Raw genomic sequence first — 72,089 nt, forward strand, 5'->3', positions numbered from 1 at the left:
ATACCCATTTTGTTCCAATCACATTTTATCTTTAAGCCTAGGTACAAGAGTCCAGGTTTTGTTCTTCTCTATTTTCTCTGTCTCTTCATTCATAGCCTCAATCCAACTTTCATTTTCTAATGCATCTTTGACATTTTTAGGTTCAAAAACAGCAAGTAAACAAGTACCTTTTAGCTTACTTCTTGTCATAGTACCTTCAGATTTATCTCCAATAATCTGATCTAGTGCATGATGTCTCCTAACATACTTGGCCAATACAGGTTTCTTACCTCTTGAAAGAATTGCATTATCATCCTCTTGCACTTCAACTTAGGTTCTGGCTACTCAAGCTCGGTAAGCATTGGCTCGATAGCTTCAGACTGTGACTCGGGTCCTTGTGACTTGGTTGGAACTTCTTGCAACTCGATGACTGAAGACTCAAGAGTAGAAGTCTCCTAATTGGTAGATGTATTTGGCATTGTATCAGGTTCAATGAAAACAAATCTCCTATAATCTTTTGGTTCCTTTTTGCTTTCTTCTTCAATCATTTTTGCAAACTCGTCAACTTTCACATGTGCACTTTCTATGATTTTGTGAGTAGGAAAATTCAAGCATCTATATGCCTTACTCTTTCAAGAATATCCCAAAAAATACCTTCATCATCCTTCACATCAAATTTTCCTTTTCTAGATTCTTTCAAAATGTAGCATCTACTTCCAAATACTTTCAGGTAACTTACATTGGATTTATAGCCCTACCATAACTCATAGGGGGTTTTGAATGAGTCATTCTTCAGTTGTACTTGGTTCAAGGTATGAATTGCAGTGTTGATAACTTTCTTCTAGTATTTGATAGCAATGTTATTTTCAATCATTAGAGTCCTTGCACAATCTATGATAGATCTATTTCTCCTTTCAACTATTCCATTATGCTCTAGAGTTCCAGGAGCTAATACCTATCTTTTGATTCCTCTTTCAATGCAAAAGTTATTGAATTAATGGGAGATGAATTCACCACCTCTATCTAATCTCAAAAAATTTAGTCTTTTCCCTGTTTCCTTCTCTACTCTGGCCAAATACCATTTGAATTTTTCAAATGCTTCTAACTTCTCTCTCAGATACATAACAATCATCATTTTAGAGTAGTTATCAACAAAAAGAATGAAGAACTTTTCTCCAGTATAGCTCTCAATTCCAATAGGTCCACCCAAATTAGTATGCACAATTTTCAAAATATCTTCAGATTGATAGCTTTTTCTTTTAAAATTAGTCTTTCCCATCTTACCAATCTGACAATTCTTCCATAGACCAGCATCAGGTTTCTTTAAACTTGGAATGCCTCTTACTTTCCTAAATTTTCTTATCTTTACCATGTTATCAAAATTTACATAACATAACCTTCTGTGCCATAACCAACTTTCTTCAACTTGAGCAATAAAACATGAGCACTCACCAAGTTCAAGATAAAATAAGTTACCTTTTATTTGTATGCCTGATCCAATCAGCTTTCCTTTCCATGCATGAATCTCACCTTGAATCCAATATTTATTAGTTGTGTTACACTCAACAAATTATGTTTTAGTCCTTCAACCTAATAGGCATTATCACATAAAAGTTCTTTGGTTAATGAGATTTGGCCTCTTCCTTTTATGCAACAAGGTTCATTATTTCCAAACCTTACACTACCACCATCATAGTCTTCAAAATGTTCGAACTTAGTTTTTTCAGCAGTCATATGATGAGAACAACCATTGTCTATGATCCATGTATCATTTTTTCTCACATGAGATATAAGTGACATCTTATCTTCCTCATCATTATCAAATTTATCTTTCACAACAATGTAAACAATTTCATCTTCACTATTATCAGAATCCTTAGATTCCTTAGTCATAAAACATGTTTTCTTACCTTTGTCCTTGGATGATTTGAAATCTTTCTTGTCATTGCACTTATAACCTTTCTTATCATCCTTGCTTTGCTTGTTTGGGCACCTGGCTACAATATGACCAATTTTCTCACATGAAAAATAAATTAGGCGAACCTTACCTTTGTATTTTCCTTTGCCTCTAGAATATTTCCTTGCAAGTAGAGCTTCAACTACTTTAAGATCACTATCAGAACTTTTTTCTAATTCTCCTTCACTTTATGACTGGGAATCCTTTATCTTCTTGCCTTTTTCCTTAAGTGAAAGCTTGGCTTCAAATGCTGATTCAATGTTCTTGGAAGCTGGAACATAATTGTCATAGTTATCTACCTCAAATGCAGTCAATCTTCCTACTACGGCATCCAAATTTGTCTTATGATTTTCTTCACATCTTCTTTCTTGAATTGTAGATACTCTAATTGCATAAATGGAAAGTAATGTTCTAAGAACTTTACTTACAACTATTTTTTTAATTATGTCTCCTCCAGAAGCTTTGATTGCATTGACACTTGCTTTGACTCTTTCCACATATTTGGCAATGTTTTCATCCTCTCATTCTCATCTGATCAAATTGTCCTCTTAGACTCTCTGCTTTGGCTCTCCTCACATTGTCATCTCCTCCATAGATATCCTTCAGCTTGTTCCACATTTCAAATGCAGTTTTGCAGTCCTTGATATCATCAAATTCTTCATAACTTAGGGCAGATGCAATGTCTATCGTTATGGTGTTATGAGTCTTCTTCTCAACAATGTCATTAACAAATAGTGTGCTAGAAGGAATTGTGTATTCTTGATCAAGGTTTTTCAATCCTATATCTCCAATGGAAACCAGATGAAGTCTCATCAGTCCCTACCATGCTGAAAAGTTATCCCTATTAAGCCTTGGAATTTTTCTCTTGTAAGACATCATGATCTTTAGCTTAGATCCTTGAAATCCTTCCTGCAAGCACCAAAAGCTCTGATACCAATTGTTGAAAATATAGATAGAGTAACTAAGAGGGGGAGGTGAATCAATTACCATAAAAAAAAAAATCCACAGATCCCTTAGATGTCTGATAAGCTAGCTATTATTGTCACTCAGTAAACATACAGAAAAATGTTGTAACTCAGTAGATGCAGTGTATGTTAACTTATTACTGATTTTAAACATTCATAGTGATTAACATGCAACCATAAAATAAATAACATGAACACATGAGACACAAAATTTAACGTGGAAACCCAATATGAGAAAAACCACCAAGTAACTAGCTACTAATTTATACTCTTCTAAAGTGATCCCTATTAGGAGCCAACCTGGTTAAAGGTTACAAAACACATTGTTAGGTGTGACCTTGTTAAAATATTTAATCACCATGTTAGGAGTGGCCTTGCTAGAGGTCTTTCAAACAATTCAATAGAATTGTCATCTTGTTAGAGGATTTACAAATGCCTATTAGACCAAATCTATTAAGAGATTTAGGAATCACTGCTACAATGATGAGAAAGTAACAATGAAATGACTTGAATGAGATGCAATTGAATTGTCGATACAGATCTTTATTCTACTTCACTATATCCTTCCTGATCAAATAAAAATGTGTTGCTCCTCAAGGATATCTGACCATCCTTCAAAGTTCGCTCACACTTTCTTCAATCAATACACTTGCATGCTCGCTCATCACACTTTAGAATTCACAACTTGATCTTTCATATATACCTTTCAGATTATCAAGTCGGCTCATTTACAAGTTACAATTACCAATAATCATTACATCAACTGGCTACAATCATTACATCAAATAATTAAACTTTATTTCTCAAAATAATAAAATCCTTATTGGTCGACCCTGCTCGGTAAACATTGTTCATAAACTGATTTCTTGAGTTAACCAACAGAGGCTTGATTAATACTGCAAACTCTACAAAATCCTTTGGAGACCGAGTGAACTCGGTAAACACTGACTTTCCTTTGTTAACCATGTGAGCTTGGTTAACACTGACTTCTGCCACAAAATCCTTTGATGCCTAAGTTAGCTCAGTAGAAATTGTTTCCACAGAGTAATTTTCAAGAATTCTCACTAGACTCTAAAATTTTCTTTGTTGACCAACTAAGCTTGGTAGACACTGAGAATTGCTTTGCTGACCAACTGAGCTCAGTAGACACTGACTGATAACTTATATGAAATTTGTGTAACATCAAAGACAACACACAATTGGACAATTGTATCCAACAATATGGTCATTGGAACATCACACCTATCTTCACTAGTTGTGTAATGCATCTTGTGAAACTATCAATATCAAAATTCTTCATAGACTCGTAATCTTTTCGTTCTTTGGATAAATTGAATTTCTTCTAGATTTTTTTCACAATCTTCTAACTATTTTCATCAAATTCTTTGTGATCTAACATCTCTTTGGACATCTCATTGTGTTGTTCACCCATCACCTTCAGATACCAACTTATTCTCACCTTCACTGAGGTCTAGCCTCTTGGCATCGAAGAGATGTCTCAAACCGTGCAATCACTTGGTGTTATTTGATAAAGAATGTCAATAGTTGTTGATCATTCTCTGATTATCTATTAATATTTTTTTATTAATTTATCAATCATTTATAATCATATATATACACATACATACATACATATATATATACATACATATATACATATATATATACACATACATATATACATATATGTATATACATATATGTATGTATATATGTATATATATATGTATGTATGTATGTATATATGTATGTATGTATGTATGTATATATATATGTATGTATGTATGTATGTGTGTATATATATATATATATATATATATATGTATGTATATATATATATATGTATGTATATATATATATATATATGTATGTATATATATATATGTATATATATATATATGTATGTATGTATCTATATATACATGTATGTATGTATCTATATATACATATATGTATATATATATATATATATATATATATATATATATGTATGTATCTATATATACATATATGTATATATATATATATATATATATATATATATATATATATATATATGTATGTATCTATATATACATATATGTATATTCACATACATACATATATATATACATAGATACATATATGTATATATACATACATACATACATGTGTGTGTGTGTGTGTGTGTGTGTGTGTGTGTGTACACACACACACACACACACACACACACATATATATATATATGTATGTATGTATGTATGTATGTATACATACACACACACACACACACACACACATATATATATATATACATTATGTATCCATAGAATTGAGAAAATCATATCATGGGTCTAATTTTGGCAATCCTCTTAAACAAAAAGATGCAACACTTTTTTCGGCTTTGTGTATGCAAGCTTGAGGAGTGAAGTATTTTTTTTAGAGGTTTCTTCAAAGGGGTCGTGAGATCCCCTTTCTCATTCCCTTGTGTTATATTACTTCCTATCTATTGTTGTATTTTTTTGTTATTCACACAATATAGATTTTGTTTTCTTTAATTAGTATATCATCTTTTACTACATTTCTCACACTAGTTTATGTTCTTTGTGTGTATAAGATGTGCACACTTTGTGTTTTCATCTTCCATCTGTGTTATAGCCCTTGACTCAAATAGGCATCCTAGGCAAAGAGCTTACAAAACCTACCAATTGGCCTTGGTTGTTTGCTCTTTCATTTTCCATAGTATGAATATTTTTTATCATCTTGTGTCACTAAGTTATTTGAGTTCATATAACTTAGTATTTTTGTTGTTTAATTCCCTTTTAATTTAATTACTCTTCCCAACTCACCAAAGTGCTAGTAAAAATTAGGAAGTATTGGGTTGATTCATCCCTTGAGGTTCCATTCAAGATCGAGGGTAGTGAATTCCCTTTTCCACAAATTATATGGTTCGATAATATTTAGGCCATTATATTTCATTGATGTGATACTGGTAATATATATGCCATTATCCTTTCTCCCCCCTTCATGCATATATTTATTTAGTAAAAGACATAAATGTATAGAAAATAAGTTAGTCTACATTAAGGAAAAATACAAAATAGGAGTACTTATTTGAGCAATAAGGCAAACTAGAGGAGCGAATGATTAACTATTTTTTATCATATCTTGTATAAATACTCTTAAATCTCAATAATAATAATAAATAAATAAATTTATGCAAATGTAAAAAAAATTATCCCTGTAATGGATGCTTTGGTGGGGGTTGGGCCCTTTTTGCCCTACTTGAAATGGTGTGTTCTTCCTTGCTACTAAATGTGTGTGCAGAGATTGTCATTCTCAACACTAGAGATGAATTTTCCTCTTCTAGGGTTGTCAAAGATGTTTGTCCCTCACCCCCCGCCACCCAAAATAAACGTTTCATTTGGTAGACAAAGTTATGTCATGCTGTCAAATTTGTTGTTATTATTCTTCCAAAGGTCAAAGCTCAACATGTAGTCAATCATAAGACCTCTCATGTAGTGATGTGTGGCCTAGATGTAGTGGATAATATGGATTTCTATCGATGCCAAGGGTTGTTTATAGATCCCCGTGTCTCTAGCCTTCTCTTTTGAATTTGCATTATTGAGTAACAAGATCATGGTGATCCTCACTCCGTAGTAACATTGACCATTTTTCCTTGTCCAAATGAGCTTTTTATTATTGTATTTTATTCTTCTAAATATTGTGATTTGGTGTTGAGAAAGCTATGGGCTTGGGAGAAACACTCTCTTTTGTCCAACCCTAGGTAGTCTCCTTAAACCCTCTTATATAATTGCTTTGTGTGCACTCAATGTAGTTTATCTCCCCAATCTTCCACTCCATTCCGATATATTTATTTCTTTGAAGACATCAAAAATGATATTGACAATTTATTGAAGGTGAATGAGGTTATGACTTCATTGGGTCGCTTTACTTTTACTCACATTTTGGTTGACATGGATATCTCCACACCACTTTTGGAGATGTGGTGCTCATAGTTGGAGAAAAGCCTTTGGACTTAATCGTTAGATTATGAAGGTCTTTGCTTTCAATGTTAGAGATGTTTCTCTACTGGCTATATAGGTAAAGATTGTTCTCTTTTGTGTTGTAAAAGGTGTTGCTACTTGGTGGAAGGATACAAATGATGATTATTTGATCATTTGAGCTTTTGATCTACCCCTGAAGACTCCTCATAGGTTGATGATGACCCCCCTAGGGTGACGCTCCTAATAAAATAGCCTCCTCTAATCCAATGGACTTGAATCCACCTCACTATTGGTGTAGTCCCTTCTGGCCACATAGACCCATCTCTAGTTGTTGCTCTTGATCTTCTCCAACATGTGGAAACTAATGTACAATGTTACCAACACTCTATTCATGGTGTTAGATTGTCCCATTCTGTAATTTCTCTACCGTTGGATGGTTGTCTATCAACGAAGCAAGACTCACTCTATATCTCATTCTCTTCACCCCATTGTGAGTGAGTTTTCTTCCTATGCTTGATATGGGTTACTAGATGTATTTCTATTGTGTTGTCAATGATATGATCTTGACATTGTTTTAGATCTTTTACTTGTAATAACCAACACTTTTGTTAATGTGTTGTTTAGATCTTGATACCTTTTGATTGTGATTCTATTAGGGGGGATCATCCCCTTATTAGGTTGTTGAACTTAATCAAAAATATATATTTATTGATTCATACAACACCCATATTGCTTTATTTATCTTTATCTTTATTTTAGGCTATGATAACAAGGAGTAGAACAAAACATTGCTCACGTCATAACCTAAATATAGACAAGAGTGATTTGGATTAGAAATAATATTTTTGTGATTTGGGTTGGAAAGAGTAATTTTCCTTTTTTCTAAAATCTTTTCATCAGTTTTAACTAAATAGTCTATCTATGAAGATTGCAAGGAAACATTTCTACAAATGGTTTAACAAATAACATTTTTAAAAAATGTAGACAACAATCAAGTTAATGTTGCAAGCTCTATCGCCATGGCTGGTGATTTTACACTTGAGGCTAGAGTTGTTGGAGCTTCGCCCTCTTTGGGAGCATCACTTTTTGGTGTTCAAGTGGTTGATGCTTCATCATCTTCTTAACCTTCACCATCTCCTAGAGCTTTGTCTTCTAATGTTAGGGTTTCAGTTAAGGTTTTGCCTCCTATTATGGTGTTGTTATCCATTTGGGTTCCATCTTATGATGGGGCTTTGCATCCTAAAGGGGTTTATCATCCTCTACTTTTAGGGCTTCCTCTGGACCTAGTTCGGGTTCTAGATCTAGTGTTGTGATGGGATTTTTTTGGTTCTACACTATCAGTAGAGGTTTCCTTGTCTGTTAGGACTTCACCATCTTTTGGAATCTCACCATTTATTGGGGCTTCATTATCTTCTAGGGTCTCACCATTTATTGGCTCTTGTCATCTGGTAGGGCTTTATCATTTACTAGGTTTTTTTCATGTGCTAGGATCCTGTCATCTACTAGGGCATTATCGTCTATTGGGGTCTCCCTCATCATGAGGGTTATTCCATTTTACACTCTTATTGCCCTTAATCTTTCTTCAAAGTTTGGGAAGGAGGTTACAAACAAAACTTCAATCTTTTCTATTCATGTTGTTATTTTTAGATTAATTTTTTTGTGATTGAGCCTTCCTAAATCATATCAGGTATAATTCACACATTTCCAATCATGAAGGACTACTTCATTACAAAATTTGAGGTTGTGGAAGGTAGATCTAAGATATTCTAGGATTACTTCTTCAGTTTGGGTGATAAAAATATGTTGATGATTAAACCCTAACATTTTGATTCCAATCCTATATCAAAACTATTTAGTAAGATTCCCCTTCATCTATGGTTGAATTTCATTCATGAGGAAGTTGGTAAGGCTCTTAGGGACTTTCTGAAGATTGATGATGAATCTTCTGATATTAAGTACTCTGCTAATGCTTGTAGATTGGTTGATTTGGATGTTTCTAAAGGTCTCCCTACTAAGAGCAGGAGTGATTTGTCTTTGGGGTCTTGGATTCAACCAATTGACTATGAGGTCAACCCTTTCATAAGTCATATATTTTTTAAGATAGGTCATGTTCCGGATCAATGCGAGATGAAAAGAAAGAAAAATCTCATTTCTTGGTAGAAAGGGGTTTCTTCTAAGCATTATATTTGGAATAAATTCTCCTCCCAGGTGGTTGCCCGAGTGGACCATGTGTTGATGTTGTCAAGGCCTTGTTGGTTGGCAACTCTAATGAAACTTATGTTGTTGTTGCTCATAGTTCACCATGTGTTGCTCCTGATGAGTGTCCTCCATTGATTGTTTTTGTTTCTCATGCTATTGTCTCTACTTTTGTTCCTAGTGTTGTTGTTTATTCTTATGTTCTTGGCGTTGTTATCTCTATTGTTGTTGCTCCCATTGGGAGCATTTTTCTTGATAGGGTAGACATTATGTCTATATCGTTTATTAAATCTTATACTCAATCTCCTATACATCTTTGTTTACCTCCTTGATATTGTGTTGCCCTCTCTACTTCAATTGCACCTACCAGGTCTTTTAAGCCTATGTTCCCTTCTTAGATGTATGTGGTCCATACTACTATTGGTCCTTCCTTGGGATCTTCTATGCCTTCCCAAGATGGATTTTTTCTATTTTGGACTCAATTTCTTGGCAAAACATTGTTGCCAAGGTGGAAGAAGGTTGGACAATAGTAAGAAGTAAAAATATAAGTCTCCTCAGTCCTCGTTTGATATGACCTTTTTTTCCTATAAAGGAAATCTTAGTCATGTCTTTTTGGCTTGGGTTGCATGAAGATTAATTTTGTTTTTCCTTTATTCCATGTAGGACTTTGTGTTTGTGGGGGATGCTTGTGTGGCTTGCCCGTTGTTCTTGATTTGGTCTTATCTTGCTTCTCTAATTATTGAGTAGTCTTGAATATCTTTAATTGTGGGGTTTTGTTTCCCTTAGAAGCCCATTTTGAAAAGGGTTTTAAGGCCCCTTCAAAACCTACATTCCTTTTATCAAAAACATTGTTTAAAATGTCATTGGAATTTGAAGGTTGCTTGCATCCGTCTAAAGAAATATCATCATGAAAAATTGTACAACTTAGTCTTCAAGCCTACCTTCAAATAGATCATTATCACGCTATGGAGTTGCTGAATTTTTAGTGTATTTGGTATTAAAAGGTGAGATTAGACACATAGTTTGGAAAATGTGAGAAGTGTCATTTTACACAATCAATATATGTTCTTCAATTTTGATGGTTCAAGATGGCAATGAATATAACATTTATTTAAACTACTATTAGATGATAAGGTTGAATACAAGTTCTCCTAGTAACAATATGATTGAAAAAATAATATGAAATGATGTTATTTTATCAAAATAGATCCCAAGTTTAGTTGTCCCCAAATACAAATAAGAGAAAACCTTCAAGACTTCCTCAAATATAGAGATGGTGCATGTGTAAATTTATGTAGGGAAACTATGATTGGTCAAAAAAAAAAAAGTTAATTCAAAATGAATATAAGTTAAGTGAGAATCAAAGTTATTTCATTTTTTAAAACAAGCATAATTTGTCATAATTTCATAAACAAAATTATTTATTTATTCGAATATTAGTATAGTTTGCCAAAAAAAACTATTAATATCAGAGGTGTTAGATTTCTACAATCCATTTCAATTACAATGATTAGAATTTTATGAAAGAATATCAATTAGTGAATATTTCATTTTTTGGAAAATATATTAGCAATCAAGTGATTAGCTTTTAGATTAGATTGTGTTAGCATTGTTTAGCATCAACATTTTGAAACACACTATGTAATACATCATCAGCATGAAAAAGAGAAAGAGATGCAAAACTTCACTTTTGCATCTCTTGTTCTTTTTCATCCTAATTAGTTTTGCATCTCTTGCTCTCTTTCATCTTGATGATAGATCATGTAATGTGATTTGAAACATTGATAATAAAAATGCTAACACAATATAATCTAGAAACTAATCACTAAACTACTAATATATTTTCCAAAAAATAAAATATTCACTAATAGAATTTGTTTTTTTCCAAAACAAAAAAGATTTCTCAAGATTTTATATATTTCTATGATGATTTCTTCAAATTATCCCTAGATCTATCGTCCCAATGGAAAAGCAGCCCAAACAATTATTGTAGAGCAAGCAATATCACCAACAGATTACCCCTCAACCCATGCCAAAGAATTGCCATCTTTATAGTTATATCCCTAGGCACACCCATCAGATTTATTAATAATCTGTCTATGCACACCCATCAAATGTATGTTCAAACCCTGAATTAGAGTTCACAATATTAACTGCGTACAAAAATTTAAATGATTCCACAAATTCTCCTTCATCCGATAAAGGTTTCACCATCAAACCATTGTTATATCAGATTCATCCACAAGGATAAATATATCTTCATAACTACTTCAAGTAATTTAATGCCATTAGCAAATTTCACCTCCAATTGTCGAACCATTCGAAGATTTAATATTTCCTCAAAAGAGATGACTAAAACGTTCAAACAAAGTACTTATGTATACCCATGAGGGGAGAGGATTTGGTAATTGAACACCCTAACTTCAAGCTTATCAAAATCCTATGTGAAAATTTCAAATCACTCCCAATTTTTTATAGCAGCTTATTTGACGAGTTGTCTACTTATAACTAAGGTTTCAAGTCCACATCACCCATTATGATGCCACATCAACATGTTTTTTGCCAAGTTGTCCAAAACAACCCAAATAAAAAATGAGACCAATGGTCGTGCATTAAGGGTACCCATACTTGCACAACTGATGTGGCATCACATCATTGGTTAATTTGTATATCTAAGGGTGCATTTTATTCAATTTTGAGTAATCATCATTGTACTAACAACTTAATAGTCACAAGTATTGGTACAATGTTGTAAAAAAAACTAGGCATTAAGTCAGTAAGTGTAGGTATCAAGTCAACATCACCTCTCACAACTATTGGAATGCATTCAAGTACTGGGTAATCTCCCCTAGAGCTAAAAGCTTGAATGGAAACAATATTGCATTAAATTGCAATGTTGATAGATATCAACAGCATCAATCAAAACTATGCATTACATGTTTGTGAATGTCTGATAAACAACATGTTAGAAGATTGGTTGGAAGCATGAATGCTAATGATATTCCTATCAAGGAGTATTGTAGATATGTTACTGTAATGATATGTTACATTCATGACTGAGTTCGTCATTGATGTCAACATAGTAGTTTTCTGTGGTATCTGACAGAAGAATAGTGGAAAGATCAAGTCAGTACGGATAGCTAGTTGAGCATTCTAACTATCTGAGATTATGAGAGATACTTCTGAGTATCTGGTATATCCAATTAATGTCGGAAGAAGAAAGGATAAGTCTGGAAGAAGTTATGTAAGTTTTGGTGATGTATGTTCTAAGATAGAGTTTACAGAGGCATGTTTTGGTAAACTTGTTATATCTCTCAGTAAAGTTGATATTCTGAGCATCGAGGTTGAGGACATGGAGAAGACATATTGGTGATGACTTGGCTAAGATCGCTCGTCATAATATTGTGTGTACGGAAAGTTATTCAAGTTGCAAGGTGAAAGATTCAAGTTATCGCTAAGTGTAACGTGTTCTTAATGTGGTCCTATAATAATCAATTAAGAAGGTCTAACAATTGACTGAGGAAATTGTTTTATGGACTCGGTATAAAGGAAGGACATTTTCCTTTATCGTGAGTATGGACTATGAATGTTTAATAATGTGAAGTTAAGCAGAGCAATGCGGAAGTAAAGGAAACTTCATTGCCGAGGTTTGCTAAGTGATCCAAAGTTTGGCATTTTGATCTGAACTTTGTGTCCTGGTCTACAAAGTCTGATAGCGATTGGTCCAGTTAACAAGACAGAGCAAGTAGGAACATAACAATAAATTACTTGTTTGAGGAGTGAGCTCTTCTTGTAGTTGAAATTGCATGTTTGGGCAATGGGCTCATCTTGCATTCATTGTACTACAACTCCTAACAGGGTTGGCACAACTCCTAATAGGGTTGGAATCCCTTAATAGGGATTTAAAGTCTCCTAAGAAGGACTCTATGCACTAAATGTTGTAATAGACTCCTAACAAGATCCATCCTCTAACAAGGAATATTTATATTAGTACATCATCTTATGGGCATCATTCCCTCTAAGGTTTTCCCTCTTATCAAGGGTTTCCCTAGTCAACATATCTGGTGTAATTGTCTTTGTGCATTTTATTGTAGTTGTTTACTTTGGTTGAATTGTTAAGTTTGGTTAAAGAAGATATATGTTTTAATTATTGAATAACTGATTCAGCCCCCCTCCCCACTCTTAGTTATCTTGGTGGACTATTATTTCTAACAATTGGTATCAGAGCATTAGGTCCTTGAAGGAAAAGTTTAACAACTTTGCGAGATCCATGGCGAACATGTTCAGGAAAGATAGTTTGAAGTTCAATGGAACAAATTATGACAACTGGAAAGAAAAGATGAAGACACATCTATTGTGTATGGGTCTCAGATATTGGATCTTGACAAAATTAGAGAAGACAATCATTGCTTAAACGGATTTGAAAATTTGCACCGAGGCAAAAAGAGATCTTTTCATGTGTGACATGAGAGCTAGAGAAGCACTATTGACTGCACTTCCTAAAATTGAGTACAATCAAGTAAAATCACTTGCTACTTCACATTTGATTTGGAAAGCTTTGGAGAATAGTTTTGAAGGTGATGCATATTCTAAGAAGTTGAGGCTACAAAGTTGGATTTGTGTGTTTCAAGATGCTAAAATGATGGAAGATAAATCTTAAGAACATATATAGGCAAGATATCAGAAATTACTGCAGGTATCAAAGCTCAAGGAGGAACAAAATAAGATGATGAGGTTATATGGAAGATATTGAAGACTCCAACACCACCATTTAAGTCAGTAGTTTAGATGATACAGTTGTTGATATCTTGTACCAAAGATTTCACAAAGGACACATTGCTTGGAAGATTAGAAGCAGTTGAGAATGAACTTAGACACTTTGGATAATTAACTCGAATAAAGACAGCTTTCAGTGCTCTGAATATTTGACCTAATTTATCAAGGAGCACAAGTGCTAGAGGAGATTTTGCTAGCAGTAGCAAATCTAAGGAAGACAAAAAGATTGAGGAAGGAGTAGCCCTTTTGGTAAGAAGAGAAAAAGGAGGTAGGAAAAGAAATTAATGTTGGACTCGTGATAAATATGGTCATTATGCATCTAAGTGTCCTAAAAAAGAGAGAAAAGTATAAGGAAAATCATAAGCCTAGAAAAGATAATGTCATATCCCCATTTTAAGATAGAATTTTAATAATAATTAGATAATAAAATGTTATTAAATAAATAATGATAATAAAGTTATATTTATAGAAATGGGAAATAATAATTATTTAAGTTATATTATTAATGAAATAATATTTAGTATGATATTTTAAATAATTAAAAAATAATAAATTTTCAAAAAGTAAATAAAGAAATAAAATTAAATACAAGAGACAATATTGTAGAAAGTAGGTTAACTTTCTAATAGAATTTCCTAATAAAAATTAATAAATACAAATAAGTAAAAGAATAATATCACATAGAATAATCGAAACTAACTAAATCTAATAAAAATTTAAGAGAGATTTAACAAATAGACATGACTCCTTAAAATTAAGATATAAAAGGGAGGAGAGTTTATTTTAGAGAGGGGAAAAAAGGAGGAGGAGAAGAGAGAGTTCAAAAAGGAAAAATGGAAGAGGAAAGTAATATGAAGAAAATAAAGAAGTGACCATTTGAAAAGGTGTCAATGATATTGAAAGGATGTGAACCTTTGAAAGGGTCATAATTATATTTATATTAATGAATCATACTTGTAGATAATATTGTGTTAACCTATGAGGTTAGTACCATGGATACAAATGAAACTTGAAGCATGAAGCATTTGAGATATTTAAGATTTCTATTGTTAGCCATGGCTGAGAGTCGATATCGAAGCATGGAGCATATGAGATATTTAAGATCTTCATTGTCTGCCATGGTCAATAATCGAAGTACCAAAATATTCTAATGTTGTCAAACATATGCATATGTCATTGGCCTTGGATAGAGGATGCCCATCCAAGAAGAATCTTAAGGGGTGCACTCCTAAGATGACGGCGAGGTAGCTATGAGCTAAAAAGCCTGATCTAGAGACATCCTTAAGATTGGGGTTAACTTAGAGGGTAAAATAATATAGTTAGTTTTATTATTATTGTGATTCTTACATTTATTTTGTAGGTATTACTTGTTCTTAACTAACCCTATTACTGGGGACATTACATATAGAGAGTGTTTGTATATAAATGAAGATAATGATTCTGATGAACAAGCATTAAGTGCTAGTGATGATGAAATTGGATTTGTGGCAATTAAAGAAGAAAGTCCAGAAAACTTAGCTTTGGTGTCACAGGTTGAGAAGAAATCTAATTGGATAATTGACAATGGTTGTTCACATCATATGATTGGTGACATGAACAAGTTTGTTAACTTTAAAAGTCAGGATGGAGAAATTGTCAAAGTTGGAAACAATGCAGCATGCCAAGTTTAAAGATATTGGATCTATAACTCTTGATAGTAAAACTAACACTGAGAATGTATACTTTGTTGATGGTTTAAAGAACAATCTTTTGAGTGTTGGACAATTCGTAGACAGAGGTTATTAGTTGCAATTCATAAAAAAGACATGCATGATCAGAGATAAAGATGGAAGGGTAATTAGAACAGAAATCAAATCTAGAGGTGATGTATTTCAGTTGAATCCTACTGAAATGACATGTTTGGTTGCTAAGATAGATGAGTGTCATGGCATAAGAGATTTTGTCATATAAACATTGATAGTATTGTGAGGACTAGTAGAGTGTTTGCAGTCAGAGATTTGCTGAAGATTGTAAAGCCTACTAACACAATTTGCAAGGAGTGTGTTTTGGCTAAGCATAACAGAACTTCATTTCCTAGCAAGAAGTTTGTCACTATATTGAAGTTGGAGATAGTAAACATAGATCTCAATGGTCCTACAAAGACTAAAGGATTCTATGGTGAAAGGTATTTTATGATTCTAGTTGATGATTTTTTTAGAATGATGTGGGTTGCATTTCTTAAAGATAAATCTGAAGCATTTGATAAGTTTAAGATATTCAAAAATAAGGTTGAGAATGAATATGGTATGAAGATTAAATGTTTAAGATCAGATAGAAGGGGAGAATTTACTTCAAATGAGTTTAACATGTTTTGTGAAGAAGATGGAATTAAAAAACAATTATCAGCTCCGAGAACCCCTGAACAGAATGGCATTGCAGAGAGAAGAAACAAGTTAGTTACAGAAGCTCCAAGAGCTATGTTAGCAGAGAATGATGTATCCAAAACATTTTGGAGAGAAGTTGTGAATATAGCAGTCTACACTGTGAACAGAGTGCAAGTCATGAAAGACGCAAACAAAACACCTTATGAACTGTGGTTCGGTCACTCACCTACAATTAAGTATTTCAAAATTTTTGGGAGTAAGTGTTGTATCAAAGGAGATGATGATATTGGTAAGTTTGACGCTAGAAGTGATGAAGATATGTTTCTTGGTTATTCATTGAAAAGCAAGGCTTATAGATGTTATAATCAGAGAACTAAGACTATTATGGAAAGTGCAAATGTGAGAATTGATGAGAAATTCAGAATACAAGAGCGAATAGTTGATTATAATTTAGATGATGATGTTGTTACTAAGCCAAGGAATGATGAGGTATTTCTTCAGACTAACAATGATTTGCAGAATGAAGGAGAGCCAAGGCAAGACCAAAGCTCGGAACCTTCAGTAGAGTCAAGATTTGAGATAGCAACTCTTACTTCAGGAAATAATATGATAAAGAATCACCCATCCGAACAGATCATCGGAAGCAAAGACAAAGGTGTGATGACAAGAAGCAGAGTAAATGAAGAATTATGCTTGATATGTTGAGCCTAAAAATGCAAATGAAGCATGTAAAGATGATTACTGAAAACAAGTTATGAAAGAGGAATTGGATCAGATAGTAAGGAATGAGACGTGGGAATCGGTCCCCAGACTAGCAGACAACAATGTGATAGGAACTAAATGGGTATTCAGAAACAAGATGAATGAACAAGGCAAAGTTCTAAGAAACAAAGCAAGATTGGTATGTAAAAGTTACTCACAACAAGAAGGGATAGATTATGAGGAGATTTATGCTCCAGTGGCTAGAAAAGAGGTAATAAGATTATTCTTAGCATATACAGCACACAAAAAAATTCAAAGTATACCAGATGGATGTCAAATCAGCATTTCTGAATGGAGAACTTGAAGAAGAGGTATACATTGAGCAACCTAAAGGATGTCCTTTGACAGATGACAAGGACATAGTATGCAAACTAAGAAAAATATTATATGGACTAAAGCAAGCACCTAGAACCTGGTATGTAAGGTTGGACAAGCATTTGACAAAACTTGGATATAGCAAAGGTATGGTAGATAGTAATCTATATTGAAAAAAATTAATGATGGTTTGATGATTTTGGTAATATTTGTTGATGATATCATATTTGGAGGAAATAATGAAGAAAATGAAAAGTTTGCAAAAGAGATGAAGAAATAATTTGAAATGAGTGTGATACGAGAGATGAAATATTTCCTAGGATTGCAAATTGTATAGAATAAATAAAGAATCTTTATTTCTCAGACTAAGTACTTGAAAGATTTACTAGAGAGGTTTGGTTTGGAAACATGCAAACCCGTTGGAACACCTATGGTAATTGGACACAAGTTATCTACAAAGGATGAGACACCTACTATTGAGTAGAAGAAGTATAGATCTATGATTGGAGATTTGCAATATTTGACTCACACAAGGCTAGATATAGCAAACGCAGTTGGAATTGTTGCAAGATTCCAAGCTGGTTCCAAAGAAGCACATTATGCAACAGTAAAAAGGATATTTAGATATCTAAAGGGAACATCTGAGTTTGGATTATGTTATGACAAATCTACTCATTTCACTCTAAGTGCTTATACTGATGTAGATTGGGCAGGTAGTATGGATGACAAAAAGAGCACCAGTGGAGAAGCCTTCTTTCTTGGAGGAAGATTAGTTTCTTGGTTAAGCAAAAAGCAGGATTGTACATCACAAAGTACAACAGAAGCAGAGTATGTTGCAACAGCAAATAATTGCAATCAAGTCATTTGGATGAAGCATATGCTAAAGGATATAAGGATAGAAATCAATGAACCTGTTGTTATACAATGTGACAACACAAGCACAGTAAATATGTCTAAGAATCCAGTGTTGCATTCTAAGACCAAGAACATTTCTATCAAGTATCACATGTTGAGAGAGAAAGTTGTAGAAAAGGAAATCGGATTGGAGTATGTGAGCACTAAAGAGCAAATTGCAAATATATTCACTAAGCCTCTTCCGAAAGAGACTTTTGAGTATTTGTGAGATATGTGTGGGGTTATGCCCCTTCCTACATCAGAGCAGAAGACACAAGAGTGCATCAGTCCAGTAGAATAGAGCACCATTGTTGTCTAGATTGAATGTTGTTGCTTCTTATATGTGGGAGTATCTGTGATGGATAGAATCATCTAGGACTCTTGTTGGATGTTGGCTTGAACAATGCCTTTTGACACTCGAGCTAAATAAGTTTCAGTTGTTGCAGAGTTTGATGCAGTAAAGATTGGTTGTTGAAACCTTTGACATTGATGTCAATGGGGGAGAATATTGCATGAAAAACATTATGTTTTTGGAGATGTTTGGCATGAGCACGGCATGGAATGATAGTTGTCAAAAAGAACATTGAGGCATATCAAAGGGGAGAATAATTGATAAAGAAGATTAAACAGTCTTTTGTTGGGTTTAACAATCTTTTGATGGTATTCCTAGAGTTAAAGGTTTTTCATCTATGTTGCCATCAATGCCAAAGGGGGAGATTGTTAGAAGATTGGTTGGAAGCATGAATGCTGATGATATTCCTATCAAGGAGTATTGTAAATAAGTTACTATATTCCTATCGGAGAGTATTCTAACTATGTTACTATATGCTACATTCATGACTTAGTTTGTCATTGATGTCAACATAGCAATTTTCTATGGTATCTGACAAAAGCACAGCAAAAAGATCAAGTCGATACAGACAACTAGTTGAGTATTCTAACCATCTGAGGTTATGCGAGAAACTTTTGAATATCTGGTATATGTAGTTAACATCGGAAGAAGAAAGGATAAGTCTGGAAAAAGTTATGTAAGTTTTGGTGATGTTTATTCTCAGATAGAATTTACAAAGGCATGGTCTGATAAACTTGTTATCTCTCAACAGAGTTGATATTTTAAGAATCGAGGTTGAGAATATTCTAGAATCTCCTAAGAGGGTCCATCCTTTAACAGAATTGAGGTTGATATTACATATGTTCATGTTTTGAAGATCTGAAAACCATATATTATGCTCAAGAGAAATATGCAGAACTAGACCAAGTCCAAAAACTTGCTTTTATTGTCACTTTCAACATTGTCGTAAATAATGTTAAATGCACCATGGGGTGTATTTTACATATATAACCTCGCTAAATCTTTAATACCTGCCTTCAACCTTAAGTGATCCTACCTTAGGGTTGATCCTCTTCGTATTATCTAATTTAAAATGCTTAAGGCCTTAGGGTTGAACCTCTTCATATTGGCTAATCCCAACAAGTGATACTCATGACCTCATAATGCTAAAGACTGTACTTATGACCTCATAATGCTAAAGACTACAGTGCAAGTCACAGATATTGTTCCAAAAATGTTGCTTTTAGTCGCAGTCTTTAGATGGGTGTAATGTTTCCACCTATTAAGTTCATAGGTGGTTTACAATACCACCAATCCAGATTCAAAGATCTAACTTGGATCTCCCAAAAGCTAAGATTTAGAGATCTAACTTTGATCTCCTAAAAGATAATTGCCCTGCAAAAATTAATGGGACTATGTATGACCTTTATTTTTCCATCTATAATTAAGAGTTGGAAGCATTCTTCATCATACACCTCGCCACATGAACATCTTTGAGGAGAAATATCCATATATTAAATTTCTAAAGATATGACCAAAACTATTTATCATGGAATGTTCAAAATATATCATTAACACATCATAAACCTAAACTAGTATAGATATCTTCAAAGTTTTATTTTAATTTCTCAAAAAAAAAAAATCAATTATTCTAGCAACTAATATCTATACTTTTAATTTTTAATGTGATATTTTGAAAATTATATTAGATTTAATAGTAAATATTGAATTTTTGACGTGCGAATGACTGTCAAATTTAAGCTAAAATATAATTGTTAGCATTAACACTCCTATGTTATCTCTGACCCTTCTGTCCAATAAAAAAAAAACAATAGTTTAACACAATATACTATCAATTATTATAAAAAACACAATTTTTTATTTTGAAATATCACTAAGTTTAAATGATCAAAAATATACCTTTCCATCATCTAGTTACATTTGTAATTAGATACAAGGTATGTAATGTACCCACCTTTTGAACAAAGCTATGTAGTGGTGGTACATACATTGCACGTTGTCAGATTTTATTCATATGAGCATCTTACTCTACAAATGACATATCAATTATGATATTTATATAAAGAAGTATGTATCACACTTTTTAATGCGTAGATTAGCTGGCTATAGTAATGCTTCAAAAGCACAAAATTCCCACTTCTGGTGTATTGAAAAATAATTTTTGTTTTACAAATTAACAAAAACAAAAGTACTCACAATTTTTATACTCCGAGGGCACAAGGTTTACTATTCGTGTGTACTTAGAGAAGGAAAAAAGGTAAAGCAAATAAGAACCAAAATAAATGTCAATGCAAAAATGGCCAGCACTAGTTATCAAACTTCAATGGTTAACCACTTACCATATTATAAAGCTTCAATGATATTCATTCACTTATTTCGTAAGCGAACTATTCCTTCAATATGAACAGATCGAAAAACATGTTCCCAGATAAGCCCTTCACTCCCTTAGTTTGTCAGATCCAAAAATATTCCCAGATAAGCCCGGTTTGTTGTCACAAACACCAAAGTACCAACTGAACCTGCCTTCTTCACAAAGATGTCTTTACTCGCGATTTTTCCCGAGGTGGACAGCCCAACCAAGACTTCATTCCATCATATGCAGAAAAGCCAATAGCCACTGAAGGGACAATCTACAAAAACACAGCAGTGCACCATATTACTCGTATAATTTGCATTCTCAATGAATAAATAAAATGAGGTCCTACAATCAGAACTGGAATGCTTAAACAGTAACGCAACATACGATATATAAATATATAAGAAAAGTGGAACTACACTCCTACAATTGTAAATACTAAATTGCTAATTGCTGATAAGCAATACCAAAAGTAATATTACCTTCAAGTAGTTTATGCTCAGACCTGCAAACATCTGTCTCCATCCTTGTGTTCGAATAATGATAGCCAGCCCTTTCAACATTCCATTTATTTGGGGTTCTGCTAACTGAAGAGAAGTTGTATGGCCTTGACTAACTGGCATTCTTTGTACCTGAGCATGATCACACAAAAGAATAGTGGCAATGACGTGATTCACAGAGGATATAAATTTTATGGCTTGAGATAAAGATCATAGTTATAGATTTTAAATGCTCACAAGAATTATTCAAGAAACCTAAAGACAAATCAACCAAATGTTTTAGATGGAGAATCAGATAGAATCATCAAAACTTACCTGCATTTGACGTCTGACAACATCCACTGGATAGGTAAATGTTTGTCCCAGCAAACCTGCTAAGGCACCACAAGCAAGCTTCATTGCAATAGATGTTTGATGTTCTGGAGGCACATGCCTCTTGAGCTCTTCATATACATAAAATTTTAGTCCTGCATAAGGAAGAATACCAAAGAGTGTGGGTCCTGAAAAAAGAAGATTTTTTTGGTTAGCACTCTCGAGTCTCAACTGAAAATTAAAATAATATAAATGCTTTTGGTTCTGGTATTTCTCAATTCCTATATTACTTGAGCAAATCTCTATGACCAAAAAAGCGATCTCATGTATAGAAAATATTCCATCTTGCCTTCATTACCTTCTAAAAGAGACAAGCTAACTGCTACCAGTTGCCAAAAATGGCATATGAATATTATGAAATTTTATCAACTTCAAGCAACTTCTGTTTTCACAGATAAGCTTCACAGACTAATTATAAATTTTTTTAGAGTTTCAAAAATCAATTTATAGGTTTAAAAAGAGCCAACTCCTTGCCAAGTGCATAAAACAATGATGATAGATTTGAAATTTTATATGATACTGTAAATGGAAGCTGAAGTCAAACTTCTTTTCTAAATTTCAAAAATCCCCCACAATCTGTAGACAACCTCAGTTTAAAACTTTAAAGAGTACTCTTCGATGTTTTGGGTGCACAGTTCTTAAACAAGCTCGGTTTTAAACACAGTCTCTCCAGATTTCAGAGTAAGGAGAAGTTCAGAGAACGGCAAAAAGCTTCTGAACATTAAGGACAACAGATGTACAGATATAAAATAAGACCAAAAAAACAAAATTTTGACTTTTGAAAAGATAAATAATTTACAGACTAAAGGAAGCCAGATGATAAAAAGTTAATATGAAATTCAATGCATATAATATGAAATTACAATTAGGCAATAGCCTATAGCACAACGGTAAGTTGAGAGCCTCTAATTTGGGAGGTCTTGTGTTCAAGACCACTTAAGCTTAAGAAGTAATAATAATTAATTTCAAGAAATAATAATAATTAATCTCGGTTGCGGCCCATTACCCATCAAATTTTTTATCCCAAAATCTATTCATCATCCAATGATCGAAGTATGAAGCATGATTTTTTTAATATCTGAATTGATTTGATGTCGAATGCATGTCACATGATGAGTTCACGTCAGTGTTCCCTGTGAAAATGCCCCTAGAACCTAGCTGTATGTTCCATGCATCTGGAGTGCTCTCAGAATAAAGACGAGGCATCAAAGCTCCCTATCCCCCTGTGTCACAGGGTTTGCCGCATTTCATGTATGAAATTGAAAGAATCTATAAAATTCGCTCTTATTCGTCCCAAAAATCGTATGCAATAGGGTTAGGACTATTTTAGGTGATACATTTGGATCTTTGAAACACATTCTCGTGTGGAATGAATGGAAGTCCCGAAATGAAGAAATATTATCGATGCAAGACACACCAATGTTGGAATCTAGGGAAATGTACAAGTCATATTGCTGCAAGACACGCCAACAGTCAAAAGAAAATCCCTGCAAAAGAAAATCCGCACAAAGAGATTGTCTACTAGGCGTCTGGATTGTTCCCTGTAACGCAAATCCTCTCCAGCATGGTGAGCGCTCAAAATGAGAGTCGATAATACAAGTCCTCCAAGTATTTTTAAGTCCCGCAAATGTATACACAAATGTATATGAAGTACTAAATAATACATTAAAACACATTACTTAATGTACATATTTAAGATATATTTATTACTTATTATTTCATATACTATATAGTATAAATAACACTTTTCTAATTTATATGTTAATTAAATAAATAATTAAAACTTTAATTTTGTTTACATTATACTGATTTTAAATTTGCTGTAATGTTTACATTGATCTATTTTCTATAATTTTAGCTTATCAATTGTAAAACTAAAATATATACATTAAGTTTCAAATTTAAAGTAATATTATTTTATTTTAATAAATAATTAAATAATTTATTTTATTTCAATTTCATCTAACGATGTTAAGTTATTTTTATAATTTAATCAATTTATTATTATATATAAAAAATTAAATTTATATAAGGAAAATTAAATGTCGAATTTTTTTTCAAACTTTTTACTTTTGTCGAACTTCATCCGAATTTAATTGTTGTCGAACACGAACTCGAACTCGAACCTTGTGACTTAGCTATCCCCCTTTTTGAAAACTCTATGGGGTACCCACTTCCCCTTTTGCATGAAGTGAGGATGCCATGGCATCTCCCAGTTGTCCCATAGTTGTCACGGCATTCCTCAAGGCAGACAGATTATAAAAATAGAGCTGTATGTTCCATGCATCTGGAGTGCTCAAAGCTCCCTATCCCCCTTTTTGAAAACTTTATGGGGTACCCACTTTCCCTTTTGCATGAAGTGAGGATGCCATGGCGCTCCCAGTTGTCCCATAGTTGTCACGGCATTCCTCAAGGCAGACAGATTATAAAAATAGATAAATCCTAAGGGCCCATCAAGGCTCTGAACCCAGAAGAATTTTAAAAACCCATGTCCATGGCTATTTCATACTCACCAAATCAGGAATGGAAGAGAGAGAGAGAGCGGAATTAAAGCCTCCAATTTGTCAGCTTGCTCGATATAGGTCTACTCTTAAGTATACATAATGCAACATTACCTTTTTAAGTGTCTCCCTATAAATCGTGCTTCATGTTATGTCAATGATCGTCGGTTAATCAGATGGATTATAAAATCAATAAATTGTTATTGCACAGTTTAAATTTTCAGTTTATTTTAATTTGTTAAGTCATTAATTCAATGTATTATTTCTTTGCATTTTAAAATTCAAAAATTTATTTATACATTTTCATGGCTGAAAATCCACTAACCCCAAAATCCATGCAAAAATTGCCACCTCCCATCCCAAAACTCAGAAACACCAATTTGAATGATACACATTAGGAACTTGTTTTTGCATATGGTCAAACTCTTGAATCGATCTATCCTCCTACTATAGTTACAGCCAATGTCCATGCACAAAGCTAAAGACTCATACGGAGCCTAAAACAAACACATTCTTAAAATTTGGAGAACCTATGACTTATATTAGAAAGACTATTGATAAAACATCAGGAAATACCAACCAGAATTATAACACACTACTTCCAGAAGAAAAATAACGTTAGAAGGTATTGCAAAAACGACCTCACATACAATGTAATTTTTGGCATGCTAAAGAATGAAAAGGACTGGAGAAGATACAGTAAAAAAATTGAAGGAACCCATAAAACATACATAAATTCAAGGAGAAGTGAGAATATATCTACAAAATCAAATCTAGGCGTATAGGAAAACTAGAATTCTTCTGGAATAAAATATTGCAAAATATGGTGCTCCTTGCTTAAACAAGACATACAATCAAAAGTAAGTCACTTAATCAACATCTATGGCTTTCAGAAATTTACTCTTCTGAGATATCAAATAACTATTTTAGCCTATATCATACAGTCATCCATTATCTAGGTCAGGGCTTTTTGTTGGTTTGAATTTTTGAAAATATTAGATCATCTCGAGTTGTAGCCTGTAACAGGTTGCCTGGAAGGCCAAAGACTATCAAAAATAAACCTAGCTATCTCACAGAAACCAATGCATCCACAAATTCGGACAAAAAAAAGGTGGTCTGCCCTGGATATCCAGCTTTCTAAGGGTGCATCCAGAGTTTATTTTAGAAAAAGGGTACCCCGCATCACCTTCACACTGAAAACTTGTTTTAAATATTCCTTCTTTTATGTAAGTTTTTAATTTCCTGTTAATCAAAGCAATAATATTATAATTCACAAAAATTCAAAGGACAACAATATACTAATATGGAATGAAAACTTATTTACAAATGAGCAGTGAAAACGATAGAAATTAATTATTGATTTAAAAATATCAAAAGCAAGTACTCAGTCTAAAATTGTGTTAACATACCCACTCCTCTGTAGAGGCCATGAAATCCGCCTTCTCTATAAACTTTTCTAAACACATCAGCAACACCCCGATATGCTGGCTTAAAACAATGGGATTTGAGGTTGTTTTCTAGTCCTGTTATACAAGGACTTGTTACCTGCAAAAATTAATATAAAATTATAACAAAGCTATGATGATGAGTAATCAGTGAAGTAGGAGGTTAAATTATTAGAATATTTTTTATACAGGGTTAGAATAATGAATTCTCATATTTATTGTAGCTTTAAAAAATCAAACACAAAAAACCATGTTAGACGAGCAGTACAGGACAAGTGTAATTGTCCTTTAAAAAAAAGATTCTCGACATTAAATATACACATGAAATTCATAAGAATGTCAGAGATAACTACGATGTTTATAAGAGATTGACAGTTTTTAAGTGTTCCTCTGAAAGTAATTTTCTTTGGGGATTTATTCTACAAAAAGAAGAGCATATTGTAAAATTCTGCTCTATTCAAAATGAGAGTTTACTAGTCTACTGTAACTTAAATACAGAAAAACGATCCACAACTACAACTGGTTCTGACATAGCTACCATCTTTGGATAATTTAGTAGGTTATGTAGCAAAGGTGCACCAAATTTCAGAATTCCAGAAAGCTTACCAAGACAACATTCATAACCATATGACATTTAGAAATGTAAAACATTCAGGATTTGAGCATTGTGGTGTTAAATCGCCATGTTCCTTGTTTACATAGAACTCTTTGTTATAACCAACACTAACAGCAGATACTGCATAGCCTTTTCTGACCTTCACATAATTGACTATGGTATTAAAACCTATAATTAGTCAATAAACCAACAAAACTGTCTCTCCTAGCATGCCCCAATCATCCAGGCTTTCTCTCCCATTTGAGCAACTGGATTCAGTCCCAAATCAAAGTTGGATGTATCACTGTGACCTCACATTTGTGGTGAGAAACTCCTGATCTGAAGCTTGAGTAAGGAAACAGATTCCTAATAGATGGATGGCCTTATAACTATTATATCCATTTATAATACCATGCCCTCTGAGGGCCTTGGCTGTGCATATATACCCTAAACCCCCATCCACACCAAACTAAGTCCAATGCTATGTACACCAGACGAATATTTCACTGTTTTTTTTATTTTGCTGCTGAAACAACTCTTTAATATATATAATTGTTAAATTTGATCCATAGAAGTTTCAAACTTCTATGTTTTAAACTATTAAATTGTCTCTAAATAACCTCACTGCTTTGTTGATTATGATAATTATATTTTACATATGTATATACATGAGGCATTTTGTTATTAAATGATATTTATATAATAGTCCCATGGTGTCCATCAGGTTGTACTGTAATGGTACATATGTGACCTCCATAAGGTGAATAGTTTAAATCCAAAATCACAAGTCCCAATGTGACAACCCTAAATGTGGTGTACAATCATGTAATAAAATGTCAGAAACTATCTGTAGAACCAATCTGGACTTGCAAAAAAACACAAAATAGAAAAAGTGTTTGCCATTTTTTTAACACATGTTTTCTATTTTGCCCTAAAGGCATTCTATTTGCTTCTCATGAGACGACGAGAGGAAAAGTGAGAGACAGAAAAACACGAGGCCATAGATTTGCGACCAGCAGGGAAGAAGAGCATCAAGGAATTCACAAATAACATTGGGGAGGTCATAGGTCATCTTGTTTAGGGTTTGTAACCCTTTTTTTCTAAAACACTATGCTCTGTAAAAAAGTTGTCGGAAACGCCTTTGTCCCTCCTTGGGATAACCCTGTATCCAATTTGGAAATGTATCCGATATGACCTGGATACACGCTGAATATTGTGCCCATGTGTCCAAACACACCAAACACTATGTGATTTGATTTTCTCTAAGATTTGACATAGATATTTTCCCCAGTTTAATTTTTAAAAACCTCATACATGCAATTTTAAAAAAATATAAACTATGGTTCAAAATATCTCAGATATATCTACAGTAAGTCTACTTATTGCAATACATTTTGGCTCCCAAGAAGTAATGTCAACTTATCTCAAGTCATCGTAGAGAAGTTTCAAAATATCAGAGAGACCTTGGTAAAATATCAGCGATATTTTTCTATTTTATCACGATAAATAGCAAACTTATCACCTGATGGCCCAGAAAAGGGAAAAACACATTTTTTTTATTTGAAAAACACATTTGGAGAGAAGAGAAAGGGCAAAGAGGAGAAAGAAGATTCCATCAGAATTGGAAAAACCAATTTTTCACTAGAAAAATAGATTTTAAGTTCCCAATATTTTTCCAAGAAGTTTTCGACTTATCTCTGATATTTTCCTCTCTGTTTTTTTGCCCTCGACGATAAAGTTGTCGATAACAATATTTTTAACTATGGTATAAACAAACCCTACACCAACTGAGAAAGAGAAATGAAATGTTTTTCCATTTCAATGACCCATTCTTTGGTTATCTTCTAATGCAACTCTACTATTTTTGCCAAAGTAACGTGACTCGCCACGAGTCAAGCAAGTCACGCGAGTGCGAGCTACCAACACCTAACCGAGTCATTATGACCCGTGACTCATGAACGGCGAGTCAAGTGGCGTGACTCGCGTGACTCGCCTGACTCGGGCTGCTTGACTCGGTTGCAGCAGCATAAAATCGACTAGCTTAAAATAATAATTTTTGCATACTTTTTTAATGTTTTTTTTCTTCTTACTCACTCTTATAACCCTAAAAGGGCTTCCATAACACTCTATTGTGAGAAGAAGAAAGAGAGAGAGAGGTAGAAGAGAAATAGAGTGTCCTTGTTTTGCAACCAGCTGAAAGGAAGAGGAGAAAAGCTTGCATTTGTGACATTGGAGCTTGCATTTAGATCATCAAGGAGTTTATAAGAGCTCTTCTCAACACTTCCCAAAGCATTTGAAAGAGGTAAGAGTTGATTTTTTAAATTTTGATGTTTTTTTTCTTTGTGCTTATGGGTTTTTTGGATGAATTTTTTTGTTTGTTTATGAGTTTTTTTTTTTTTACTTTAAATCTTCATAAAATACAATGCTTAAATGATAATATTTGGTCTAAAATGTCTTATTGCAGCAACCTTTACATTTTTCCTTACTCATAATGGCTCTTGGAGGTAAAAAACCCAAGCTCTCTAAAGGCAATAAAAAAGATAAGTGTTGGAAGTTCACCATAGACTTTCTGGGTAGAACTAGAACTCAAACAAAATGGCTATTTTGCAAAACCATTAATAGTGGGGGGATAAATAGATTGAACTACCATATTGTTGGCATACGTGGTCATGATACTGAGCCTTGTAGAGCTGCAACTGTTGAGGCTCAACGTTTTTGTTCTGTAGCCTTGGAAAAATATGAACAAGAAAAGGAATTTAAAAAAAACAATTAGAAGAGTTAGCTCAGATTGGTTCTAATTCCCTTCCACACTCATCTGGAAATGTTTCTGAGTCAGTAGGTTGTGTTGGAGAAGGTTCTTCCCTTCCCCCTATTGTCCTAGTGCTTTTGCTAGTCGTACTTCTTCTACATCTATTCTTTGCACTGCTAGTGGTGCTACTGCTGCGGCTGCTGCCTCTTCTAGTAATACTGGGCCTATTGGCTTTACCTTTCGTCCTACAGTCAGAAAATCTAGGTTGGACAATTTTTTTGTACCGTGTTCCACTCCTGGTGCACAACCCTCACTTGAGAGCTTGCGCTGGAATAGGGAGGTACATGAAGCTGGAATAAGAGCAAGTTGCAAGTTTTGGTTTTTCTGCAACATTCCATTTATAGCAGCCAGGTACTTTAACTTCATTTATATTTGATTGTTTTACATTTTAAGTTTTAAAATTTAAATTCAAATTTATACTTTTAAGTTTTAACTTGATGTTGAAAATTTGAAATATGTTGATTAAAATGTTTTTATAAATGTAACAGAACTCCTTGTTGGCAGGGGATGTTTGATGCAATTTCCATTTGTGGTGCGGAGTTCAAAGCCCCCACTGAAGATGAGTTGAGTAGCCCCCTCTTACTAGATATGGTTGAGAAGATGAAACTTGAGTTGGAGGACCATAAATAAATTTGGAGCCAAAAGGGGTGTACCATTATGACGGATGGATGGACAAATAGGAGAAATCCCTCCTAAATTTTCTTGTTTCTAGTGGAGGTAATTCATCATCCTCTACTTCTTTAAGTCTAAGTTTAAAATTTAATGTATTATTGAATAATGAAAATTTTGTTTTATTGACTATTGATTCTTGATTCTTGAATGATAATTATTTTGTTTAATTTTCACTTTCAAGACCCACCATGTTTTTGAGGTCTATAGATGCTTCCTCACATGTGAAAAATGCAAAATTCTTATCTGAGGCTATTGAGGACTGAGAATGCAGCTAATTATGTTGGTGCAGGTAACATTTTAACTTTTAACTTTCTAAGTTCTACTTCTAAAAAAATTGTTTTAGTTTTTCATTAATTTTTGAAAGTTAAAAGTTTTTTAATACATCAAAAAATTTCATTGTTTACTAACTAATTTAAAATTGCTGCAGGAAAACTTTTGATGGAGAGACACCCAAAAATCTTTTAGACTCTATGTGTGGCCCATTTCATCAACCTCATGTTAGAGGATATTGGCAAGCTTGTATGGGTGAAATCATGTGTTACCAAGGCCAAAAATCTTTGTAAGTTCATCTATAATCATGCCTTGGTCCTCAACACCATGAGGCAATACACGAAGGGAAAGGAGTTGGCTCGTCCTGGTATCACAAGATTTGCCTCTAATTTTATCACACTAAAATCCTTGCTGAGTTCAAGGTTAGCTTTGAGGTGCATGTTTGTTGGTCCAGAATGGAGTTCCTCCTCCTTTGCCACCAGCGTTGCAGGGATAGATGCAACAAAATGTATTTATGATGATGAAGGTTTTTGGGAGCCATGTTCGAAGATTGTGGAAGTAATTTAAATTCTAAAAGCTTAAGTCTTAAAATTTTATAAATTAATTTATCTCATACATATTTTTGTTTTATTTTCATTGTGCAACTTTGCAAAGTTTCATCATTCACTAAATTGTTTTTTTGTTTAATTGTTTTGTAGATCACTGAGCCCCTTGTAGCCCTCCTATGAGTTGCTGATGGCGAAAAGCCCTCTATAGGCTACATTTATGAGGGTATAGATAGGGTCAAGGAGGCTATTAAGGCCAAATATGTTGGAGTTGAGGAAAACTATGGCCCTACTTGGGACATAATTGATAGGAGATGGCAAAATCAGCTTCATAAGCCCATCCATGCAGCAACCTATTACCTCAATCCGGCATACCGTTTCTGTGAAGATTTCAAGGTAGATGAGGAGGTTCTTAGTGGCCTATACACTATGATATCAAAGATGGCCACTAATGCCACAGATATATTGCTTGAGATGGATGCCTATAATAATGCATCAAGGCCCATTTTTTCAAGTCAAATTTGCAAAGAAGGTCATACAAAATTGCAACCAGGTAAAAATTGCAGCTTAAGCCTTATACAATCTAGTTTCTAAATTTCTAGCTTTAAACTTTAAGTTTAAACTTTAAAGTTCAAATTTTGAAATGAGACTAATATTTTTTTCTTTTCCTTTTTTCAAAATTCAAATAGATGATGGCAAATGTTTGGGCCTTCAACCAAAAACCTTCAGCAAATGGCCATCCGCATTTTGAGCCAGCCAAGTAGTGCTTCTGGATGTGAGCGCAACTGGAGCATGTTCGAGCACATCCACTCAAAGAAGCGTAACATGTTGTCTGTGGAGAAAATGAATAGGCTAGTCTTTATGCATTACAACTTGCACATTAGGACCAAGGAGATTGAGGATAGTGACACCTCTCCGATTACTCTAGAGGAGGTTGATCCAAAGTCTGAGTGGATCACCGAGGCTACTGATCCTGTCTTTGATGATGAGGACCTATAGTGGGTTGACCAGGCAAATAGAGAGGGCCAGGCTGAGGCTATGGCTATGGCAGCAGAGGACCAAAGAGCTCCAGTTGTTCCTAGTGGCACCTCACAGGCATTGGCAGAGCCAGAGACTACAGTTGATCCTAGAGGCACCTCACAGACTGATGCTATGGCTAATCAGTCATCCAAGACTTACCTTAGACGCCTTACTAAGAGGCATTTTATAGATTATACTGAGCCTGAGGTTGAGGTTGGGGATGAGGATGAAGATGAGGATGACGACTAAGAGCCATAGCTATAGTCTTGTTTTAACTTTTTGTTTAACTTAATATATGATCGGAATTTGGAACATTTGATGATGACTATTGATTCATTGAATCTTGATGTGTTGGATTTCATAATACATAATACATATAGATTTTGATGGGTTGCATGGATTTATCATTTTATATATGATTGTATGTATTACTTTTATAATATTTCCTTCAGCTACTATTTAAACTTTAATTACTAGTAATATAGTATTTAGCAATTTACCTTTGTAGTATTGTACAGTGTACTTATGTAATCGATTTATGTTTGACTTTTAACTTTAAGCATGCGCATTATGATCAAATTATCTTCTATTTAATGATGTTATTGTGTCTTTAAGCTTTATTCAATAATGGGTGCATGGAATGTTCTTTAAATCCTAAAAAATCTAAAAATTTTGAAGTTTTTTCACTTTGCCGAGTCCAAGCCGGGTCCGAGTCACATTACTTTGATTTTTGCACATAGTAAAGCCTTAAATGAACTTACAATTATTTATGTAGCATTTGTGTCTATATTGCTTTTGATGTAATGAAAATATCCTATAACTTAGAAAATTGTATTAAATATATGTGTACATGTGTTTTCTTAATGTTGTAACCAGCCATATACATATTGGGAATCTTAAAAAATGGCTGTGGCCCGTATCTGTACTCAATACCATACCTGTATTTGTATCCATGTCCATGCAACCTTCCTCTGTAAACTTAAGTTTCAAGGTTTGACATTTTCTTCCACAAAATTGTGGTTTCTTACAAGTCTATTTTGGGTCACAGCTAGAGTTGCGCTGGGGTGAAAATCAGCAAACATTTTCGACAAAATCATAATTTGACAATTTTTCCTCAAAATCGTGGCTGATCTCAAAGGGATAACTTAATTACCCAACATCAGATTGAATGGATTACCATACTCTTGGTCATTTCCAGAAGTTCTGCAGATTCAGGGAGGGTCTCGGCAGCAGAAGAGGTCCAATGTTTCTAAAGGTCGTCTTTAGTAGGTTTAAATTTGTTTGTTTGTTTCCTTTTTTGTATTCAGTGTACCATTGTTTCGTTTGGAAACATCATCTTATATTTTTCTATCAATGAGACTTTGTCTCAATTGTTTAATATCCGACTATCATGTTTTATAACAGCCTTTGGAATCCAAAACTGCGGCAGGAGTGCAAAATATGCTGTTGCCAGAATTAACAGTGGATCTTCAGATACAGCATGGCAGGGTTCCAGGAAGAAATATAAGCTTCAGAGAAAATTATGTTGCTGGAAATGAGAATTGAGGCAGTGGGGGAAGCAGACCATTGTGCAAAGATGGTGCCAGAGGAGCTATCAATGGTCTCCTTCCTTTTTCTTTAGGACAAAAGGAAAATTGGATCCATTACAAGGGCACCCCTGGAATCCAAAATCTGCAGGAGTACATATGTATGTTGCTGCCAAAATTAACAGTGGAACTTCAGATGGAGGATGGCAGTGTTCTATAGAGGAATAACATAAGAGATGTGGTGAAAATTCTATTGCTGGAAATGATGAATGAGGTAGTGGTGGAAGCAGACTTTTATGCATAGAAGGGATTTGATTTGCAAGTTTTATAATCATTGGCACACTCTAATGGATTAGTATGAATGGCTGGCCTATCCTTAAAAACTTTTTCTTACAGATACCATTGTCATGCTACCCTGTGCTCAGGGATTTTTCAATATTGATTATGATAATGAGGCTAATCGAGAATTCATCCTTGCCAAGAGCTCATTGATCTGAAGCAGCACTTTTATGTTTGTTAAGCTTTGCTACCCAAATTGTATTCTGTTGACAGAATGTTAGTTTTCCAGATTGGTTTGGCTTACCGAATCCGTCTCTACACCTCTGGACTGAATCTTCTCTCAAAAGAATTGCCACTAACCTTGATAACTTCATCTCTATTTCCTTCCATCTTACTTTAAAGTTTTGGAGATCTCACATGTTACTTTTGCTCATATTTTGGTAGAAATCAATTATTTCTTCCAGTAGAGATACAGCTGAATATGGAAGACAACATTTGTATTTAGAGACTTGAAAATTGATGGTTTACTTTTAGAGGAGGAAATTATTTTTATCTTGACTATTCATCAGAGATGCATTTCTTAAAAAGAATACCACTGATAAGGCTTCATGGTGGGAGGACGGAAAACCATTTCATAAAATCATTGATGACCATCCGGAAAAGCCTCTTTCAGCTGAAGCACTGAAATCTTTGGGGATTCCTTGTGAGGGGGTGTCCTCCTCTTTAGATAATTGCTTGGTAAACAACAAAACAGAGAACAATGACAGCTAGATAGAGACCACTTCCATTAAACCTCCACCCATTAAGCATGTTTTGCATGTAGATGTGGAAATTCTACCTCTTGATTCAGCAAAAATAGACATTTTAGGGATTTCAGGAGGAGCTTTCTGCTGTGCAAATGTGTAATTCAAAGGGTATGATTTTGGATGGTCCTAATGAGGCTCTCTCCTGTGAAGAGAAGGATGAGGATATGGATTGCTAGACCTACCCCATAAAAAGGGTAGTTAGAACATGGTCTCTAATAGTAATATAGAAAATCTTCTTTGTCGAAGTAAGCCCCTTTCCAAATTATCCTTCAATAGATTTTTGAAAGCTTTAATATTATTTGATAAAGATTTAAAGCTTATCTATTCTACCTCTTGATTCAGCAAAAATAGATGTTTTCGGGATTTCAGGTGGAGCTTTCTGATGTGCAGAAGTGTAATTCAAAGGGTATGATTTTGGATGGTCCTAATGAGGCTCTCTCCTATGAAGAGAAGGATGAGGATATGGATTGCTAGACCTATCCCACAAAAACGATATTAGAATATGGTCTCTAATGGTAATATAGAAAATCTTCTTTAATATTATTTGATAAAGATTTAAAGCTTATCTCATTTTATAGTGTACTGTGGCTGTTAGCCCTGTTTTACTGTTCTCTCTTATAAGGTGGGACACAATAGAGCCCACAAGTAATCTACCAGAATAAATAAATATCAGCCGATAATAAAATACTAGCTCATATGTTTATCCACCTCACAGAATGAAACAGTCCAACCTTCACCCTTCCCCTAACACGCATTGTTGAATGGTTCTCGCCGTAATTACTATGGTGTATCCTAAAAAAAAATCATAGTCACATCATCATGAAAGCCATAATTTTCAACAACCCATTCATCTAAAGTTAGATCATGATGATGTAAGTTTTCTGCAAATTCTGAAGATATGATACTGATGGATAATTAATACCTTGCTGCAAATCAATCTACTACAATTCTGGATTGAATGTTATTGTTCTGGAAGTCTGCAATAAATTCTGGAAATTATATTTTATTTCTGTACTAAATCGCCAAGGAGCAGATTACTACAAGAGCAGACTTAAGATTGTATTGTGTGTTATCTATCCACAATCTTGCTCCTACTTATATATTAACCAAGGGTCTTGTCTTTTCATAAGACAACCACTTCTAGGTCGGCCCTCCATGAAACAACCTACTCTCTACAAATCGGCGCCCTTGTCCATTAATTAATAGTTAATTATTAATTAACTACAATAGTCAAATACAAGGCATATAAATATGCCTAGCAAATCACCGATCTGTTCTAGGGAGATGTATTTATCATGAGGCCATATACAAAGGAAATTACATGCTTTTTAGATCTATCTAATCTGAAAAATCAGAACATTAATATGATCAAGTTATCAGGATTTAACAGATGTAAGGAAAACAAAGGTTTAACCCTTTCCAAACAAAATCTGTCCCAAATTAGAAAACATGCTTGGACTTGAGATTGAAGCAGTTCTACTCAATATATGCTTTAATATGTAATGCCTCTCAAAAACCAGTTCTGGAAGGAGAATGGTTTACCTGGTAAGCCAACTTCGTCCGAACTAAATCCAGAGGATAGGTGCACAGAACTGCTGTACCTCCAGCAACTGATCCAGCTAAAAGATCTACAATAGGACCTGTTCCCATAGCAGGACAGTTATTTATAATCCAGCAGCGGTATTGCTCATATGTCATAAAATGTAATGCCGCGTAAGGAACAATTCTAAGAACACTAGCTCCATTTCCTCTGGAAAAATAGATGAAAATTAAGATCAGAGTACATTCACTCCATAAAGATAAAAGGTAATCAGGCAGTGACAATAAATGATAAGAAAAAATCACTAATACGAGCTTCTTAAGAAGATTGCCACTATACTTGTAAAACCCAAGGACGCCTTCATTTTGTAAGATTTTTCTAAGAGATTTCCACACTCCAAGGTTGTGAAAATCACCATGCCTTGTCTGCAAAAGTAGAATAAGATTCCAAGCAGAATATGTTAGACGTACAAAAACCAGGCAATAATTAAATACACAAAAATTGCAAACAAACAATAAGATATAATAATACAATATATAAGTTGATAACAGATCACCTACTATAAAATCTTAGCTCTTAGATCTGATTTTTTCCAACAACCCCATTGTTCAATAAGGTTGCTCAGATGTGCATTGTCCATTTTCTAACCCCATTTCAAAATTGAAGTTATTATAGTTGTAAGATTTCCCAGTAGAATCCCTTTTTCTGTTAATTTTGTAAACCACTAAATTATACATTGAAAAGACACTAATACATAAAATGAGAACCAACAGTTTTTCTGAAAATCAGTACAACATCCTATGAATTATCATCTACAATCAACCATCCAACTTAAAAACCAGTACAACATCCCATGGATTATCATCTAAATTTTAAAATCAACCATCCAAACTTGGGATGATCCAATCAACTTATTAAAATATGTCAAGAATCTGAAAACCTAAGTCCTTAAATAATAGCAAACATAAAAATGTACTCATAGCACAGGGACAATTTTTCCTCTCGTTCAAAGAACCCATTCCTACTGTTTAAGCATTAAAAAAAAAAAAAAAAATCTTTCTTCCATTATTCATGCAAACTATCAAGAATAGTAATAACTAGAATCTACAAGATAGCGAAAACAAAACAAGAGAAAGCAACACAGGCCAAGAAGTGAAATTTTGATAAAGACGGACAAATACTATGATGCTGATCCCAGTCCCAGTTTAAATATGAATTCCAGATTTGTTCAAAAAAAAATTGGCCTGTATTTCGGTTCGCTTTGAGTTTGTCCATAGTGTATATACATATATATATATATATATATACATATATACATATACATATATATACACACACACACACACACACACACACACACACACACACACACACACACACACATATATATACACACATACACACCAGTGATAAGGAAAGTATCAATTGCAATAATTCACATAGCTATGTCTGAGACAGCCAGATAAACTCTATCATATCAAATCCATAAGGTTCATGTGTTGCAGATCTGAAGATCAAAGATACCCATTGCATATACATCAAACTGCATGACTCATCAGAGTACAACAGTTATAATACATTTGATTTATAGCAGTTCATAAGGATATTAGTTGAAGCTTATCATTACAACATAAGTGGACCATTGTATCATCAATCTAAGTATTGCAAAGCACCAAGATATTGTGTTTTGTTTAAATAGAAAAAGGTGTTCATTTTTGTCAATGTGGCAGAGTTTACTGCCAAGTACGGAACTTATGTACCAGTTCTAGTTTACAATATTATCACAACATTCATAACAATACATGGGACAGTACACACAAATGGCAAAATATATCTTTATTAATTGTACCAAAGAGTTTACACTACCAATACCAATGGTGTCCAGAATTACCATGCTAGTCTGTTCCATCTGCGTACTACATATAGTGCTCAGGTTGGTTACTAATACCAACCGATGCAACCTTTAGTACAAACTTCTCCTAGCGACTACTTTATTACTTTATTACAAAAATACCCTCTACACTGTTTTACAACTAAATCAAAAGTAAATAGTCCCAACATTTTAAGAGAATAAAAAGGGGACATTACACTATGATAGCAACTTTCACTTCCAATCTCCAATTTAGTTATGAAATCTTCCATTTAAGTCATTTATAAATAGATTTGTCCATTCCCCAAAACAATAGTATGCTGATGTGATTGTTTGGTAGAGTCTCACCTAAAATCCTAAAAAAATCTGCATTTCTGTTTTGGATTCTTATGGGTTTCAAGAAACAAACAAGATTTTTAATTTTCGATTTATCGTTCTGAAACCAATTGATAATGACTCACCAAGCTTTTGATGGATTCGGCTTTTGGTATTTCAAACAAAGCCAACAGAATCATGTCATCTATAAACTCCAGATGTGATGTGGAGTCTATAAAGGTAGCTTTAACTAATTTGATGATTTGGGAGAACTGAATAAATCATCCAAGAGATTTCCCAATTAGCAGAAAAAAGAAATGTGAGACTGTATCACATTGGCGTAATCTATAATGGACACCCTAGAAATGCCCAAAAACTAAACCAACTGCTGATAGGAATTCAGTCAAATAATTTGCATCCAACTCTTAATTTCTCTGTTTAATGTGAAACCCCTTTATGGCTACGGAAATAAAATGTATGTTTGTTTTTGTCTTTGCATAGATTTGAAATCACATAACATGAATAAAAAGGAATTTATAATAATATGCAAACTGAAGATTGAACTACTACTGAAATAATATTATTTTCAAAACTAATAAAAACAAACACATAGCAAACTTTTCAACTCACTAATTACTCCAGCATTATAAAATAATGTTCCAGTAATGACTTTCCATCTTGCTGCTACAGTAACATGAATAGTGTCACACTACAGTGATGTGAATAGTGTCACGCTACAGTGCGTGAATAGTGTTGTGCTACAATAACATGAATAGTGTTGCGCTACAGTGCTCCTACAATATAATTTGTCTTCAATCAGTCCAAGATCTTCATAAAAATCATCCCTTCAGAATGGCATAAGCATCGAACAAGAAGTGGGGAAGATATGAGCAAACACCCAATCTGCCTAAAGCTGGAAATGCGCCCAATCTGCCTATAAATGAAGCTGATAGTTATGAATTCCAAAGGCCAAACCCCAAGGGAATGATGTCTAGAATGTCAGAAGAGAGGACAAACGTCCTCTAATGCCAAGAACGGATCTGCAACTCACACATCGATTTCTCCTCATATTCAAACCCTCGAATGAAGCCACCAACCCGAATGAGACCACCAACACTTCCCTTTATTCTTTCTCCAAGAGTCGACTCAACTCTCATGAGCAATGTGGGATAAAAGTGTGCAATATAAAACATATTAAAATATTCACTTATGTCTCCCTTAGGCGCCCCTTCGATTTGCACACATTCCCATAAAATTTAATATTAAAGTAACACTAATATATTTTACAACTAAATTAAATGTTACTTTAATAATACTTCAGGCATAAAAATATATGGACTATGAGCTGCACGAGTGATAACTTGTCGAAAAGCTCTCCCCGAGGAGTATCAAATCCAACCACCAAAACTAGCCTCCCCTGTGTCTTGCTAACTTATTGAAAATAGCAAGTATGCCTGAGACTAAGTAAATCAACTCTGTTTTGCCCCAAACTAGAGATGACTACGCCAAAACACTCTAGGATCCCTTTAAACCCTTCGTTAGCCCTTGGGACCATGTAGAACTAAGCTAACACACACACTTGGTCAACTGCTAAAGTGGGGACATTACATAATCTTTGGTTAATGCCTAAAAATCAAGGAGGATTTATAATAATCAATACCCAGAACTTCATAGTAAAACATGATCTCATACATTTCATGCAGAGAAGACCAAATTGACCAAAATTTCAGTCAAGAAGTTGAAATAAACTTTATCTTAAGCTTTGGGTAGATCCAATTATTTACACTTTCCTAAAATTTCATTTGTGCAAGTTGGGTGTAATGTTATAAGTACGAGGATGTAGTACAAAATAAAATAATATTGTACTTGGCAATTGTTAAAGCTTGAGGGGATTGGGTAGTTAGGAGGTGAGGAAATGTGTCGATTGGTTTTCTCAACCAACTGACCCTTTTATAAGTACTTGGAATATCATCATTGTACTCATGATGTTTTGGTATGAATGAAGTAAATCATTTCCTCGCCAATTGGTATTGTGGTATTAAGGTACATTCTATGTTTTTCTCTGTATGCATATCTTTATTACTCTGTGAACTTGAGTCGTATTTCCATTCTACATTTTTGGTGTCATTGCCTAAGTCCGAACATGGAGGTCGCTAGCAAGACAAGATGAGGCAATCGAAAGACCCTTTCTACCACGTATACAAGTAACAAATAGTGACGAAGATGAGGAGGAAATAACCAGGGAAGATCAGTTGACACGCAATCTAGTGACGGCCTGGGAAGTTGCGGTCGATCAGTACGTACAAAGGGAAGCTCGTGAGAGAAAGGTTCCTGAAGGTACAGTAGGCAACGAACTTTCAGTGCCACCAACGATGTACAATCTACTAGGACAGATTCCTCACTTGTTGGCAAAACTTGTTATGTGTGGAGGAAAGAGCCGAGACAAAAAGGGAACAAAGGAGGCAACAAGTATTCCAACAATTTGCTAAAGGAAGGACAAGGGAACGCAACTTGGAGGAACATGATAATCCGAAGAAGGGAAACAGACACTAAACCAATTCATGCCCCTCATTCCAAACAAATATCCCAAGCGGGTACCAAGAGAAGAAACTAAGGAGGATGCCGCCTTGAGAACACTACATCTCCGGCAACAGGAGGAGAGACATCGTAACTTAAGGGGAGGACAAGAGGATCCCACCAGAATCCAAGAGGGGTTGATTCAGCATACAATCAAAGGAATAGCCAATTTGGCCATCTCGGAGACACCAGGAAGAAAGTTAGGCTACAGAAATCCATAGACACTTGCACAATGTAACAAACAGTTTTTCATAACAAAAACAAAAATAGTTTATAAAGAGTTTTTCCCAACATTCATTGAATAGATAACTGAGTTCCTTTTCATATTACATTAACTATTTCAACTATCAACGATTTACTAAAATAACCATGTTCAACTGAGATAACCATATCAATAATCATCTAAAGAACCAAGAATATCAATTAACCCAAAATAAATGTATCCATGATCAACTAAGATAACTAGACTAATGATTCACTGAAAATAACTATATCCATGATCAACTGAAATAACTAGATTAACGATTAACTGAAAATAATTGCATCCATGAACAACTAAAATAACTAGATTAATGATTAATTGAAAATAATTGTATCAATGATCAACTGAAATAACTAGATTAACAATTAACTATCTTTTCTATATACAAGTAAATGCTTATCATGGAAAGAAGAAAAGAAACATACAAATATCAACCAGTGGGTATTTAGCTGGTTGTGCAAGCCTCGGCTTTCGGTAAGAAGAGAAGCATTGACTTAGGTTTAACCTGCCAACCTCAAACTATACTTATCTCCATACAATCTATTGAATTAGGAAGGCCCTCCGTACCCCAAGGATCGGGCTTGGGATACTCTTAGTCCAGCCACCTGAGCATTCTCGTGTTTAGAATGCCTGCACAATTATGGACGGACATATCTGCATAACTGGCACCACTGACATCAAGTGATCAATAGATGTCAAACATACCTTTAAACTACCTTGGCCAAAGTTTTTTGATGGGTTCAACGACTCGATCACCACCGCTTGACTTGACAACAGGAAATTTTAATAAGGACGAGCATGAGCTATTACGTAAGATTATTTAATTTATTTAATCATTTCTGATTCCATTTCCATGTTCTTGCAGATTTCATCTCACCTCTTCACCTTTCCATGGCTATACAGCCAGTTAGTCCTAGGTGTTCGGATTCTCAGAGCAATTGGCTCTGTTTTGTTAATTCATGACAATTAGATGCTTCCAACATTACACATTCTGTGATTTGAGAGATTATATTCTTTAAGACTTGCAAAAATAAAATCACTATATTCTAACTTCCACTGGCAAAAATAATTTATCATTCCATGTCTTGGATACTTTGCTATGATTTATAGTAACAACTTCCTAAGGTTATTCAAGTATGAATGAGTATAATCTGCAGTTTACTGCTATGGAAATTGAAATGCATTAATGGTTATTAAAGGAAATATAGCAATATTTGGAGAATGGTTCAACCACATGACCTGGCATAAATTCTGGAAATGTCTGAGCCTTGCTAGACACTTCTATATCTGTTCTTCAAATTGATTACTTGGTGTAATCGTAGAATGTAAAGGCAACCTCAACTTCAGCAAGGTAGAACAATATACGGCAGCCTGTAACAAGAATGGCAGCGCTATAATCTGCAGAGATCTTGTTTGGAGTTTGCAGGGATTCAAATGGTAACTGGTAGCCGGAAATAAGAGTAAAGGAAGACGGAAATAATGAAGAAGTTGAAGATAATAAAGGGAGCCAGAATGAGCAAGGAAAATGCAATAATAAATAAGGAAATCGGGAATGTGTTCTCTTGAGTATTTTTGTCTCTCCCGACCCATGATATAAAAAGGACTAAAAAGGACTCTTTGGCTTCTGTAACTTAAAGAATTATCTTGGCTCTTTAAACGCCAATTAAATGCCAAGTGTTCCATCGGTTTTTAAACAAAAGAAGAATTAAAAGGGTGGAAAAAGATTTGAAGATTATAATTCGAAAGATATTATGGTTTATATTTATCTACGTACACATAGATATATTGGTGAGGTGGCATCATTTTATTATAAGAAAATAATATTATGGTGTCACTTCATTTTTATGTTTGTGTATGTACATAAGTATATATTATAATAATATGGTGAAAGATCATTTAAAATACTTTGAGGTACATATTTATATTTTAGTTAAATTATTTAATGTTTCTTAAATTATTTATTTAATAGCTCATGCGGTCGTAAAGATGCATCTTGAAGTACAAGTCGCCAAGTCCTCACCAAAGAAGTTTAAAAACATAACTATCAATCCTATTGAGTGGACCAAGCTAGTATCCCATTCCATTGATCCTGTTTAGCAATGCTTCCCCCCTTTATTTTCCCCTACAATCACCCGTGAAACACTTCCACCATAATAACAAATTCCATTATAATTTTCATATAAACATTCAAAGAATTTGATTATTATCCATAATCCCAAGATCAAGAAATTGCTAAAACATCATATAACAATAATGGATAATGACCATCTTCATTAACAGTAAATACAATGAATATAAATAACTACATACTTCACATGATTATGAAAGAAAAATCCATTCAATCTAACGGCTATGAGCAAATTTAAAATTAGGTCAAATTTGGGATGTAACACACGGAGAGAACTACGACAAGAACAAAGTCCTGGAGAAGAGGATACCTCCAATAATCAAGAATCAAGTTCGTCAAGAGGGAACGTCTAGTCAGGAGGAAGTGTTCCAACAGGAGGGAGTATTCCATCAGGAGGGAGTGTTGGAAGCAAACCATCGAGAGGAGGTATTCTGCCAGAAGTGAAAAAGGCCGACATAATGGCAATAGATAAACAAAAATTGCCTAGGTTTACGGGGAATGGTTCGGAAAACCCCGAGTGCCATTGTAAAACATGCATAACCATATGGCAAGTCAACAGGGAAAATAACAAATACGAGTGGCTAAAAGCCTTCCCTACCAAGGAAGGGGTATAGCCATTGACTCGTATATGGATTTAGAGGCAAGGAAGAAAAAACACATGGAATAATATCCGCACAGCCTTTAAGGAGGAATTCAGACTCTTGAGGGACAATGATGAAATAGTGACGGAGATTTATAACACAAGGCAAGGAAGAGTGACTCCATTAAAGCCTACGGTAGAAGGCTAAAGGAGCTAATAAGGAAATTGGACAACAAGCCTACAAATGGACTAAAGAAAAGATGGTTCATTGAAGGACTAACACCGACCCTTAGGAAAAAGATGAAAATAGTCCCACCATCACCCTTCGTGGATGTGTGTACTCGTGTAATGGACATAGAAAGAGAGAGCAAAACTTTTAAGGCAAGAAGGCATAGAAGCGTGAGCAAAAGTTCAGAAGAAAGTGGAGGAATCCAAAACCATCCAAGCCCTAACAAAAGACTTGAGGTGATTAATGAAGGAGGTAACGGGGAGTGAGAAAGAATAAAAAGAAGGGAGGGAGCTCTGGTGCACCAATTGTGAAAAAGAAGGCCATACAAAAAGGGGCATATCCAAAGAAAGCATTTTGTGAGATTTGTTAGGTATTCGGACATGTAATTAAAGATTGTCCACACAATCTAAAAACATTGAGCGCTAAGTATTCTTCACCCAAGGAGAGCAATCTACACCACCCTCCACCCCTCCAAAGAATACAAATAAGGAAGCCTCACCGAGAGGATACAGAAATAACAGAAGAGGAAGTAATAATAATAGCAACAACAATAGCAATAATAACACACCCCGGTGAGCAATCCAGTATGATTCGAAGGGAAGGCCTAAGATCCAATGTAGGAGGTGCAATGAATGGGGACATTTTGCACAGGATTGTTAAAATGGGGGAGGACAGAATGGAAGAATGTTGTGTAAATGGTGCGGACCAAGCAATTATGAAGATGCAAATTGCCCCAGACAAAAGGGGGTAAATATGATAGACATTGAAGAACCTAAAAGTGAAATCCTTGCCATTACAAGGATGCAAGCCAGGAAATTGGCCTACCCAAACGCTACTAGGGAGAAGGAACGGTTTCAAGAAGCGAAGCAAGACATTCAAGATAACATGGGAAAGGAAGAGAAGGCGAGACAGGATAAATTGTCTACGGATAGGGGTGTACCGAATATGGTGAGGCAAGTTCTAGAGACCACCATTCCGGTGAAAATTGTTGATTTATTGGAAACATTACCTCAGTTGCAGGTAGCATTAATGCAAGGGGCAAGCCTGAGAGAGGTACCTTCTAAGGGGGAAAAGGAAGGAGAAGTACAGGTCAGGACAGGGAACAACACCCTATTCACTATAGGAACGGGGAAAACACCAGCAATAGTAGAAATGGAGATATTAGGGTACAAACTTTCGAATACTATTGTTGATAAAGGTTCCGATGTAAATGTCTTATCTAAAGAAACATGGAAGGCAATAGGGAAACCCACACTCTGGCCACCTACATTTCAATTGGTGGGAGCGGACCAGCATGGAATCAAGACAATAAGAACCCTGATGGGACAAAAAGTCATAGTCGATACACAACAATTTTTCCTTGATTTTGTGGTTATTACTTTAGAGAAGAAAGGGTATGATGCTTTATTAGGAAGAGGATGGTTGGTTACAACAAAAGCCACCCATAATTGGAAACAGAACACTCTATCTATTGAATCGAAAGGAAGAAAGTACATCATAGACTTAAAGAACTAGTCAGTAAGTCAAAACATGGCATCAAATTCAAAGGGGGAAGACTATGAAGGGATGGAACCAAACGAGGAAGTAGTGCTCAGGCTGGGGGAATGCTCAAAAGACGAAACGAGTTCCCTTTATGGATTATTCCACTGGCAGATGGGAGATTATGAAGTTTTCCATGCAGAATGTACTATGTTGCAAATCCAAGTTGAAGGAAAGATACTCGGAAGGATATACGAAGTACAAAGAAGGTGTGGCAACCCTTAGCAAGACACCAGCACACATCTTTGGGAAAGAGGTGAATTACAAGGAGGCTTATAAGGAGAGCAAAGGAATTACCACATCATTGCTAGAGTGTGAACCCGAGGAAACAAGAAGACTAGGGGAGATTGGAGAGAGAAGAAAGATAGTACGGGTAGAGTTGTACGGGGAGGAAGGAGTATGGATAGAGCCATATGAGCACAAGCAAGGAGTACGGACGAAAAAGGAAGAAGTTCATACGAGCAAGAGCAAGGACGTACGGAGCATGAGGCTAACACATGGTCGTACAAACGATTGTATGGGAAAGGAAGGAATTCATACAGACAGTCGTATGTAGAAGGGAGAAGAAGTTTGAGGAGGTCGTATAACCAAGGCCATATGAACAATACGATCATCACTCCACCGTATGGACAACCATACGTGGACCAGGTCGTACAAATGACACATGTACATGTACGAACGGGAAGGAGAGTTAGTACATTAAGCAGGGTCATATGGGACAACGTTGTACACAACACCACCATAAGTAACACGGTTGTACCGATCCAAAGGGTACAGAGCAAGGTTGTACAGAACAGAGAAGTTTCAAGTAGAGGCATACCAGAAACCGCCTATATTAGAGACAGGCCCAACGAAAAAATAGAGACTGGCCATGTATACAATAATTGTCTGAGTCAGAACCAACTTAAAGATACAACAAGCTAAATACCACAACATGGTCAAGTTAAGTTTGGGAAATCCTAGTAAGGGAAAGATCTTTGATTCGAAAAAGAAGAAATCTGTGTTGGCTATAAAGCTGGAGGTGGAAAAACCTACAGGCAAGGGGAACACAACGAAGATCACGGCTGCCAATATTACTTTTGAAAGCATCATGGGCAGTGAATGTCGCACTTGGTGGAAGCATACAGAGGACAATCACCCTCTCAAAGAGGCATTGAGGAAGGTTGAGGTAGACAAAATTATTTGCATGCCAATATTTGATTTAAAGAAGTTTGCACCTATACTACGGAATATGGTGACAAGTTATGATAAATCTTGCCATCAATCTGCAGTCCCATATTTTAAACATTTGGTGACAATTTCCTACTTAGCCAAGGAAATAAGTAAGATTTTTGGAATTCCCAATAGGGGACAAGCACTGGAAAAAACCCTAATGTCAATAGAAGAAAAGAAGAAATGGTTAAGGCTAATGTGCAAGAAGGACCTTACAAATAAAGAATGGGAAGGAATTCTGAAAAATAGTTGGGGTCTCAGGAAAATCTTCATTATCAATGATGAATGGAGATGCATTGTGGATATGGTGAAAAGTAAACTCACAACCAAAAGCCGCACCTCCAACATTGCCCTTTCAATGTTGCCAATGGTTGACAGATTGTAGAAAGGGTAGGCCTATAATTGGGCACAATTCCTTTCAGAGAGACTTCAGGAATTCATGGAGTTAAAACACAACGCGTTTTACATGCCCTATAATGTTGTGGCCTTATTTCAGGAAGCAGTACGAACCCAGGTGGGCAATGAGCATAGAGGGACATTGATACCAGCTGACAGGGTGGAACCCTACAAGCCAGCTATGACATATTGGCTTCACATGGACACTATGGGCGTAGGATCTTACAACAGCAAATCTCGAAAAAAGAAACCAAAACAGGCAATTGAGGAGCAACAATAGGAGGCATTGGTGGGTAGTCCAGACGAGGAGGATGATGTAGAGAGTTTGGCAGAGGACTCCAGCAACACAGAATCATCTTCCTCAGACTCTCAAGAGGCAGAGATCCACCTAAGTCACTAGCACGAAACTCTAAAGGAAGTTGCCTTCCCGCCACCAGCCGAGGGGCCACTTCCCACAGGGGTTCTAGAATTTGTGGAGGTTTACCATAATAGTACAGCTCCTCTTGATCAGGGTATGCTCTTGGCTTTGAAGGAATTGCTCTTAAAGGAGGGGAGGTAACCCACAGCTTGGCAGTCGGGCATACCAACGTCAACGTCACTGAGCAAGAGGGGACCAATAGATGAGGATTGCAATAAAGAACGGCAACAAATTCCGCAATGGGGGGCTTCCAGATTGTCCCTTCTGAGGGGGGGCAACTAACTACTCCAGATCACACCTGTACTAAGGTGATAGAATTGAGATGCCAGAGAAAATGTGCACATAAGGTGAGGGTGCAAACATCGTTAGGCCCTGAAGTAGTTCACCCGATTCCTCTCATTGTACAGTCAACACAGACAGGGACAACGGATAACCAGCAGGGGGAGATTCACACTAAGGAGAATATGGAGGAGGCAGATAGATTGCTTGAAGAAGAAGGGATGGTTTCTTCCCCTATGGCAAAAGTTAACGAAGATCCGGTGGAAATACAGAGCGTACAGAGCGAGAGCGTAGAACCCCAAAGTACAGTCTAATTTACAGCCAAGGCAAAATTATTTCTCAACAAGTTACAAGTGATGGAGCATTCCACCAAAGAGATCATGCAACAGGCTAGACTTAGAATATTGAAGCCGTCCGAAAGGCAACGGAATCACTAGTGCATTTATGCAAAAGGGTTGCCACATAGACTGGGAACTATTGTAGAAGGGTGGATATACTCAAGAGTTGGTAGTTGCATGGGTGACGAGGTACACTATTCCTTCCACTCCAGATCAATCACCTCTTATAGAGACACTTGGAGATATGGAAGTTGCTTTTTACTGAACATATTTGGAACTCCAGAAAGGCAAAAGTTTGGCTAAAGAATGGGCAATTGAACAAACTATGCTAGAGGAAAAGTCGAAGGCCAAGAAAGCTGTCATGGAGGAGACCTGGAGAATGGAAAAACCTGAATTGGAGAGCAGAGTCACCACGACAGAGGCAAAAAAATGGATGCCCTGTAGGTTCTACAAGGAGTTCGAGCAAAACAAAAGACAGATGAGCATGCCCTGCAACAGCTTCAGGGAGCTCCGAGTCCAGGGATGTCTTCCCAACCCTATTCTTAAAGTCAAGTTTTTCTATGCTAGTGTGTTCAACAGTCGTTTGGAAGACAACTTCTTTTTTGGGAGGGATAGATGTAGTAGAGAATAAAGTAATATTGTACTTAGCACTTGTTAAAGCTTAAGCGGGTTGGGTAGTTAGGAGGTGAGGGAATGCTTTGGTTGGTTTTCCCAACCAACCAACCCTTTTATAAGTACTTGGAATATTATCAATGTCCTCATGATGAACTTGAGTAGTATTTCCATTCTACAAGTACAGAGGATAATGCGATCAAATATTAGAGTAGAGCATACCCAGTCTCTTTTGGAGCTATGACTTTTCGCAATATAATACACTTTTTATATAATCTTGTAAGAGATAATATAGAAGGAGATATGCCTAAATTTGGCAAAGCTATCTGTTATTTCTCCATCAGAATTAGAGATAAGGATGTTCAATTGAGCTCCAAAGAGTTGTTCACAAACACATTACTTGTTTAATTGCTGCAATCACATTTCCTTTCACAAATAGTGTTCAAGGAAACCTAATAGAAGCCCACTGCACCCTGGTTATTAGCCTAGAACATACCCACTTTCTTTTGGAGTTATGACCTTTGGCTATAGTTTTTTCAGTCTACTTGCATACAATTTTTACATAATCATGTAAGAGATTATATGGAAGCAAATGAGCCCAAATTTATCAAAGCTATCTGTTATTTTACCATGCAGAATTAGAGCTAAGGAAGTTCATTCGAGCTTCAAAGAATTGTTCATAAACACATTGCTTCTTTAACTACTGCAATCATATTTCATTTCTCAAAAATGTTCAAGGAAACCTGATGGAAGTCCATTGCACCCTAGTGCTTTGTCCTTTTAACAGGGAAGATTGCCCATCTAACTTCCTCTTTCATCATTTCCTGCAAATAAGCTTTGCTATCATGCTTGGAAACTACAATTAAGGATATATCATATTTGTAAAGAAGAAATTTGTGTTTCATGCTACCTATTTTATCAGTTCAATGTTAAGAATGGTGAAAGGTCGAGAATTACAGGGAAGATTTCATAACCAGAATGAAGGTTCCATTTCAAGTTTTAAAAATACCTCCTCTTACGCTATCTTCTTCCCATCTTTGGGCACAATATTCCCACCTGTACTTACATATTTTGAGATAAATCATATAAAACCTATTATACAGGAGAAAAAAAAAACATTTGAGAGGAGACACAAAAAATGTGGAATCTTACAATTAAGTACAAATCAATTTAATCAATATCCTTTCATACATCTTTAACATTTGCGATGTGTCACAACCCATTTTCTCATAAACCAAACAAATCAGTATTTCTTCGCCATCTCAATTTTGTCAAAAAAAAAAAAAAAATTATAAAATTATTGAAATGAAATTATTACTTGAATGTAGCCGTCAGAAATGAAACAATCAGTTGCAAATACTTGCAGACCACTATTTCTCTCCATCTTTCCATGCATCGGCGGGCATTGAATGATGAGTACTAGGGATCTTTAAAAATTCCCTTAATAATTCCGGGAGTGCACATTCAATATGGGGATCTCTGTCCGATGTGTGCCCATATTATCGGTTCATTATTTATCCCTTATGCAGATTTAAATTACATTGATCCCATTGAGCAATGGGGTACCCGAGAGGAACGTAATGATGACTGGCGCTTTTAATTGCTGTTCTGGCTGTTTAGTTTTAGTGGTGTATCATTGGCATTTTCTGTTTTCAGAATCCAGCTGTATCCAGGTTTCTTATTACAATGTCACTCTCTTGTGTCACACTCCTTAAGAAGGCACTCTGTGGCAGTATGTCTATGAGATGATATTTGGGGAGAATTTGTTGGATTGGGTGGGGAATAACAAACAATGGCCGAGGGAGGAGACTGTGATAGTGATGATAATAGCATAGCAAAGGCAAAAGACTGGGAGATGATCTCCATTGCTTCATCTTATACGAGTGAGGTTTACACAGAGCCTTGTGATTGTCCAGATGATTTCATTTTCCCTTCGAAACTCCATGAAGGTCTGTCAATCAAATCATACCAAGGCTCTGGCATTGTAAACCGTCAACTGGGTTTTAATGATTATACTGATGATTTTGAAGAAAATGATAAGAACGAGACCCCAGAAGTTGTGGGGTGGAATCACTGGGATTTGAAGTGCCCGAATCTTATTGCACAATGCATGATTTGGGTGTTTGTGATAAAGGAATTTGCATTTCGGAAGTCAAGAAGAATATTGGATTGGAGAATGAGGAGGACAGAATTACAGAATAACATTTAGATTCATGTGATATTTGGGATTGGGGTTTTCGGAGTGGGATAAAGGTTTTTGTTGATTTTGAAGGCTGGTGGATCGGCTAGGGCAGCCTAATACAGTGTGGTCAATTGTCAGGGCTGCTGTGCTGGTAGGTGTCATGGTTTCCAGGCATAGGTGGTGGAGGGAGATGTGGAAGAATGAGCAGATAAGGCAGCAACTCTGTGCCAATGACGAGGTATGTGAAGTCTTTCTTATGTCTTGTACTTCTTCATTTAAATTCTGTGAAGCAGGGAATTAGTTTGAATATATCAAATCATTTATCGTTCTAATGTTATAGTTTTTCAATTGGCCTAACATCACACATAGACAATAAATTCTAAGATTAAAAAGTGACCATAGACCTCTAGATATTGCGGACTTAATTGTTAATATTTACTCTGTATTAGAATAGAGCGATGTCTAATATTTATGTCTCAATTATTTATTTTATGTTGGTTAAAATGAGAAATTCTATATCGATATTGTGATGGAACTAAGCCATTAAGCAATTTTGTTAAGGATTCATGAGATGTTGTGAATTTATGATGTACTAGATATTGAGAGAGAGATGAAATTATTTAGGAATGTTTTGTAATCACAGATATAGTTATTTTGTTCAATGCATGTAGACTGTATTGAAATATTTTAGTCTCATGATAGAATATAATCTGATTCTGGACATATTCTCTCTGAATCAGGAAAGAAGAATCTCTCTAATACCATGAATTGAATCTTGTGTATATAAGGTCTATGAGAAGAGATCATGGTATTTTTATTTGTGGAATACTTTTTTTAGAAACTAATTATTGAAATGATGTCAATACATTGCTTAGAGTACATTTAATTGATTGCTACACATTTCCATTACTCCTCTTGGTTTTGCTTACTTGGTCTCCCTAGTTACCAGGCTAGTTATCTTTCATGTCAGGAAAGATTTCGGGAAAGCTTGACAGCTTTGTGGTAGGGTGGTAAAGCACTCCTACAATATTCTCGCCCCATTTTTGTTTGTTGAACAAGTGTCTGAAGCTCCTGTCAGAAAGCTCATCAGGTTCAAAACATTATGGTGTTCCTTGCAACCGACTGATGGTCTCTTGGTTTGATATATGAGGTTGAGAGAGGTATTGTTGGCATGGATAATGCCAGAAAAAATGCATAATCTATACCTAGTAAGAAAGTATCTCAGAATCACTGCAGAGTGTGAAACAGTTTAACCAGTTTGAAAAACAACTCTTTGGACATATTGTTAATCATTCAGATATCATCATGCAGATGTTAAGATATACCATGTAAATACAAGCAATGCAAGAATTACTAAGTGATATTTTAATAATACATTGGCACCTAGCCCAGTTTACCAAAACTAAATTGCATAAGTTGTGTGAATGACCTAAGAAATTGCAACCATGCGAATAAACCTCACCTGAAAAAGAATTTTTGTGCGTTCCAGAGGTGCAACTACTGTCTTTGCAAATCCGCCAGCAAAACCTCCTGCAATAAGCTCCTTAACATAAACAGGCATTATATCATCGTTCGCAAGACTTCCATGCGCTGTGTGCTCATTGCTTGCCATGGGAGAACTTACATTTGTCATAGCAGGTCCTTGAGGTGAACCCATTTACAACCCCTCCTTCAATCCAAATATTGATCTCTAGAACAAAAATTGAGCTTAGCTGGAAGAATGAACAAAATCCTATCTTCTTGCACGTTCAATTAAATTATTGAATAGGATAAATTTTCAATCAACGCCATAAATTTACAGCATCTTTACCAATGCCCGATCCAGAAAACCATAGGAAATCCTGCCCTCCTAAATCTTTATTACGAATACCCAATCTCCAATTTGCCAAACCTTACAGTTTCACGTTACCCACTTTAGAATTTGGTGAAAAGCATATGACCAATACCCACTTTCCAATTCGGCAAATAAGTTTAAGGAATTGATTACCAACTTACTGGTGCATAGAAATTTCTTCAAGCAGTAGCTGCAGCCTTATCCATCCCCAATCTCCAATGGAGACGGCGTCCAGCTGCAAACGAGAGACCCAACTATAAAAAAATAGCCTAATTTGGGAGATGAGTAATAGCATTAAAATTACCCAGCCTCGATTCGAGCAAAGTCTTCATCCCATCGTTCAGTCAGCAGGCGAAGGCGCTGAAATGGAAGCCTCTGAATGTTCATCAACCGATACTTTGCTTCATCTGCTATGGGCGGAGACATCAATCACTGGATTTACAAGGGTTACTCTTTCCTCGCGTCTAAATACGAGAACGTTTCCTCAAAAACCAGTTGGTCATCTATAAAACACAAGTGCTGAGAAATTTCTTGCGAAGAATCGCCTAGTCGTAATCGTCGTCTTCATCTTTGCCGCCCTCCAACGCTCACATGTGAATTTGTCGGGAAATTAGGTCGCGTGGTGCCCAATTTACTGCGCTAAAACGTATATATTGACACGCCTTGTTTCTGTAACTAAACTGGAAACGAACACCCTAAACTAGAGTGTCTTGATTTAGAATGCATGCGCTTGCCGTTTTCCGTTTCCGCTTCAAACCATTAATTGAAGTCTTTTAAATAGTATATTTTTAGTCCCTGCGTATATAACGGAAATAATGTTTTCATCGGTCTTTTTTAGTTAATTTTGATTTTTTTTTAAAGTTACTTTTTAAAGTTTGGGGACCGATTTTGACTTCTCTTAGTGGTTAGGTAGGAGCTTAATGTCTTTATATGATTTTTATGCAATTAATTAGTTTATTGTATTCTATTCTATGATCTTTACAAATTTTCTTATTAGTATTTTTCATTTTGATAAATTTACATGAATAAAGAAAGGTTATTTATTGACTTTTGTCTTGCTTCTAGTTGGATAGTTTTCATTTATTTATAGTGATATCATATCAACTAGAAGTGTGTTATATTAGAAGGGTTGAGATTGCACGTTTTTTAGGCTTTTCTTTTTATTATGAATTTCACTCTTTTACAAATTTCACAGATTTCTTTGAATAAAATTATGTCTGACCAATTTAATGGATGTAGGTTCTTTGGTGATAAAAATGGATCTTGTGCTTGAAGTGTGAATTTTTTCTCGTCCTATCCGTAGCACCCATATTTTCCTTCCATTAAGCAAGATTTCGTCATGTAAAGCAGAGGCAAAGTCTCCATATTCAGTTACATTGTGTATTCTTTTTTTGTAAGGGAAAAGAGCATAGATCAAGCAGTTAATGTATGCAAATTAGACAAAGAAGTGTAGAAGAAAGCCAAGGTAACATTTTTTTACTCTATGAAAAACTCCTAAATTTTGCACACTTCACATGGCTTTTTTGTGTTGTTGCGAATTGCATACATGTGTAATGTAAAACATGTATTCTGGTGATTTTTCTTTCTTGTTGAATCAATGTCTCTACTTTCTTGGTGACATCTTGGTCTTTACACCTTCTATGGCATTTTAATCATTGTTTTACATCTTAGTTATGGCATTCAAAGTGTCATTGAAGAAGGTTGAGATCTTTTCTTGGTCGCAACTGTAAATTAGGTTTACAATCAATCGATTTCATTCCTCAATCTTTCTATATGCGGATTTAAATTGTTACTTCTAGAATAATATTTTTTTCATTTACATTGTGCTTCATTTTGTAGATCAAATTTATACTTCACTCTAGATAATAAATTTATAGTGTTCTCTATACATCAATTGGGATCTTTACTTTTTGTACATCAATTAGGATCTTTGGGATTAATTGTTTTGTTCTTGTATTTTTAAGAATTGTTTTAGGATGATTATATATATATATATATATATATATATATATATATATATATATATATATATATATATATATATATATATATATAATCTGTTATAATTGAGTGCTTTGAATTATAGTAATTCATTGTATTGTTTTCTAATAGTTTTGAGCTATTTGTGAGGACATTGTATTGTTATGGCATCCTTTATGGTGCATCCTTTATTTGCATTCATTTTAATAGTTTTAAGCCCTTAATAAAGTTCTGGTGTAAGTATGTCTTCTCCTTGTATCTCATTTTGGTAACCCTTTCTCTTGCATACTACTTGACTCTCTTTTTTTCTCTATTTGTGTATGTTATTTATCTTCACCACCAAAACATATGGATTCGTAAATCGATTTTATTTCACAAGAACTGTTATACTTCCATATGGCTATCTTTGTATAAATTAAAAGTGGGAGGGATATGCATAGTTCTAAAATTGTAGCTCTCAAATGTCAATATTCTTTTTGGGCCATATTTCAATCATAATGTTAATTCTATTTTTACAAGGTGTAATGTTACCAAGGTTGCATTTGTTTTGTCAATTGAGATTTTGTATTTTTTTGTGTATTATTATTTATTAGAGAAATATCATTTATTGTAAGGTGTGTTTCTCACCTGAGACTGGTTATAAATAGTTGCAATGCATGGATTTCTATTCAAGGATAAGTTTTATGTATATTTAGAAAATGCTCAATGATGACTGAGAATATTTGAAATGGTTAAATGCTCTTTCATCACATTTCTTACTACTAATTGGGTTCTCATCATCCACAGGAAAAGTACAATTAATGTCAAATTATTGTCCCGAATTATAATGCTCTATTTTCTCCTCTATTCTTATATTAAAACTCACTAAATTTATAATATTAAACCTTATTATAATTTCCCACAAAAACAATATCCTAGTTATTAGTTGTAATCTCAAAAAACAAATTATAAAATTTCAGCTTCTAATAACTAATTATTAGATTCCATTTCTAGATAACTAAAGAAGACAGATGGGATAAACTAAACAGAAGCAAATGAAGAATTTAAGAGGAAATGGGTGTTGGGTACCTAGGTTAGAGATTTCCCTAGGTTTTTTTAGAGTTATTTGGCCTTGTTGCAAGTCTTCCTCGTAAGAGGAAGAAATTGAAGACTTGTGGAAAAATTGCTTAACCATTCTTCTTTTTCTTTTTTGTCACTTGATTAAAAGTAGCTCCGCTTAACTATAGTCACTAGTATTTTATGTGTATGAAAGGCCTCCTATAGTCTCAACCTAGATCTAATCCCTTTCTTCCATTGAAAAATGTGGGTTCTAGATCCTTTTCTTGTCCTTATAGTTTTGGAAAATCTAAGAATAAGGGAAGTTTGGCCATTAAACCCTCTAAATGTGGCGTTATTATTAATCACAACTTCAATGATATAGGTGTGACAATGAGAAATGCACTCCTCAATTTGCATATTTTAGAGAAGGTGAAAGTGCCTAAGAAATGTAAATCAATGAATATTACCCTCAACTTCAAAGAACATGTGGTGGAATACATTCAATGTCGATGCTTAAACTTTCAGCACTATGCAAAATGGACATGTATGGGGATAAAAGATGTAGACATATCTACATGGTTGAGAACCATCTACGATAAGAAAATTGGTATTTTTATTTTAGACCAAGATTACCTTTAAAACAATTGTTATAATGAGAAATTAAAAGTTGAGGTTTTACTCAGTAATTTATTGAGTATTAATGACATGCCTTTCAAGGTTTTGGACTGGCAACCCTTTGTCATTGAATGATCTCAAATCCTTTTGTGTTGAGAGATCAATTCTCCTTCCTTGTTTACCAGTCACATTGCTAGTTAAAGAAACCTTAAAGTAAGTAAATAAATTATGTAAATTTATAGCTTTTAAGGAGAATGAGTTTATGTATTCTAGCCCAATTTTTATAGTTAGTATGAACATCAATATTAGAACCCCTAAAACCCTATAAAGTAATGTGAATGGAAGACCCCTAGTGATAGAGCCAAGGTTCTTTAAAGGTATCATCAAAGGAAGCAAGGGGCCAAGTAAATCAAGGCAAGAACCACTTTCCATGCTCTTGTTTTTAGCTCCCAAAGTCCAAATTACCTTTTATTTCGACCAAGCCCTTAATTGGCTTGTTGAATATATTTTTTTTTTTGGTTTTATGCCCAAGTTGGTCGAAAGTTTGACCAAATTAGGGTTTCCCAATTTGGTTGAAATTTTGACAAAGTCAAGTTCAAGTAACAAAAAAAAGAAAAGAAAATCAGTTTGTTATTTCATCACCCGAGGAGGTTTGGATGCAGTTTATGTATGCCACGGGAGCTATTTGAGGTGAGGTTAGTTATTGTTGGAATAGATGTTTTAATGAATATAATTATCTAGATTTAAACTTCATCATCCATATATATACACAAAGTCATTGAGATAGAGAATCACTTAGAGTTTGAATAAGGGTAGAAACCCTCTAAATGTGAAAAGAATCTGAATAGAGATCTCCATTGAAATAAAATGCTACATCAAGCAAATAAGAGGACTATCATTACATCTTAAGGATGTACAAGCAAGGTGAATAATATTTGTCAACAATCGTTAACATTATTAGACTGTCGCAAGGAATAAGAGAAATGATATCTTTACTATAGATTATCAATTTATATGTATGTTCTTTAAATTACTAATGTATCATATCAAATTAATAAAAACTACTAAATTTAAAAATATTCATCCAAGGTAATCAATATCAGTTTCGGACAATACTCGAAATGGAAGATTGAAGGCTTGGCCTCACTTAGTCAGGGAAGTCAATCAACTATAGGATTGAATGTTGGTAATTAGGAATGAAGATTGCCTATTTCATATTTGCTACTGCATTAGACATCTAACTCGGCAAATGATAACTACAAAGCAGTCTCCTAGTGAGAACATTAGGGGTTCTAGACATGGGAAGTTTTTCAATGCTAAGGGGAGTATATAGAATAATTCCAGTCAATATACATATCGTAGAACCACTTCTGTTTCTCTATTATTACATAAGAAAATATTCTCATACCAATTGTAGACTTCCATTAGCCCTCTTCTTTAGAATCAAAAGACTTCCATGGATCTTCTCTATAAAAAAAACCAGGGTATTTATATACTATGAAAAAAATAGAGTGTTGAATTTGAATTGCCAAATACATGTAGTCTTGTGGAATGTTATGCCCCATGTGTCTTCCTAACAATTAACCCAAAGAGAAATAAGTATCTTGTAAAAATTTAGGAAAGGCCTCCAAAGGGAAAGACTCTTGAGTGAGATCTCCAAAATCAAATTTCATTGACCCTTTGTTAGACAAATGAGTGGGAAGAAACATATCCTTGGAGTCTTAATCACTAAATATCATGGGGTTTGCCTTAATTCATATTGTTGATGCTTGAGTTTGTATGTGCCTTTGTATTGATTCTCTACTCAACTAGTTGAAGTTTATTCACATGTGTCTTTGTGGCTATCTATCAACTACCATATAATCCTAATTGCAATTTGTCATATGGCTTCTTAACACTTGTCATATTCGTGATTTTAGAGACATCAATTTACTTTTATATTTTTAATTAATGTTAGGGGATTTTAGAAATATGATTTATAACTTAATTTAATTTAATTTAATATACAAAGAGATCTTTTTTAAGGTGCTTATTACATCTTAGCATGACAGAAGAATTGATCCAACTACATACATATTCTAGAATCCAAATAATAAAATAATAAAACTCACTGAACCCATGCTAAGTGACTTACCTCAAGATCCTGCACAAAGATAATGCAAACTAGGAAAAATGGGCAAATTTCACAAGAAATTTTACAAAAACATATCATAGCATATATTTTTAGAAAGAAACAAGCCATGACCCAATTAAATTGGTCTAGTTGTTGATTAGTTGGGTAGATTACAAATTATTGTACAACTATCATCAGATTAGGTAAATGTCATAATCAGGAGGGATCATTCCCTTGCAGAAGCCTCTGCCACAATGACATTACCTTTGAACTATGCAAAGGATGTCAAAGTGGTTCCCAACCTTGAAACATTCTTATAAGCAATGGAAAAGTAAATGCAGATGCAATACATGACAAACTATACAACTTGTAGTCCTCTTGATATTTGGACTGTAAATTCTGACAAACACTTGCAAGTGATTTTAATGTCATACTACCTACTGCAACACTTTCTTGGATTCTATCCAATGGCTCCCATAATATCCTCTATGTTGTCCAGTTGTTGTTTTTGTCATGTAGTCTCTTTCTAAAGTCACTCCTTCTCCTTCTGGTATATTGCCATAGACTCTCTCTCGTACCTTAAAGAATGATTATCGAACTTTTGAATATCTGCCTCTACCATATCTAAAATCAACTTCACATTGTGTTGTAACTCTAGCATAGGTGTTTGATCATCGATAGCTTTCATTTCTACATTCAAGTTTTCAAGATTGGTCAACACCCTCACTTGCAAACCTCTCATGTCAAGCACTTTTTGTATTGTTTCAACACTATGCTCTTGCTTCTGAGCTAACAATTATTCAGGTGCATTTTATTGTAAAACATTAATTTTGTTGAACAATTAGTTGAGTACGAAGGCTCTAATCTTATCTGGTAATTTCTCCATTATTGAGCTCAAAGTCATGCCTCCAACACTATGACCCACCAATATTACCTGCACCCAACAAATTAAAACCAAATGGAAGTAAAAAATATCATTTATTGAGAGGAAAAAAAGAAGTGGTGTAGAGGTCATACTTTTTGTTAGGGAGGAAGAGAGTTGAACAACTCAATAAGTGGTTGATTTATTTCAGACTATGTTTGAATTTGATGGGCATCCATTGGGTGAATTCCATAGGAGGAAAGATCTATTGCAGTGGGATCATAGCTTGCCTTTCTCAGGAGAGGGAGAAGTTTGTACCAACACCAAGCTCCATGACATCCTCCATGAACCAACACAAAGTGTGTCTTTGCCCCTGCTACTGCCTTTGCCTCTCCACTGATTTTCTTTAATGAATTGACTCTTTTACGATAGTTGATTATAAGCAAAGGGAGAATAAATACAATAGATATATGACATCATGCCATCTCATGTCAATAGAAGAAAAAGATGAAACACGTCAATTTCACATGTAAGTCAAAGAAAGTAGAAAGTAAAGGTTATTTGCATCAAAACTTGATTGAAAACAATTACCACTAACATGTGTCATCATTTTTTAAAAGAGAAACCATTAAAGGGAAAGGTTACAAATACAATGGATATATTACAATATTTCATATGAATTGAAGAACAAATCTTGAATGATGAGATATATTCAGATCACACGATAAAGTAAATCAAGAAATCAAAGATCATTTGCATTAAAATTACTAACTACCAACGTGACTTATTATGGATATATCACAACATCTCACATTTCTTCATATTGAACATAGAAATTACATTCAAAATTAACAACTTCAATGTTGTTTGAAATAACCATCTACTACCAACATGTGTCATCAATAGTTAATTATAAGAAAATATGGACACATTTAATAGATATATCATATCATATGACATGAATTAAAGGAACAAAAAACTTGAATGATAAAACATATCTATACGACATGATCAACTGAATCAAACAAGTCAAAGATTACTAGCATTACAATTTGATTCCAAAATCATCATGGCTATATCACACAATCTCACATTTCACTAATCTTTGTTAAACATAGAAATAGCAGTCAATATGAACAATTTTATTGACTCTTTATATAAACATGGACACTAACAATTTTTAACTAGAATTATCTATTTTCTTTTGAAGATCACAATCAAATTGCTAAGGAATTATTCTAATATGAGATTTTCGTGAACATAACCCTTATTTAAAAATTCTATTATAAATCAATACGTTGATGGCAACTTCAAATTCATCTTCATTGATTTTGAAAATCCTTCAACTCTTTATACGCCAAAACAATAGCTCTATATTATTAAGAACTAGAGTACATGAAATTAGATATTTAATAGCTATGGATACCCTTTCCAAATATAATGTTCATATATTCTTTGAATGCTTGTTTCACTATTTTTCATGAGAGATTACAAAATATCTTTACATATAATTATAGATGAGGAAAGCCCATTTTCACACATTGTTCACTCTATCTAATAAAATCTTATTAAATCATAAAACCTATTGGAAGTACTAGGAAGTAAAACATATACTTAAGAAACTTATCAAGAAACATGGTTAAATAGAACAAACAGTTTTGTCCTCTTGTACATACATGTCTCACCCGCCTGCCTGAACAAAGTCCTTAAATGTCAGATGTGTATTTAACCAAGTCAAGGCTCGTAGAAAAGTGGGCAGTTGAATACCCTCTGATGCTCTACAAAAATAATAATGCCAAAATAAAAGAACATGCAAAGGCAAAGAACGACCATGAAAACCTCTACAAACACCAAAGAACTCTATTACTTTGTTTATATATCATCGGTTATCTATTTATCTAGTTATTGTGTAGGTGGGAACATCAAACCGAGGACTTGATTGAGAAAATTCTTAAAGAAACCTCTAAAATACTTTCAAATTTCCTTCTTCAATTTCTATTAAGAACCATGGAGTATCTAATTTCAATAAAAAGTGGTCTTGATCATATCTATATATGAAACATATATCTAGACATTAGTCCACAATTGTCCTTAGAAAGTGAATAGGAGCTTGGGGACAATTTTATTTTAGAGCAACTTAAAAGTATTATGAAAAAAGAAATAATCAAATGACCCTTCAAAGTGAATAGTTTTTCATTACATAACCATGAAAGAAGTTTTTCATGAACTATGAACTATGAACTATTGATAAATGAACCATGAACTATTGAATAGAAGTTTTTCATTACACAACCATGAACTATGAAATGAAAATGCTAAGGATGCTAACAATGTAACACCTTTTACCACCACCCATTGACGTTGAGAATTCCAATGTAAAAGTGTCGTAGTCCACCTCATCATATGTCTCAAAACCTGGTTAGGAAGAAACCAACCCTTCATATACCATTCAATCTGAGTTCCATCACATTTGGTTCCATAAATTTTTACACAATTGTACTTTGTGTATGTGTGTGATCACACGTGCGCGCGCGCACGTGTGTGTGTGTGTGTGTGTGATCGTGCACGCGTCTATGTGGTATTATAGAATGACAAATTCCTTACTCATATGAAAATACTAAGTCCAAATTATGGTGGAGGAAAGATATTATGAAAGATTATTTGGGAAGGAATGTGAAAATTGGTTGGCCTAATCTTGTGAGCATGATTTGTGTGTTTATTTGTAAATCTTGTATAATGTTGTAATATTTTATCACTTTAAATTATATACAAGATACTACTAATGCTTGTATGTTTACATTTTGTATATTTATAGCCTGAATGTTTTATTGTGAAGAAGGACCACACTTGGCAATATGAACCCAGAACAAAATAACGAGACAATTGCTAGATTGTGGTCTTGATTATGAAGAAAAGTTGTTAAATGTAATTATCCTTGCAAAAAGTGTAAGGGCTTAAAGAATCGAATAATTCTAATCACAACATCCCCTAGTCATTGTAGGCAACACGACCACATTGAAGGGGGGCATGATTTTTGTTGATTGTTGAATGTGGATTTCCAATTGGAGGAACATGAATGTGTGAATATCCAAGCTGAGGATAACACTCCCATGGAAGAAGATGATCCTTTGGCAGAGAACACAATTGAAGACGATGGTATTGGCATAGCTGATAATGTGCCAAATGACATGATTGAAGAGGATGGTATTGGCACAGTTGATCAAGATGATCATGATGATGGTACTAGTGCATTTGATAATGATGATGAAGATGGTCTTGATATACCTATACTTGAGAAGGCATACAAGCCCCTATACTAAGGCTCCCAAACAACTCTTGTCTCTGTCATAGTGTTGTTGGTGAACTTGAAGGTTATGAATGGTTTATCCAATGTATCAATGTCATGTATGCTAAGGTATGCCATTTTTGTCACCTTAAATGTTAGCATACCATTACTATTCATTATATTAACAATTCATATTTTTTGTTGTAGGTTGATAGGTGAGCTTTTGTTACCACCATTAAACATTCTGCTTCGTTCGTACCAAGAATTATCTACCATTATGAATCAAATTGGAATTAAGTATCAGATAATACATGCATGTCCAAATGATCACATTCTATATCATAAAAAATATGAATTAGCAACAAAATGCCCTGATTGTCATATTAGTAGATATCAGTCATATCAAATAACAAAAAAGGTGCCTTACAAAGTTCTTTGATACATTCCCATTATTCCACATCTTGAATGATTATTCAGGTGTACTAGCTTGGCACAATTTATGGATTACCATGCACACAATATAAGTCAAGATGACATTATGTGAATGTCTACAGATGGTTCTACATTTAAAGACATACAAAAAACATGGGCACACTTTAAAGAGCCTTGTAATCTCGAGCTTTTAATTAGCAGCAAACAGTGTTAATCCATTTGGAGGTATGCAATTTGTTTACTCAATGTGGCATGTTATTATTATTAACAATAACATTCCTCCTTGGATGCCCATAAAGAGGGAGCACATAATGTTGTCAATGATTGTACCAGGTATTTTTTCATTTAATAGTTATCTAAATTAATTTATAAACAATGCATCAAAATGGTCATAATAATTGTGTAATGTTTCTATTCATTCAATTACGAGCTAAGTACCAAGTTAAATATATGAATGTGTATATTGAGCCCTTTATTGACAAGTTGTTGAAGTTATGAAATGGGGTCACTATGTATGACATCTCTAGACCAATAGGACAAAGGCAATTTTAATTCCATGCAATGCTTGTATGGACAATACATGATACCCCTAGGCTAACTCATTTTTGCGGTATGTTATATTGTTAAGGTCACATATTTTTGGTATGTTGTAGTGCTTACACATTATTGTTAATGAAATACTTGTAACAGTAAAAAAAAGAAAAAGAGTATGCCAATTTAACCCATTTATGTGTTATTGCAATAGAGCCCCCTTTAGTGCAGCAACCTCATGCTCCTCAAAATAGGAGGAGGCATCATAATTTGAAATTACATGTGCCACAAGAAGAGGATAATAAGAAAGATATTAATGCTCCTATCAGCCTTTTCCTTAAGAAAGCTAAGAAAAACAAAAAATAAATTAAATGATTTTTTAAAAATGCTCTTTGATAAACCTTGTTTGATAATGAAAGAACGTTGTTTTATGTAATTATCTATGAATGTTGTGCATTAATATTGATTTTTATGTCATTTTAATGAATATTATTATGTGTTAACAAAGTCTTGATTATTATTGTGTATTAATTAATTTTATATCATATTAATGAATGTTATGTGACTATATTGATTGAATGTTATAGTTCATAAAAGGATGAATGAATGAATGAAGTATGTAATTAGATGTTAATGAGGAATTTAGATTGATGTTAGGGGGATGGCGGGTGAGGTCAGATGAGCTTCCACCTTCACATGGTTGGCCTTGTTAAGTAGAGAATATTAAAGTATTCTCGAAACCAAGTGAAGCTCAAACTAACATACCTTCATTAATTAATCAATTCCATTTATTGTAGGTCTTTTCTTGTAAGTGCATTTTGAATGTTTCATTGTTAGGAAACTATCAAATAACAAACTAGAAGGCCCAATACTAAACTTGTCTACCATGATTGGGCTTCATTTTGTGTAAGTATTATCTTCTTGAATGCATCAAATTTGCATGGTTCCTCCTATAGAGATTGAGTTTGTGGTTTTAGATTGAGATTAAATCCTTTTTATATGAAAATTATGACATTGAGAAATACCAGACATGTTTTCTTTAATTCTGCTATGGTTCTCTTTATTGGTGTTATGGTCATTGTTGCAATTATGGTTAGATTAAATGAGACCACCTTCCATGATTGATCAGACATATTAGGAACATTGAAAATTTAATAAGTAAGATTTATTGGTATATTTTTACTTAACTTTGATTCATATGGCTTCACAATGTGCATGAATTTCCAACTTACAAAATGCAACTTAAACTTACGAATTTGAACTATTACTTCTACATAAGGATGCAAGGAGTAAATATAGTTGGAATACACTAGATGTACTCTTGTTATCTACTCCACTAATGGGTATGCAACATAGCTTATTTATGCGTACTTTTAGTGTTGTAATGTCCCCTTTTTTATCATAGTGTTCAGTGGAATCTCTATTAGCTAGTAGTTATTAAATAAAGTCTCGTTGGTAGTTAAGTTAGATTGGAGTCATTTATTTGTGCAACTTGAAACTTTTTTGTCTTATTTTTTTGTAATTGGACTTGCATAAAGTCACTTAGTGTTTATAAACATTTCAAGATAGTATATTAAGTTACAAGAGACTTCTTCTCCTAAATCATACTCTTGCAAACTACTTTTGTAACTCTAAGAAAAAGTTTCAAAAATATTAGGAATGGAACCAACAAGTGTGGGATGACATGTTCCACTAATAACTTGATAAGTGTTACTAGAATGCTTTTTTTTCCATTGATGATCTTTGATTAAATCTTAATAGTTCAAACAGTCATCCCAATTTTATTTTTTTCAATGTTGGAATGAATGTTCTTGCATACACCAAACACACACATAGATTGACCTAACTTGATTTTAAAAGGTGTTATTAGCACTTGGCAAAAATCTAAATGTGGGTTATAAGAGATTAGAGCTCATAAATGAAGAATAAAAATAATATAGAATTTAGGATATTATCCAAAATCAAAAAATAAGAAATATAAAGATATGTAAAAGAGGATAGATTATAAATATAATGAAATGACCCCTTAGAGAAGATGCATTTCCCTACTTGAGACAGGAAGTCATTGAATTATCAAATATGAGGTGTTCAAATGGAATAATACATAGGAAGACCTCAAAATTAGTAAGACATGATTGCATGATGATAATGACAAAAAACTATGATAATATATTATTAAAATATATAGCAATAATGCACAATCAATCAAGGGTTTCAATCCACTCTTTTTTCATCATCCAATCAACAAAATCTCGATTCTACATAGACAAGAATTTGAAACAAATCATCAAAAATTATAGCAAATGAAGTACTGCAATAAATACGAAAAATAAATAAATAAAATACATGGGTACTTTTCTTAAACCTCAATGAAAAAAATTACTCTCATGTTAAGAAATCATTTGTTAATATTATATAAATATCTAAACTTTGTTTGATTGTGAATTTTTCACTCTAGTAGTGGTTTCTGAATGATTGTGGACATCTATGTAGAGATGATATCCACAACTAGAAATGTGATATACTAATGGAGAAAAAGTAATCATGTAACTCATAGGTTTTGTCCATTTGATTTGAATGCAACTTGAAACTTACTTGCATCAATTTCTATAGTTTGCATTTGCACAATGATTTTTTACAAACATCATGGGAAAGTCTATCAAAGAGTTTAGTACTCCCCAATCACACTATAACAAATTAGTACTATGACGAGAGGAAAGGGGTTTAAAAATATACAACAAACATAGGTTGATGTTCTCTAACAATTGTGCTATAACAAACAACAATGAGTTGTCAATATTACCCAAGTTGTTTGGCCTCTCTATTCATGTTGTACCTGCTTCTTCCCTTCCTCATGCTCATGGAACCCTAAGAAAGAATAAGTTTTCTCTTCCTCATCCTTCTTTTTCTTCTCCATATAAAGAATATGATGTCAAATACTTCACACAAAATTTGGATCATTTCAGCTTCACTCCACACAACTATGACACATTTCAACAAAAATATCTCATCAATTAAAAATATTGGGGTGGTGCTTCTTCCAAATCTCCCATTTTTGTGTATATGGGGAATGAGGGATTTATTGAATGGTTTACTCAAAACATTGGGTTTATGTTTGACATTGCTCCTCAATTCAAGGTCCTTCTTGTCTTTATTGAGGTATGTTCTACTTTGCTCTGATCTACATTTCTACTCCATTATTGATAAAATCTAGCTGGAAAGAAGAGCACAATCATTAAATCTATAAAAATACAAAACAAAGGTAACTACTATTTAAAGATCTCAAAAGTACATTATAGATGCTTCTTTAAAATATCTCAGATCTTAATCTTATTAATGCTTCTTCAAAACATCTCAGATCTAAATCTTATCATCCATTATGAGAAAAAATGATTCTGCATATTTCTTGTTTAAAGTTTTGATTGATTAGGATGATTCATCTGAGATCAAGCTATCTTCCTCAATAAGATTCATCTACCATTGTAGTTTTTCATGAATCAATTAAACAAAACAAAGTTTCAAAGTTGTTTAAATCTGATAGAATAATGATATCTTGAGGTTGTAAAATCTAAGAAATGTTTTTTCTCATTAAGATCATGACTCTTATGGGATCGCACTATCTTCTTTAATAGAAGCTATTAATTATAATGGTTTTGATGAGTCATTGGAACAAATCAAAGTTTAAACTTTGTAGTTCAAATATGAAGAACAATTATATCTCAAGGTCATGAAAATCTAAGAAATTGTTAAGATGATTCATCTGGAATCACATTATTTCATTTAATAGTAGTCATTAATTAGAATGGCTTTGATGAATCACTCAAACAAAACAAATATAAGGTCCTCTTCTTTACTAGTGCTGATTAATAAGAATGGTTTTGATGAACTACTCAATCAAATAATTTTTTTAGGTCCAATAGAACAATAGCATGTTGTGATCATAAAAAATCTAGAGAATGTTTTTTGTAGGCATGAAAATTGCAAAAAATAAATAAATTATAATTTTGTTTTTAGAATAAACTGTGGAAACCTAGCTGTTATTATTTTTCTTTGATTAGGCAACAAAGATCTTACCATGGGTTTATATTGATTTGATTTCAGCTCTGATACTATGGAGAATCAATGCCATATGGGAGTTAAGAAATACCTTACAACAATGCTACCACAATGGGCTATCTCAGTGTCTCTCAAGCTTTTGGCTGATTTTGTTGTATTGATTGTTGAAAAAGAATATAGTAGTAGAGGATTCACCAATAGTTGTGTTTGGAGGATCTTATAGTGTAAGTAATTTTGTTTCTCTAATTTTGTCTTATAACTTCAAATTATAGTGATGAAACCATATTTTTATAATGGGTTTGTACTGTTATATAATGGGTTTGCACTGTTAGCCACCTAGTTTAGGCTCAAGTATCCACATATTACAATTGGGGAATTTGCATCATTTGCTCTGATTTTGGCTTGTAACGCCTACCTCTAATTAACTTTTTATGTTGTATTGTTGAATTCTTTTAGGCTAGTTTTATGATTATTTTTTATGATTAGCAGTACTTGGTTACCAGATTTGATTAGATATATTTCATATCTAATTGATATATGTGTTGAGTTACATAATTATTTCATGTGTTCATGATTATTTCAATGATGATATATGTATGTTCATTTAGTGAATTTTAGTTATTTCATGATGTTAGTTAGAGGAATGATTTACGTGCAGTTTCTATGGATATTTACCCCATACTTGCATGTGTATTATATGTTTTACTTTATGTGTGACATGTCTAATGTAGTTGAGGGAGGGAGTCGTAGTCACCTGCTAGTCGAGATCTACACGATGCACCACTCCCCACCATTTCCTATTTAGTTTAGAATATATGTGTATGTATATGCATGAATTTTATGCAGATTGTAGGTATCAGGCATCAACTTCTCTAAATTGCTAGGATGAGTGTGTCCTATCACATTATCTCAATGGTAAAAGAGGGGAGATAATTCTTGAGTCCAAATCCTAACCTAAGCCAACTGTCCTAGAAAGTATGACAAGCATTTGAGTTGTTTACCCATCCAAATTCATCAAGTGATGTGAATTTGTGATTTTGACCCTAGAGTTTGATTATGTTCTTTATCTTCAGTTGAATTGTCGTATTTAGTCTTGTGGGTCTGGGATGATTTTCTATTATAATTAAATCAAATTAAAAGAGTATTTAATGATTTAATTTAATGTAAATTTTATAAAGAAAATTCAATATGTAATTATATTTCATTAATTGAGAAATTAATTAAATAAAATAATTAAATTTAAAATATTTTATTAAAGTTCTAATTTTGGCATATTTATATTTATTTAACTTGAGAATAATTATTTAGGAGTTTCATTTTAATAATAAACTCTAAATAATATTATTAGTTGAATTAATAAATATATTATAAAAAAATGTCCTGTAAATTAACAAAAGAGAGAAAGCAATTGATTTAATAAAGATATTTTAATTAAATTGCAAAAATCTGGCACATGAAAATTAAAATATAATAAAGTAATAAAGGAGAAGGGGTTTCGCATGATTGCATAATCGAATCCCTAATTTGGGGAAAAACTCTTTATTAGGAAATTATAGTTCATTTCTCGATACTGGGATTTGGAAGAGTCAATTTCTGAGAAGAAGGTTAAATCAAAAGAAGGGGAATTGCTTGCGAGCTCTCTGTGTTCATTATTTTAACATCAAATCCTTGCAAGATCTTGTGAGTTTTGTGCAATAGTTCTGTTCTTTGAATTCTATGTCTTCTTCATGTCTAAGTGAAATTATTTTCAGAATTCCTGTGGGGTTGAATCTCTTGTTTGTGGATTTGTTGTTCTTCATTTCGAAAATCATCTGTGAAATAATTTAATATCTAAAACCCTTGTTTGATTAATTTGGTAATTCATAATTAAATGTTTGAATTTAGGATGAGGTTCTGAAAAGGATACCAAGAATTAAATTTATAGATTTGATTACTTGTATTTATTTTTCTTATTAGATCTATACCGATAAACTTGTTCTATTTAAAAAAAAAAAATAATAAAAATAAAAAAAAATTTTAAAAAAAAAAAAATATATATATATATATATATACATACAATTATAAAAATTACCACTGTGATAATCTTTACGTGGAAACTAAGATTTCATTCTTATTTACCTGGAGAAAGATCGAATTTTGCATATGATATGGGGGGCGATAGTGTTTTGGTTTGTTTTTGTCTTTTTAATAAACACTAAAAAATAAATAAATAGGGAGAGCAGGGGCCATGACTGCCTCTGTCCCCCTTCTCTTAACGTTCGACCACTAGCTGCAAAGGCAACTAGGGCTGTCAGTAGTGACCTTAGCCGTTGCGACAACCAAGACTGCCTAAGCAATAGTTTTGCTGCAAACACCATGGCTAGCAAGCCTAAAACACTTTATTGTATTTTGATTTTTAATTTTTTTAATGTTATTAAATTTTAATTTAATAAAATTTTTAATATTTTTTTTTGTTAATATTTAAATTTTATAATGTAGTTTATAATTAATATTATTAATTGGTTTAAATTAATCACTATTTTTGTTATTATGTGTTAATAAATTTCATTATATTATTAAAATTAATGGTAATTATTATTAATGATTAATATTATTAATTAATAATTTAATTATTATGATAGTTCAATAATTGTTATTTAATCTTAATACTAATTATTAAAAGTGTGGTTATAAGGTTATTCATAGTATTCGAAAAATATAATGATATTTTGATTCAAGTATTTTAAATGGATATTGGTGTTATTGAACTAATAGGTTCATTACTTTTATATTAAAATGGGGTTTTATTTTTAAACAACTTTTAACAAATTATGGAGTCTTTTGAGGTTCATGTGGACTTGGATATTTATTTAGACATAACACTATGAAAATGAAACTGAAACCCTATTTGTATATGGAACGTTCTTGTGTTTTGAAAACCAAACGAACTATGAAAATACTTGTTTAAATTTAGAATGAGATGTATGTTGTATTTCATGTTGTTTTTAGGTTTAACTTATTACTTTGACAAAATCAAGATGTTTACCAGAGGCTTGAGGGTTTTGTCCTATGATGATGTTATGGTTAGTTTTTTTATCACGATCCTTTATACTTGACCATGGTGATGTGTTAAATCTTTTCTATGATGAGATTTGATATGTTGTTTATTAATGCTTTCTAGTTTCTTATATAGAACTGAGGTGAATGGTGTGACTTTTCTAGTGTAACCTTTTAAGTCTTTGATCAATTATGTTTTGACGCTTTCCAGTTGCTTGTATAGGATTGAGGTGATTATTGTGTTTTATCTTTTGGTGCTTTCCAGTTGTTTGTATAGAACGGAAGTGATATCGAGATTGGTCTTTAGGTGATTTATAGTTTTTTGTATAGAATGGAAGTGATATCGAGATTGGTCTTTAGGTGCTTTCCAGTTGCTTGTAAAGGATTGAGGTGAATATTGTGTTTTATCTATAGGTGCTTTCCAGTCACTTGTAAAGGGCTGAGGTGAAAATTTTCATTTTATGAGTTATACCTTTTATGAGCCTAGGGTAGGTAATCTATGTGTACATTGGGAAGTGGCTTGCAATGGAGGCTAGAGCCTAGAGTGGCTGCCTAGGTAACCCATTGTAAGTTGTTTTAATAAGTGATAACATTATATTAAATGAGCATAAGATGAATTAATAAGTTATTATTTTTCCTCACCCATGCCTCGAGTGCTAGTGCAGGCTAGGATGGGAGTAGAGAGGATGCTTGGTTGCGACCTTGCTTCATTAGTATGACTTGTCTGTACAAAAGGATACTGGTGCTGCATAGAGACACTAGGGGGCCAAAGTCCAGAGAGGCTTCCAAGGTAACCTTACATTTGGCTCATGTGATGGCACTTGTCCACTTACATAGTAGATTACCTACGTGTCATTTTTCCCTTTGGGTTTAGATGTCATTTGTGTCTTGGTAGCTTTGAGATAGATTGCTTTCAGGTTTCCCTTGACCTAGATGTTGTGATTTGACTGTTTGGATTGATACCTATATGAGACTTGAGATTATCTCGTCAACATGACGGGAGTGGGCCATTTAGGTTACCACGAGGTCAGGTAGTAGTGCTTTTTACTTTTACCATTGAGATTTGATAGTTCGATGTCATTGTTGGAGTTCCATGTTCTGTATTACCTTTCATTATGTTCTCGTGTACTATGATGGATGGTTATACTCTAATTGTATTGTATTTGATTTCATAGATCTTATAAGATGATGTAATCTATTTTATGATGTATATTCTTTCAGCCCTTCATACCTTGTGACTTGTATAGTGGATTGCATTTTTATTATTGCCAAGTGGCAGCCTGTAATTGTATATTATTTATATGGATTCATACTTGTAGTTAATCTTTTATGTGGATTTGTTATATATTAGATTTAGTATTAATTAAACTTAAATGTGATTCAATGGCATGGGACCCTTAAGAGATGCAATCTATTTATGTGTTGCTTATGTAAGTGTGTATGCTATTGCTTCCACTATATTATATTTGTTGTTGTTAACTTATTATCTTTCAAAAAAAAAAAATGTTTGACAAACTTAGTGAAACTATAGGTTAATTTCTTTTGGGTTCCTTGGCGGGGCATTACACTTTTGATCTCATTGTAGATC

At 34.0% G+C, this 72,089-nt stretch overlaps 1 protein-coding gene and 2 pseudogenes across 3 annotated transcripts; 2 read left to right on the top strand and 1 right to left on the bottom strand.

Annotated features, from left to right (window-relative positions):
* Positions 1-20,666: 20,666 nt before the first annotated feature.
* On the bottom strand, positions 20,667-53,176 carry LOC149539974 (mitochondrial carrier protein CoAc1-like). 3 transcript variants are annotated; one of them, XM_089801191.1, is made up of 10 exons: positions 52,857-53,176; positions 52,714-52,787; positions 52,529-52,609; positions 52,181-52,408; positions 36,121-36,206; positions 35,784-35,991; positions 25,684-25,819; positions 21,717-21,901; positions 21,384-21,533; positions 20,667-21,175 (listed from the first exon to the last, which is right to left on the bottom strand). In XM_089801191.1, exons 4-10 carry the CDS (start codon positions 52,373-52,375, stop codon positions 21,074-21,076), a joined length of 1,062 nt encoding a protein of 353 aa, XP_089657317.1. In that variant the 5' UTR covers positions 52,376-52,408; positions 52,529-52,609; positions 52,714-52,787; positions 52,857-53,176; the 3' UTR covers positions 20,667-21,073. The 3 variants fall into 3 exon arrangements, with proteins under 3 accessions (XP_089657317.1, XP_089657318.1, XP_089657319.1); XM_089801192.1 differs by lacking the exon at positions 52,529-52,609; XM_089801193.1 differs by lacking the exons at positions 52,529-52,609; positions 52,714-52,787; positions 52,857-53,176 and adding an exon at positions 49,280-49,360 and having other exon boundaries at positions 52,181-52,291.
* On the top strand, positions 50,206-51,139 carry LOC149539975 (uncharacterized; annotated as a pseudogene).
* Positions 53,177-64,070: 10,894 nt separating the features above from the next.
* The window catches only part of LOC149539976 (uncharacterized), an 8,686-nt pseudogene continuing 667 nt past the window's right edge, over positions 64,071-72,089 (top strand).

Source organism: Cupressus sempervirens, chromosome 9, assembly GCF_028749045.1.
Source record: "Cupressus sempervirens isolate cs-2001-9-10 chromosome 9, ASM2874904v1, whole genome shotgun sequence".
In the NCBI taxonomy this organism is placed as follows: domain Eukaryota; kingdom Viridiplantae; phylum Streptophyta; class Pinopsida; order Cupressales; family Cupressaceae; genus Cupressus; species Cupressus sempervirens.

Excerpts from the sequence above, each read along its gene's own strand:
- LOC149539974 (XM_089801192.1), bottom strand. The coding sequence starts at position 52,375 with ATGGGTTCACCTCAAGGACCTGCTATGACAAATGTAAGTTCTCCCATG. Across the intron at positions 25,820-35,783 it reads GGACGAAGTTGGCTTACCAG|GTAACAAGTCCTTGTATAAC; the intron begins GTAAACCATTCT and ends TAATTTTTGCAG. Across the intron at positions 21,534-21,716 it reads TTGTCAGACGTCAAATGCAG|GTACAAAGAATGCCAGTTAG; the intron begins GTAAGTTTTGAT and ends GATCATGCTCAG.